General features: G+C 32.2%; 1 protein-coding gene across 1 annotated transcript; it reads right to left on the bottom strand.

Moving 5' to 3' along the window:
* Positions 1 to 12,518: 12,518 nt before the first annotated feature.
* Positions 12,519 to 57,954, bottom strand: LOC134695250 (chitin synthase chs-2-like). The gene is made up of 16 exons (XM_063556468.1): positions 57,743 to 57,954; positions 51,834 to 51,850; positions 48,390 to 48,474; positions 35,687 to 35,786; positions 33,849 to 34,018; positions 33,121 to 33,200; positions 31,768 to 31,873; positions 30,005 to 30,158; positions 26,105 to 26,315; positions 25,500 to 25,700; positions 22,352 to 22,636; positions 21,935 to 22,047; positions 21,399 to 21,563; positions 17,893 to 18,128; positions 14,019 to 14,213; positions 12,519 to 13,110 (listed from the first exon to the last, which is right to left on the bottom strand). The coding sequence occupies exons 1-16, from the start codon at positions 57,952 to 57,954 to the stop codon at positions 12,519 to 12,521; spliced, it is 2,922 nt and encodes a 973-aa protein (XP_063412538.1).
* Positions 57,955 to 72,089: the final 14,135 nt, after the last annotated feature.

Here is a 72,089-nt window from a genome sequence, read left to right as displayed (position 1 = left end):
GCAGGCTAATGCCGCTACAAGGCAGCACTCGCACCCGCAAAGTGGAAAGGGAATAATATAAGTTGCAAAACTTGTTTCACAATCCACTATTAATAAATATGTTTAAAGTAGTATTTTCACTGACTTTAGGAATTCTTTTGAATATATGGTGTATAGGAAAATTTTAAAAGAAGAAAGCAGGAAAAAAGATAAATGATTGTTAAAAATAAAAGGAAAAAATACAAACATTAATAAATAAATGAAAATACCGTTGCTTCCAAAATTTAATACACTTTTTTTTTTAAAGTTAATTTTCGACAAGTTAAGTTTTTATTTCTTGACATACTATTTTTAATCCGAGAAAAATAATATTAAATTAGAGAATTCCAATATCTTTTGTACTACTTTTTTCAGGAGACGATAATTAGATATTCTTTGATTCGGGATTTTTTGGAAACGTAACATTTATTTTTGATATTGTACACAAACTCCGCATGCATTTTGTATGACAGAATAAAAGTCTTCTTAATTCGTGCCTCAAGAGATATTTATTTTTTCAATTAGTATCAGTCCACAATATTAATATCGACCCTCCCCTTTTTCCTATCAAGATAGAAGAAAGAATTGTCTTCCCTAATACAAAGAATATAATTGTGTATTTTCTTTAAATAAAGCTAGTAGCAGTTTAGTACTTTTTCAATTTAGAACTATAGTTATTAAATATAATTGAAAAAGGAAATGGGGAATGTGTCAAAGCGACAACAACCCGACCATAGAGCAGACAGCAACCGAAGGCCACCAATGGGTCTTCAATGTAGCGAGAATTCCCGCACCGTAGGTGTCCTTCAGCTGGCCCCTGAAAAAATGTAAAGTTTATATGATTTTGCCCCTGGTTGATAGTTGGCTCATGCGCAAAAAATATAAAGAATAGAGAAAAATGGAGAAAAAAAGTATTAGGACTAGAGAGAAAAGGTAAAAGAAATTAATATAATACAAAAATGAGGAACCCTAAGCAAAACCCTAAAGTATGACAAAATTAATCGTGTACATATTTAAACGCAGAGAAACTGAAAGTAAATTTTTAAATGATAAAGAATATTCAATATCTTTCAAATTTTATAAATTTTTGTGATATAGTTATATAATATCAATCTGTACAACTTATCGCATTGATAACAACATTAAAAATAGCTAGTCTCATTTTTTTCGGTCACCGGAAAGCCTACTTGTATTGAAAATCTATATTTCATAAAACAATTTCAATAGCCTTGAAATGTGACATTTTTTGGTTTCTAATTTTTATGCATTTGCATGTGCATTAATGTGATTTAAATTGGAAATGCATGCTACTTATATAAGAATCAATTTATAATCTATACATTTATATATTTATTTATAATCGGTAATAAAAGTACATATATTTCGATTGGAAATGAAAAGCACAGAATATTTATCTTAATGTTAGTTCAAGTTATTTAGAAAATTCATAAGGGGAATTTTGAAAAGAATTATGTGTCAATATCAACGTTTATAACTTTGCACGAGAGGGACAATGCAAACTGTTTAAACTAAGCATAACATATTAAACTGAATAAACTACACGAACCCCACCAAAATATGGTAATACATGTCAAAAAGACATTTCTGAAAAAAAAAGAAGGAAAAAAAACCCGAAAAAAAAACCCCGAAAAAATCCCAGAATTTGTGAGTCTTGTAAAACTACAGATTTAGCAACACACGTCCACAAAGCAGTGCAAGGGAGTGAACTCAGATATTTCGCAAATGAACAGGAAAGAAGTTCATGTTTCACAGATATCATTAGAATGAAGTAATCAGATATCTTGTCTATTTTATCTTTCCCTTTTCGGAGTATTCATTTTGTGCAAAAAACCTTAGCTGTTGCAATTACGAAGTTGTCATCACCTGATTGTATATATTTGTTCAAATGAGACTATAATACACTAGTTTAAAAAAGCCTGGGTCCTGTTTATCGAAACTGTCCTAAGATCGGTCCTAAGAATTTCTTAGGACAGAAGTTAGGATAAAGTTAGGACCGACTTACGACACGTCTCAGCATGCACATCGAAGCTATCTTATGAATATCTTAGCTAGGACGTCCTAACTGATGTCCTAAGTATTGGCGAAAAATAAAATAAAAACTGAATATGAAAAAAATAAAAACTGAATATGAAAAAAATAAATTATGATATCCTATTTTATCTATAATTTTATTTCAAATATGGTTAATTAGAAACTATTAACTAATAGGTAGTTCTAAATTTAAAGTAATAAATATATTTTGTAAAATAATTGTAGATTTAAACTGTATGAAACAAAACACGAGACAAAAATAAAAATCGAACAAACTAACTGTTAAACAAGATATAAAATTACATAACATGTTTTTGAGTGAGTTGAATTCGAGGTGTCACATTTCATTCTTTAACAGTTCAAATTAAAATCTCGTGCACTATTCATATCAATACGGAGAATTTCAACTAGTTTTACTACCTCTTAAAAAACAATACGCGTGAAAATGAACAAAAGACGAAATTCGAATGTATCCTAAAGTTAGGACCATCCTAAGACCATCTTAAGAAACCTAAATTGGTTTCCTAAAGTTAGGACAATTCCTAGGATTTTCCTAATTTGCGACATGTTTGATAAACCCATGTAGGAATAAGATGTGTCCTAAATTGGTCTTAGGACACATCCTAATCCTAAGAGAGCTTCGATAAACAGACCCCAGGACTTTGTTAATTAATGGATCATTATCATTTTGCTCTCTCAGATCTGTTCATTGTGTCTTTTTGTGCCGGGATGTATAAGGACCCGGCCACGTCCACTTTTATTTTTTTGTCTTTCTGATGAGTTAAGCCTTTTTCAACTGATTTTTATAGTTAGTTCTTATGTTGTACTGTTATACCACTGTCCCAGGTTAGGGGGAGGGTTGGGATCCCGCTTACATGTTTAACCCCGCCACATTATTTATGTATGTGCCTGTCCCAAGTCAGGAGCCTGTACTTCAGTGGTTGTCGTTTGTTTATGTGTTACATATTTATTTTTCGTTTATTTTTTTACATAAATAAGGTCGTTAGTTTTCTCTCTTGAATTGTTTTACATGGTCTTATCGGGGCCTTTTATAGCTGACTATATGCGGTATAGCCTTGCTCATTGTTGAAGGCCGTACGGTGATCTATAATTGTTAATGTTTGTGTCATTTTGGTCTTTTGTGGATAGTTGTCTCATTGGCAATCATACCACATCTTCTTTTTTATATTAGTTTCTTCAGTTACCTATCCTGACATCGGCCTTGGACTTCTTTAAACATGAGTTTTACTGTGCGCATTGCTATGTGTTTCTTTATCCAATATTGGCTACAGGTGAATGGGAGGGTTGAGATCTTGCAATACATTTTTAACCACGTCGCAGGTTTGTATCTGTCCCAAGTCAGAAGCATCTGGCCTTTGCTAGTCTTGTGTGTTTTTGAGTTTACTTATATATTTCGGAGTTTAGTATGACGTCCATTATCACTGCTCTAGAAGAGATATTTGTTTAGGGGCCAGCCGAAGAACTCCTCCAGATGTGAGATTTTCTCGCTGTGTTGAAGATCCATTGGTGGCTTTCGGCTGTTTTCATGCTCTTTGGTTGAGTTTTTATCTCTTTGACACATTCCCCATTTCCATTCTCAATTTACAGAGTAATTATAGTGAAATTCAAGAATGAACAGAACAGAACAAAACGGAACATATTTTATTTCCAATTAAGGGCCCATAAGGGGCATACAGAGCATACATGAATAAGAAAAAAGAATATTGATTTGCATAGATACATAGATACAAACATTTTTTTACATACAGTAACAATACAATTACTAACTCATATTCACTTTAATAAATTTACCAACAGCATTAAGGACCGATTGTCTTCACAGTTAAATAAATAAATAAATGTATGCTGATTATCATGTAAAGAAAAATTTGGAATTCTTTGGCAAACAAAGTAAAAGAGAGCATCTCTATCTGATTTAAAATTTTCACAGTTAGTTAAAAAATGGATTTCATCTTCAAAACAGCCAGAGGAGGCATTTTTTGCAAGTTCTGTCATTTCGTGGAATATTTGAAAAACGTCCAACTTCAATTTGAAGCTTATGAGCAGAAATACTTAATTTGCATAACATAGATCTTCTAAAATCAAAGTCCTTAATTAAAGAAAGATAATTTTCATAACCAAAATTCTGGTTTGATTTCACATAATTAAACACTTTTCCATCAGAAGCTTTATTTTGGCTAGCATACCAATTGCTTATATATTTAGTGGGAATTAATTTGCTAGATATGTTCAAAAATTTATATTGTCCGAAATGTTTTACTTCTTGTTTAATTTCAAAAACTTCTAATACTTTTTTAGCAAATGAGAACCAAGAAGTTATGTTAGATTTGTGGAGCTCTTGGCTGCATTTATAAGCATCTTTCAATAGACTGAATTCAGTTGTAAGATTTTCAAATCTATACCAGTATTTTACAATTAACTTCACAATATCATAATGTAAGGGGAAACGCCCCAGTTCTGATAATACAGCAAAATTGACACTCCTTGTGATAAAGGCGGTAGAGTTTCAGCTCAGAGAATCACACCTTAAAAGTTGATTCAGAATCTGCTGAACATATCCTATTTATCACGTGAAGGTGGAACCGAACACTTTCACTAATTAAAAATTTATTTTGACTAAGTATTTACTTTGACCCTTTGACAAAAATATAAAAAAATTTTTTTTTTGAACCAACCGTTTTGTCAGAAAAATTACACTGGTTTTGTAGCAATTTGACAAACACCAATTTTGATCATTGAGAAGCTTAATATTCGATCCTTTTACAACACAACGTAATTAAAACGTTTAGCTGACTTTTCAGAGTTATCTCCCTGTAGTGTTAAGTATGACCTTTAGAATATAATCATGAGTTATACAACCTATTTTTAGCTCACCGGGCCCAAAGGGCCAAGTGAGATTTTCTCATCACTTGGCGTCCGGCGTCCGTCGTCCGTCGCCCGTCGTCTGTCGTCCGTCGTCCGTCGTCTGTCGTTAACTTTTACAAAAATCTTCTCCTCTGAAACTACTGGGCCAAATTTTACCAAACTTGGCCACAATCATCATTGATGTATCTAGTTTCAAATTTGTAACTCAAAAACCAAAGCATTAAGAGCAAATCTGAGATGGGGTAAAATTGTTTATTAGGTCAAGATCTATCTGCCCTGAAATTTTCAGATGAATCAGACAATCCATTGTTGGGATGCTGCCCCTAAATTGGTAATTTTAAGGAAATTTTACTGTTTTTGGTTATTATCTTGAATATTATTATAGATGGAGATAAACTGTAAACAGCAATAATGTTCAGCAAAGTAAGATTTACAAATAAGTCAACATGACCAAAATGGTCAGTTGACCCCTTTAGGAGTTATTGCCCTTTATAGTCAATTTTTAACCATTTTTCGTAAATCTCCATGATCTTTTACAAAAATCTTCTCCTCTGAAACTACCGGGCCAAATTAATCCAAACTTGGCCACAATCATCATTGATGTACCTAGTTTAAAATTTGTGTTTTTTTACCCTGCCAACCAATCAAGATGGCCGCCACGGCTAAAAATAGAACATGGAGGTTAAATGCAGTTTTTAATTATTATTCAAAAACCAAAGCATTTAGAGCAAATCTGACAGGGGTAAAATTGTTTATCTGGTCAAGATCTATCTGCCCTGAAATTTTAAGATGAATGGGACAACCCGTTGTTGGGTTGCTGCCCTGAATCGGTAATTTTAAGGAAATTTTGCTGTTTTTGGATATTATCTTGAATTTTATTATGGAAAGAGATAAACTGTAGACAGCAAAAATGTTCAGCAAAGTAAAATTTACAAATAAGTCAACAGGACCAAAATGGTCAGTTGACCCCTTTAGGAGTTATTGCCCTTTATAGTCAATTTTTATCCATTTTTCGTAAATCTTAGTTAACTTTTACAAAATCTTCTCCTCTGAAACTACTGGGCCAAATTTTACCAAACATAGCCAGAATCATTATTAGGCTATCTTGTATAAAAATTGTGTTTTGTGACCGGGCAAACCAACCAAGATGGCCGCTATGGCTAAAAATAGAACATAGGGGTAAAATGCAGTTTTTGGCTTATAACTCAAAAACCAAAGCATTTAGAGCAAATCTGACAAGGGGTAAAATTGTTTATCTGGTCAAGATCTATCTGCTCTGACGTAGATGAATCGGACAACTCGTTGTTAGGTTGCTGCCCCTAAATTGGTAATTTTAAGGAAGTTTTGCTGTTTTGGGTTATTATCTTGAATATTATTATAGATAGAGATAAACTGTAAACAGCAATAATGTACAGCAATTTAAGACTCAAAAATAAGTCACAATGACCAAAATGGTCAATTGAACCTCTAAGAAGTTATTGTCCTTTATAATCAATTTTCAACAATTTTCATAAAATTTGTAAATTTTTACTAACATTTTCCACTGAAACTACACGGACAAGTTCATTATAGATAGAGATAATTGTGAGCAGCAAGAATGTTCAGTAAAGGAAGATGTACAAACACATCACAATCACCTAAACACAATTTTGTCAAGAACTGTCTGCTTCCTTTGATTAATTCACATATGCCAAGGTGAGCGACACAGGCTCTTTAGAGCCTCTAGTTGTAATAGTTATTGCCCGTCAAGATTAAACAGTACACTGAGTTTGGTACAGATATAGATTCTCTAATTCAGTGGCTGTGGTACATATTTGTTTTTCGTTTATTTTCCGTACATTAATTAGGCCATTAGTTTATTTCGTTAGGATTGTTTTACATTTGTCATTTCGATGCCTTTTACAGCTGAATATATGCGGTACAGTCCAACATCCATGCACAAGAAAGTGAAAATTTCATATCTTCTCTCAATTATAAAATGGTTAAGTAGTGATATAAATCTTTCATTTCATACTGATAAGGCGACTGATATTATTACAACAAACAGATGTTTGAAACACAAAATTGTTAAACTTTAAAAGTTTAGGGAAAATGCACAGGCACTTGTGGGGTTGACCCTCCCCCTTTTTTCTTAATTTTTGGTGTTTAATTAATTTTTTTTGGAAATGTTCTTGATGTTGTTTATCCTGACTTTTAAGATTAATTTGAAAACCCAATATTTTTAAATATGTTTTTTTTTTAATATTTTAATCTTGCAATTTATTGAAAAAATTAAATTTTGTAAAAAAATCAAAATCACATATATATAAGAAAAAAAAGATACATTTCTTGATTGGTATTGTGTATTTATTTTAATCTCTTCTTGCAATTGTCACCTATAAATTGAGAAAGAAGCCATGTGGCATCTGTGAACTAACATAATATAATTGATGTGACAGTTTAATTTGAAAATATTGTGTTTTGTAAGTGGTGCAGGAGATAAGTTCACTTTTTATTCAACATCATTTTGATGCAAATTCTTGGGCTTAGTTTGAAGACTGGGTATTGACTTTGCTTATTGATAAAGTCAATACGGTGACCTAAGGTTGTTAATTACTGTGTAATTTGGTCTCTTATGATAAGTTGTCTCATTTGAATTCATACCACATCTTATTTATTTATGTATAGAAAAATCTGATAGATAATAATAAGGAATATTTGATTTCAGTTCAGAGTATCGCACCTTAAAAGTAGACGGGAATTTAGAATCATCTGCCGAGAATATCCTGTTTCTCACGTAAAATATGACCTTAAGTCTAATCGTGTGGGTAAGTTATACAACCACGGTTGGAAACGGTTATTGTTTCACAAGATTTAACAATGCCATGAATCGGATAACAAACAATACATCTCTGCGTACGCGTACGGTCGGACCGTATGAGTATACGCGTACGGTCCAGCTGATCATACATGTTTTGGGATCATATGGGTTAAATTTAAACAAAAATGTATCAACACTCTATTTTTAGTTATACAATTGTTATTATTACAAAATAGATGGATAAAGTGAATAAGAGAACAATCGAAATTGAATATTTGTTTAGTTGTATATCCGTGAATTATATTTTGTTACTCTGGCCAAAGGTGACACTTGCTTCTAATAAGAACGTCGTATTTTTCACATTTACATGTTTGTTAATGCATGCTCCTTTGCGTATGCATTTCTTTTGTAAAATTCATAAATATTCTAAAACCATTGTCCTCCCACATTATGTTTACTTCCGATAACTTTAATTTCAATGAGCATATTGAGCTGCAATTAATGAGTTACCGGCCAGCAAAATACAGGAGATTAACAGATTAAATAAGCGTGATCTTTTATGTCAAGTGCTGTTGAACTTTTTATATTAATTGGAGATATAAGTTATGTTGATCTGTTATATACATTTGTATCTAATAAACTTGACCAACTTCTTAATATCAGTCAGACCGTACACGTACGGTCCGACCGTATGCGTATTTTGAAAAAGTACGCATACGGTCCAGACCGTACGCGTACGGTTCAAATACTCATACGGTCTGGGACATATACATGTATTTGATTCCCTCGATTTTAGTTTGTAACTCGGATTTGTTTTCTCTCAATCGATTTATGGTTACAGGGTACTCTTTTTTAAACTTTATTTCTTTATGGGTGTGGCCTATATCTATATCTTGCATGAATATAAATATCTCGTATCCTATTGCATTTGTTATACATCCATTTATCTCCCTACTAATCTTTGATAAATTTATGCTTTTTGTTAAATATACAGAATTTATCTTTGTTGCAATACTCGGCACGAGTAAGTCTTATCCTGTCCAGTACTATATAGACCATTTCAACTAATATTTCATTGCGTACAGAAAAATAGCATTCACTGAAAGATTATCGTTCAAATTTTCACCCCTTTTTTCAAGTGTATAAGCGTTAGTTACAAAAAAAATGTACCATGTAACCTCAAGTTTCCAAAAATATTCGGTAGAAGCACCAAAATAAGTTATTAATGGTCCTTTGAAACATCTAAGATTAATTTAAAAGATTTATTTCCTATAACAGTCAAACTCAAAAGACTATTTCTTTCGAACTTTTTGGTATGCAAGTAAATGTGAAGTATTCAGTATGATTTGGTGATATTTCACCTAAAGAAGACTTTTTTGTTGAATAAACTAAATGTGATTTGTTTTCCTTTGTAATACTGATTAATTGTAGCTTTACTGTCAAGTTTCATCGTTTATTCTTTAGTTTTCTATGTTGTGTCGTGTGTACTATAATTGTTTGTCTGTTTGTCTTTTTCATTTTTAGCCATGGCGTTGTCAGTTTATTTTAGATTTATGAGTTTGACTGTCCCTTTGATATCTTTCGTCCCTCTTTCGTCATCATCAATTCAAATGTATGAGAACAATTAAGTATAATGTAAGACAACATCAACATCAAATCAAGCAAAATGTCTTCGAAAAATCCAAGTCAAGCCGCATCATGATAGAATAAAGTGTGGATAAATAAATGATATTTGTTTTTATCTCATCTGCCTACGACCGATTGAATAAGACGAGAAAGATGACTCTCAAGACATTTATTAAAGTTATGTACACCGGTTTATAATTGATAGACGTGTTGGATTATATAATGATATGTCAAATGTTTTTCCTTGCTTGAGTTAAAACAGTACTGACCATGCTTTTTGAATATAAGGTCAGTTAAAATATTTCGTTCCATTCTTTTGGCGGTTGTGTGAATTTACGATAGTGTCATTCGAGTTTCGCTTTTGATGTAGCATAGTTTACCACCCTATAACCCGACAAAATTTATTCATCTTATGTGTTTGATTTATATGATAAATAATGTGTGTAAAAAATGAATTTTTATTTTAATACATAATTTGTATTTGCGTTCATGATGATTTTTTTTTTATTATAATAGTGTTGATTGTTTTTTGTGTTTGTTAGCTGCAGCGGCCTAGGCAGACAGTGAATGATGAACTTTCTGATCCATCATTTTCTATTGATTATGGTTTTTAGAGGGAGACAAAAAGAAATAGCGACTCTGATATATTTATTGCCTTCTCACATTTCATGCAATTGCACGTATGCATTTTCCAAATTGATTAATTGATTGCATGGTGTTTGCTTGAAGTTTAAAGTACATTTAAAATCATTTGTTGACATATTTGTTTGTTTTATAGAGATTGAGATAATATCACAACGTTGACTGCTGTACCCCTAGTTTTGACATTTTTACCTATAATGTCTGTTTTTTTTCACACATTGTTGTCAATATAATGGAATTGTATGCAACTTTCGTACAAGTGAGAGGCTTAGCTAGCTTTAAAACCAGGTTTTATCCACAATTTTCTACATAAGAAAATGCATGTACCAAGTCAGGAATATGACAGTTCTTTTCATTCGCTTAAGGTGTTTGAGCTTTTGATTTTGCCAATTGTTAAGGGACTTACAGTTTTGAATTTTCCTTGGAGTTTGGTATTTTTGTTGTTTTACTTTTTGTTGTTAGAACAGCTCGAAGAAGATAAAACAGTGGAAGGGTTATAAATGTACGACTCCTTGTGATAGATATGTAGCATTGTTCATATCATGGCTTCAAAAATAACAGACAAAACTAGGTTAAATATTTTATCGCAAGAAACTGTATTGAAAGCTCACTCGTAAAAACGAAAATTATGACTTGAATCTTAGTTTAAGTTTAGAGCACTTTTTTTGCATTATACATATTATATATCATTATTTTTCTGATTCCTAGCCGATTTATACGTTTCCTGAACGTTTTTTTATTTATATTATTAACATATGGTACATTTGATCTGATAATTCTTTATTTGTCAAAATTCAAATATGACGGCAACTTTTCTTTCTGAATTTCCTGCCGTCACGAAAAAGGCGAATGCTTAATTATGCATGTCGAAGTCGGAAAGAAATTTAGAACACATTTATTTCCCAATCATAGAAAACTTAAATATTAAACCTATTATCATATCGCCTAAAAATCATTAGAAAAACAAATTCCGCCACCAAATCTCGTGCAATACGACATTTGTCAACGTAACTGTACATTTTATATATATAAAACGCTCGGCAAGACTCGACGCTTAAATTCTAAGATTAAACTGTCTTTTGTGGATACATATCGTATCAACCTCGATGCAGTGGAAGAAACTATAATTGATATACATGGGTATTCTAATTGTATATTTTGTTATAATCTATGATCAGGAGGGTACTGTTATGATGACAACAATTATTTAAAAATGCATATATATGTATACAAATAATTCTAGTGAATCATAAAAGTATATTAAAACTATATCGTCGTAGAAAAAATTAGAATAACTTGATAACGCATTTTCATCCTAAAAGGAAACATGCTAGTTTTAAACCATCATTCATTTCAAAATTATCGAGAAATATGCCAAACTCTCACTTGGTATAATTTAAAAGTTCCCTTTATAATGAATGTGTGTCCTAAATTTCAAGTTGAATTGAACACTTCCTTCCCTAACTCCAAACTGTAATCTGCATTTAATACAACTTTGATTTATAAGCAGGCTGTCGGACAGACGCTCGCACTGACCGGGAATTATAAATGAAAGACAAGTAAACTGCAATATAAAAATATATCGAATTGTAGATTATTGAAATGCTAAATTCAATAAATTATTCAGTAAATCAAAAGAAAAAGATGTATGTATAAAATCCAAAGATTGACTTCAGAACCAAAAGGTTTCTCTCAGAAAACGTTGGAACTTTACGTTTTGAATAAATAAAAAAAAAATACTACATTAGAGTGAATAGTTTCTATTAATAGTAGTTTACCGATGTAAACTATGTGACCGTGTATTGGGGTTACAAATTTAATTCTGAAGAAGGTAACAATTTGTTGATTAATACGAATAAAATTTAGAATGGAAACGGAGAATATGTGAAAGAAACAACAATCGGACCAAACAGCACAAGGCCACCAATGGGTCTTCAATGCAACTAGAACATTACCGCACCCGGAAACGGGCTTCAGCTGGCCCCTTAACAATAATATATACTAGTTCTGCAAATTGGATGTCACACTAAACGCCGGAACACATAAATGAACTGATATAAAAAAAAATTACAAAACTAACAAAGGCTATAAGTACCTGACTTGGGACAGGCGCATAAATGCGACGAGTCTGATCTCAACCCTTCCTCTACAATTCTTACCAATGTGGAATACACATACAAAAAGTAATACGCATATTAAAACTCAGTTTAAAAGAAGTCGGAATTCGTTGTTAAAATATGAAAATCAAGCACAATTCCTGCCGTTAGCGGTTTATTATCATGCCATCAAAGATTATACAAATACGGATAGTACGAATTTCTGGCATGACGTACTGCCCACTACCATACAGTACAATGTACCTACGAAAACATTAAACAAATATACGTATTTTTTCCGAATACATTAATCACAAAGAAAGCAATAGAAAAAAACACTATTCTATAATATGTTCCACTGCAACTCTACCTCATTGTAATGAATTAGGCTTTTGTAATCAAAATAATGTATCTGCATCTGCCATTATTGTTTTTTGCACTGTTTCATCGAATTCCATTGTCTGTTTTATTTCCGTATCATGTTCGCTTAGAGTTTTCTTTATCATTGCTTGTCTTGCAACATTTGCAACATCTGGATTGAACGCCCCAACCACTTGTGCACCTGCAGCCTGAAATTTTAACCGAGCTCTTTCTTTCTTCAGCTGTTCCATTCGCTTTATTGCTTTATGTTTGATTTGTTCCTGTAAGACTTCATTCCCCCTAATCGACATGAGAGTTTTAACAGATCTATTGGTAAGTCCCGAACCGAACTCGTTACGAAAAAACGACGTTTTCTCCTCTTCATGTTTCCCCTTAAATGTTTCCTTGTTGAAATCGGTTGTCTGAAAACTTGCAAAATTTCTCAGAAAGTTTCTATCCAACGTGCCCTGATTAATACTTCTTGTATCGCGCTTCACCCTTTCCCAAATATTTTCTACGTCTTGTTCGTTGCTATCATCTGTAATTTCATTAACAGGAGGTCTCTGCATTCCTTTTACGAGATTTAATGCATCTACAAGACTGACGGGTGTTTGAGTTTCATCTATGTTCCTACATTTGCAACAGAATAGCTGTATTTTGCGTAAAAATTTTTTGATATCTATTTTCGCTTCCGGTATAGAAATGACATGCAACAGAGTTGAGTAACGGTGAAAAAGCATACAAATGAATTGTATGAATAGCATTATACCAAATACAGCAGTAAATGCAAATGATATAGGTTCTATATGACCTTGCCCGTAACCCTTGCTGTGTGTGTTTGGCACCCCACACGGTAGTGGGATAGAAAGTGTTCCTCCTTCTTGCTTATTTACTTCTGTCAAGGTATATACAATTGTAATAAACAACGCGTTTAATAAAAGAAAGGATAAGCAAACTTTGTTCCTCAGTTGCGTCAATTCTTTTTTAATTTTTTCTTGTTCATCAAAAGAAGTATCCAATGGTTCGAGATAGGTTTTAATGAGTTCCTTCCAAAATTTTGTTTCTGAATTTATCAAAGTTTGTTGTTTATGTCCTGTGCCCAAGTGCTTTATCCAGTAAGGAATTCCTGAAAATAATGGTTCGTATTATTTGTCAAGCACACACACACGAAATTGTTCTGCAACAACAGGTAGGTTTAGGGTTAATTTTATTTCAATGTAATATATCAAAGTACAACTACATTCCAAAACGATTAGTTAAACAACAGTAACTATTTATCTGTTTGTTTTCTAACACATTGTTGTCAATATAATATAATTGTATGCGACTTGCATACAAGTGAGAGGTTTAGCTAGCTATAAAACCAGGTTTGATATAATGCGCATTGCATTTCAAAACTATATGATGTTAATACAAAATTAAAAGCCTTGTTTCAAGTTTAAGTTGAATTAGATTCAAATATAATCATTTGCACGTTGTTTTTTCTTCCATTGTAACCTAAATATGTTTTACATTCAAATTGTCTGAATATTTCATACCGCGACTTACTTGATTCTGTTTCTACTTCTTCGTGGTCTTTATGCTGAGGTCTCATTTGATTTGCACCTGACAGCACTCCCGTTTGTGATGTCGAAAAACTGGTTTCCGTTTTCTGTGATTCTGTATTATTAAGGTTACTTGTAATTGATTTATTTCGGGAGTCTTCTGCTTCTGCTCGGGAACAGCACACACATCTAATAAATAGTTATCATTGTAAGAAGATTATATAAATTTCGTGCATTTCAGTGAGCGTCAATAATGCAGCGGATGTCGCCAATGAAACAAAATTATTAATACATTATAAATAGATGAATAAATAAAGGATGTACAGTTCAGTATTTTTCAGACGCTGTATTATGATTGCCAATTAGACTATATACGTGCAACAGAGATCAAATCTGGGTGAATGTTGTCTCTTTCATTAAACCAAACCCATAAACCTGAATTGTATAGAAAAAAAACAAATATGAATCTTTTGCGAAAAATATTAAGCTTGAACGATAGCTGAAAATAATTCTATTTTTTGGTTTTGAAAAATTAGAAATTAAATTACTATTTCTGAAGTAACTCTCTCTCTCTCTCTCTCTTAATGACAGCGATGGGCTGCGTTTGAAGGTCTAACTTTACATGCTTACAATTGTAAACTTCTAACATAAATATTATACACAACCACAAAAATATAAAGATTCATAGACGTTACGCGCGATGTTCGTACATGTAAGCGTAACATAACGTCGCGAATATTTCGTAAAGTTCAAACCAAAACTTCGACTGAAACGTTGGTTTTAAGCATGTGCGACATTCTTGTAAGACTCCGCAAAATCGACGACGCGTTTTAACTACTTATCGAAAATTGATGTACTTTAGATTTTTGAAAAATTAAGAAAAACAACATTTTAAAAAATAAAAAAATTCTACCATTATAAGAGCTCTGATAAGCAAACAATTGACGTAAATTTGAGTTGAGTTCGTTTTTACGTCAAAAAATGGCGGTGCGACAACCTTGTAAGCCTTTAAAAAATTGCTCATAAATTACCATATATCATTTTTCAGGATATTTGTTCTTAAATTCATAAAATTAAGCAAAATAACATTGATGTAGTAAATACAAATACTAACCTTTTTCCTTTTAGATAAATGTTTTTGATTCTCAAATCTGGAATACCATTTTTTTTTCTCCCGTGGGACAGATTTGCCCTTGTAGTATGGAACACTTTATTTTTCTATGATGTCATCAAAACGTCATAAAAAATGCATAAAAAATGAAGGAACCTCTTTGTTAACTAATGGAAAAAACCGTTTTTCAAAATATTAAATAGTTTAGAAGAAAATCACAGTTAAGTGGTTACAATAAAAGAAATATGTTACGCGGGACAGTCTGAAAATAGCCTTTTTTCGAAACTGAAGCTTGTCGCATGCAGCATAAAACATAGTTTCAACAAATATTTTTCTTCTTTATTTAAAAAAACCCATTTTTGTTCAAAATGCGTACAATAACAATGAATATGATATCACAAAATAAAATATTTTGGACTTGCATTATGTCAACTACACCGATTTTTCAAGGAGGTACGAACATCGCGCGTAACGTCATAGGCATACACATTTTTTTAATTTCAAATACGTTCGACGCCTGAGAGTGTAAGAAGTTATAACTTTACTATTCTTAAACCAACTTGATTATGAAATTTGCTTTTAGAAATGCGTCAAAAAATTAAATCATACCTCATATGATTAGATTAAATACAAGTTATTTCTCGGATAAATTTGAATGCAGAAAATTTTATACTTTATTTTTATCACCGGTGTCAGAGCAAAAAATTGATGAACCAGATTTATGTCAAAGAACGTTTCGCTCTTTTTCTAAACAAAGTTCATTGGAAAATACCTAGACTTTGTTGATAAATATTTCGTATCAACTTTACAAATAATACATGATGGTCTTGATATATAGATTATAGATACTGACACTGTTTATCATCTTTATTATGTGTTAAAGTGTTCTTTTATTTGTCTTTCTAAATTATGAACGTTTACTGTTTTGTCCATTTTTGGAAATATTATTAAGACGTGGCTCGGTACTTGTACATCCCGCTATTGTATTGTTGAGCTGGTGTCATTTTTTTGTATTCTTTTGTTTCATTATAGCATATGTGCTTTGTCTATATGTCATTTTGATTTTCTTTGTTGACATAATTGTTTTTATTTTATAGTGATTGATATTATAACACAACGTTGACTGCTGTACGTACGCATGTTTTTGACATTATGTCTGTTTGTTTTGTTCTCACAATGTTGTCAATGTAATGGAATTTTATGCGACTATCATACAAGTGAGAGGTTGAGTTAACTTTAAAACCAGGTTGAATCTTCTATTTCTACATAAACAAATGTCTGTGACAAGTCAGGAATATGACATGTGTTTTGTATTCGTTTGATGTTTGAGCTTATGATTTTGCCAATTGTTAAGGGACTTTCCGTTTTAAATTTTCCTTGGAGTTCGGTTTGTGTTGTTGTTTGCTACGTTTTGTTTTCTTGCGACCTGAAAACTGACTGCTTGATAAAGGCATGAGGTATTTAAAATCTTTTGGAAACTCAACATTTACCCAAACGACACTTACCAAGGGGGAAATCCTGAATAATTATAAGCCAATTCTATGTTTCTTTGGAACTTCAACCAAATATGAAAAACTAGATCTCCCTTCTTTGTATCGGGTACATAAATTGCATAGTTCCCTTACACAGAATTTTATATTGCTGTGTTTTCCAGTTTCTCCATTTACACTAACTCTAAATTATTAACATCAATTTTATCATCAATCAAAGTCGGGCATCCTCTAGAGCGACTTGATTCAGATGTTGATATTTTCTGTTAGAGTATTTACAATCTAAGATGTTTTCCGCTTGCAATAGTATTAAAACATGACTTTTCTACCGTTTACACAAGTTTTTCCCATTCTAAACTAAAATACAAATTCAAAGAATTGGTCCTGCTTGGGATAAAAAAAAGAATGGCCAACGAACAACAATGTATCTTGTCTTAAGGCGGATACATGATTTCAGCTTCCCAAATGTGAGCTTTCATTTCTATGAAGCAACACTCCTACATATTTAGTATATAGCTCGCAGTTGATAGGCATTTCAGTGCTTGCATTCCCTATCATGATTTCCTTAATAGACGATTGCTGTTTACAAGGAATCAGTTGAACCAAGAGTTCTAAGTTGTGAAGTTGAAATCATCTCTTCGAAAAATTTAATAGCCCGCCATTACAAGTATGATGGCCGTTATGTAATATCTGTTTCACAAATGACGACAAATATATGACGACAAATATATTCCAATAACAATCCCCCCTTTTCCACAAAAGCAACCTACTGAATTATACTTATCACCGGGGTTGTACTTACACGAGCAACACAACGAGTGACAGATGTGGAGAAAGATCTGTCTACACTTCCATGACTTCCGGAGCACCTGAGGTCACCCCAGTTTTTGGTGGGATTCGTGTTGCTCAAACTTTATTTTTCTATGTTGTGTCTGTATACTGTTGATTGTCTTTTTTACCTCCTTCTTGTTTTGCCATGGTGTTGTCAGTTTATTTTCTACCTATGAGTTTCAAAGTCACATTAGTACCTTTCACTTCTCTTTTACACAATTCCTTTTTTCCAACTTGTTTTTCACTTCGACATCTATACGTTTTCCTTTAATAGTATAAAGATAATAACCCCAAGTAAAGTTATTTTCAGTTAAAGTGCAAACAATTAATAAACTTGAATTTCACCTATACTAATATAATTCGCCGTCGTATTCAAATCGTACAGCTAGATATGTCTATCAACACTGACGCCTCTTTTATAATTTTCTGTGCATACCTAAACATTGTTCCAATTAAAAATGGGTTATCTGTGCCTTTTGAACCAAAAAACCAACTCAGTATTCCATACTGTTTAGATTTTTTAGAATTGGCCGAATGACCATCTACGGGACTAGAATCTCTGGTACCCCAAGATATGTCATTTATGTTTCCTAAAGCGTATATCATTAACAGCATTGACATAGATGGAATTGCCAGGAAATAGATAAAGCCATGAAAAATACAGCCTATTTCCTGAAAATAAATAAACTGATATTAGCGTGTTATATGAATGTATTATATTATAAATGTTTATTTAAATAGTTGAAAGTCAAAAGCACAAGCCAAATTGGAGTTAAGCATATCTTTTAATTGGAAAATCACTATTAAATTAAAATAAATAAATAACGTCAACATACTGTAAAACAAAAAGACTCTGCACAGCAATAAAAATAAGTCATTGAGCGAAATCAACGAGTTGAGGTACAATGAACTTTCAGCAATGACCTAGAAGTGATAATAATTTTTTAAGAACAATTCATCAGCCAAGCTTTTCGAAATTGTTTTTTAATTATATGCTTTATATTTGCTTGTGTGTGTATGTCGACAGATGTCTTTTGCAATCTTGAACTTTAGAAACAAGAGTTCCTTTTTGCATAAATAACAACATGTGTGAAGGTGTAGATGAATATCATAATCACTTATTAACCACCTAATGTAATGTTTGCCTGAATGCCCATTTTCAACTAAAATCGAATCAGTGCCTATTACGGCCAACACGGCATCATTACGGGGTATTTATGGTTTAAACCAGTCATTACGAGACTACCCAACATTCCAGATAGCTGACCATTTTAAGAGAAATCACTTTACTGGAAATAAATAAGCATCGTGTACAGAAAATAAACCTCACAGATTTCAGCAAAAGACTTTAGGTGATTTTAAGAAAATCTATATTTATGATATAAACTAAAGTTTGAATTGTAAACAATCTGATATCAATACAATAATGACGTCACTGCTAAGGATTTTCTACAACATAACATAATGACAGGCGGTGGTCTGCAGGCAGGATCTGCCAACAATAACTCAACGAAAATCGGATAAAATGGCCAAAAATGGAGGAGATATGCCTGAAATACTTGTGGACGAGATCATACTGTATAAACGCTTGGCGGAAAGGGAAGAATTGTAACTTATATTGAATTTGATTGCCGGTAATGGATCCAGTGGTGAAGATAAATTTGGAGTTGAATTGCAAGAACTGGATATATATTCATGTACTATGAAAGAACCAGCTCAATTCATTATGGAAACAGGAATAAAATCACTGATAACAAAGCTCAATGTGATTTAAAATTGTTTGTCGAATGGTAGAAGACATTAATTTGGATGAATTGGACGGCTTTTGGGGTTGTGGGAGGTGGTGGACTAGGTTAAACAATTCAAAATTTGGTGACTTTGTGGAACGCAACTATCCCTTCGAACTAGAGATAAAGGATACTACAGATACAGTTAAGTCGGCTTCATATCTTGACTAACATCTAGAAATTGACAATGAGGGGCGGTTGAAAACAAAACTTTACGACAAAAGAGATGATTTTAGCTTTCCAATAGTGAACTTTCCATTTCTAAGTAGCAACATTCCGACAGCACCTGCATACGGGGAAATATCTCCCAAATGATACGATATTCCCGTGGTTGCATTTCCTACCATGATTTTCTTGATGGAGGGTTGCTGCTTACAAGGAAGCTAATAAACCAAGAGTTCCAAATGGTGAAGTTGAAATCATCCCTTCGTAAATTCTACGGACGCCATCACAAGTTGGATGACCGTTATGGAATAACCGTTTCACAAATGATATTGGATATGTTCCTTACGTCGTAGCTACAATCCCCTTCCCTTTCATAAATGTGACCTATCGAATTAGACTATTTACCGGATTTGTAATCTCATAAGCAACACGACGGGTGCCACATGTGGAGCAGGATCTGCTTACCCTTCCAGAGCACCTGAGATCACCCCTAGTTTTTGGAGGGGTTCGTGTTGTTTATTCTTTAGTTTTCTATGTTGTGTCATGTGTACTATTGTTTTTCTGTTTGTCTTTTTCATTTTAGCCATGGCGTTGTCAGTTTGTTTTAGATTTATGAGTTTGACTGTTCCTTTGATATCTTTCGTCCCTCTTTTAAAATTGTTGTCATGGCCAGAACGTTGTGGGAATAACATGTACATTTTATTTTAGAAAACTGCATACGAAAATTATCAAAACAGTCTAAAAGCAGTTTTTTTTTCTACTATATGCATGACGTCATAATAAAACTTATCTACCCATCAATCGCTACAAGTTTAGGTAAGATATTTGTCATAGGTATTGTACATTTGTACAGGACTAGAAAAGTGCATGCACATGTCTCAAAATTTTGCTATTTGAGTCATAGGCTGCAAATCTGAATAATTATCAATAGGCATTGAAATTGATGTTTTATTTTTGTTAGGCTACAGGAGACAAAATGGAAAAAAAAAGTAATGATCCAGATACACTGACAGGAGTCAATTAGAGTAAAAATATATACCTAAAGGACGATAGAATGGTATGTGATATATATTAAAAAAAAATGATGAACCATTTTTAAAATTACTTGAGGAGAGTACTTGAAGCAAAAACAAAGAAGTTGAAAAGTCAGGGGAAAGGAAATAAGAAAAACCGAAAAGAATCCCGGGCCCCTGAAGCTGATGAAATTAAATTGTTAAATAAGAAGCAGTTACTTGGTGCAGGTTACTTTAATATTGTTATAGACTTAGTTCCAATTTATTTACGGCCTTTACCAATGAGAAAAGACCGCACCACACAGTCAGCTATACCAGACCCCGATATCACAAATGTTAAATAATTCAAACGAGAAAACTAACGGCATAATTTGACGAGTTTGACTGTCCCTTTGGTGTCTTTCGTCCCTCTTTTATGTACAAAAAAATGTACGAATAACAAATATGTAACACAGCAACAAACGGCAACCATTGAATTGCAGGCTCCTGACTTGAGACAGGCACATACATACAGAATGTGGCGGGATTAAACATGTTAGCAGGATCCCAACTCTCCCGCCTAGCCTGGGATAGTGGTGTAACAGTACAACATAAGAATGAACTATAAACATCAGTTGAAAAATACATTTATGTTATGGCCTTTAACATAAATGTTAATTTTTCCTTGTTTTTTTTTAAATAAGTCTTTAACTTGAATTTTGCACATTGATTCTAGTTTGCTATGATAATGTTAATGGATTTCAATAATTTCTCGGCGTTGCCTCGTGCAACTGCAGATAATTATCCCCAACCATATTACTGACCTTTGACACATAACAGGGCCATTATACAAGCACCCATTAATTAATACTTTTATATAGATTCATGCCGTACGCACTTCAAGAATATTCTATTTGATAGGATTGATAACCTTGACATACGAAAATAAGAGATTCAAAGACATACTAGTAATGTGTAATAGATTTATTATACCTTACCTGTGGATGTAGCATAGCTGACAGGACAAATGCAGAAGCAACAAACAGAAGGAAAATTGTAGTCACAGAACACCATTGAGCGTCTACTGCTTCCTTAATTAGTCCTACAATCACGATCATCATGACCAGAGCGTATATTGTTGATACGATGGCTGCATATGCCAACTACAACATTAAATACCTAATATAAAATTGATACACTATATGAATATCAAATAATACAGCTTTAAATTGGTCAAAATGATCCAAAATTACTCGTCTTTCGTTATTATAGTAAAAGCTTGGTCAGTCTTAGTATCTTCATCAATGTTTTATGTAAATTGGATTTGAAAAAAAAACAAGTTACATAAACATGTGACTACAACCAAATGTTAATCGATTTATTCTATATCTCTAAATCACATAAATTTAACTAACATACCAAAATTTTCTGTATAAACTATCAATGTGAAATTTCAGGTTGATTAGAATGTCTACAAATATAGTAAAATAATGATGCCGTGTTTTAATTAAACACATTACTTTGAAGCTCTTACCTGCGTTTCTTTCCTAGAACTAAAACAAAGAAAAACCATAATGGCGACAGGAATAAGATTTACAACAAATGCTGTCCAAGGCTGTATTGTTGGAAAGGCTGTGTACATTGCACCTGATAAAATTTTTAATCATTATAATGACACTTAGATATCAAATAGAACAGAAATATCGATGTTTTGTAACGCGTGTTTTGATTAATACACAGTTTTGTCAATGAAAAGTGTTCTAACATGTAACAAAACAGTAAGCTCCACTTTATTGTAAAATCTGGAAAACGTTGAAATACAAATCAAGCGAATTATTGACTTTGAAAATGCGTTGCTCATTTACAAGCCGCTATAATGAGGACAATGCTACAGCCAGTTTTCATTCGAATTAAAGTGAGACCGTTAGTTTGAATAAAAGAAAAGTATTACCTAGCATCATCAAAAGAATAGTTCCAGGTGTAAGAAGTGACGTTATCAGTAGAAATGTCTGATATGCTACACATATAATTGATATGTCATCATTATTTGTTACCACTTTCTTCCAGTCAAATATCAAATCAATAATGTTAGCCATCGTTGAAGGAGACCAGCGACGGCGTTGGTTATAAAACACATCAAATCCCTCTGGTGCAAAGGTTAAAGCGTCAGATGCAGCCACGTATTCTACTTTGTATCCTTGTTTCAAAAGAAGTGTGCATAACCATCTGTCTTCGCCTAGTCATTAAATAAAAATGATAAGATATTTGCGTTGGTATACTGTTTGGGGTAGTACAACAATTTCAGGATATCAAAGGTACAGTCTGACAACACATGCAATGCAAAATGTACGCTATATCTAAGACATTCTTACACTGAGTAATTCTAAGAATGCACTTACCTTTGAAAAAAGACGGTGTTCTTTTTCTTATTGTTACAGCAAGTCTTCATTTTATACACTCTTTCTTGTTTATTTCTTAAATGGACTCTTGGTGTAGTAACGATCATTTGTATGATAGACGAATATAGTCATTGTGCGACGATTGAGATAAACAACAGTACAGCATAGTGCCATAAATAAGTCAACTTTTTTAATGGACGCCAAAATGAACAAAACTGTTATGTGAACTTTGAATAAAAACTAACCTCACAAAACAAGTGTTATACTTTTAATATTTTGTTATGCCACCCTTCTGAACTAAAACCTGTCTGCAGTGACGTGGAAGGCTTGAATAAAGTCTCCGCATATAAAATAATGGCACTTCTAAACAGGCACGCAATAATTCAGACTTCATGTCTTAAACGTTATGAACCAGATAAAGACAATTTTGTTTTATCTTATTATTCATCAGAAGCCAGAAATTTTCAATCGGGCTCAAAATCTGGTGATGACGCGGACCCGGTAAGTTGCGGTGTTTGGTTTTGCCTTTTCCATTCCTCTGCAACCCTTCACCGATGACAGGGTACATTATTATCTTGAAATAGATTCTTTGTCAAAATGCTTGGTTACATCTTGCCATGAATTATTGTCCAGTGTTTCTATATACTTGACAGAGTTCATATTACCATTTAGCACTGCTAATGTACCAACTGTATAATATGTGATACATCCTCGGACCATAATTTAAAGATTAGTTAACGGTCGCTGTGCAACGTATCCTAAACATTCTGGTCTCCAAATTTCATTTGACTTTCTCCAAACTTAAAGTATACCGTCAGATTTGATCACTATCATCATCTCATTTGTAAATATAACGTTTTGCCACTAAATGTTAACAGTTCAACGAAGTTTACTCCTGCAATTAGCCACTCTTTTCTTTTGATTTACAACCTTGATGCCAATTTTCTTCCGTACAGATCGTCTGATGAACCCTAATTCGTGTAATTTTTGTTGGACAGTTCGTCTGGATACATTTGAAGGTGTACGAGTGTTAAATTCCTTTGTGATATCCTTTAGGGTTTATCCGTAACAGTATGTGTTCTGTCCGTTCGTAGACAGTTTTTCTCCTTCCGCTACGAGGCACATTTCCGTATTACGACGCATCCGCCAACGCTCGCTTCAAAAACCAGGAATTATCTATTCCTAAGCTTTTCGTAACAATGCTTGCTCGCTGACCACTTTAAATAAAACTTATGATAGACTTTTTGTGTGTCGTCTGACAATTCTTTCCCGTGTTTCGCCATTTTTTGGATATAAAAAAATGGCTAAACTGCGCTTCGATTCCGGTTTTAAATTCCGAATTTACAAAGATTAGTTCGATTAATTCCCCTTTGTACACGTTTTAATGTTTTTACGTAACACACCATTGATAATGACGTTCTCAAAAGTCGGGTCACGAAAATCATCACCCAGCGCCATAAAAAAAGTTGACTCAATTAGGGCACCATGCTGTATAGTGGGAGGATTTTAATTTTAAAAATAATGTTTTTGAAATTCAGTTTGTTTTTTTACAAACATACTGTACAGAAGTTAGGTAGCACATTTGATAAGGCTTGAATAAAGTCTCCGAATATAAAATAATGGCACTTCTAACCAGGCACGCAATAATTCAGACTTCATGTCTTCAACGTTATGAACCAGATAAAGTCAATTTTGTTTTTTCTTATTATTCATCAGAAGCCAGAAAGTCATTGATAATGACGTTCTTAAAAGTCGGGTCACGAAAATCATCACCCAGCGCCATAAAAAAAGTTGACTCAATAAGGGCACCATGCTGTATAGTAGGCGGATTTTAATTTTCAAAATAATCTTTTTTTATTTGTTTTTTAAATAAACATATTGGAAGCCGGTATGCTTGAAAGAATTTATCTGTTTTTATAATAAGCTTATAATGACGGCCATTTACATATAATTTATACCTAGTTTATACATTGTTGATACAGTAATACCTTCAATCTATTTATAGACATCTCGCCATTGTGTTATTGTGCTATGGTCATTTTGTGTACTCATGTCTTTCATTCGGGCTGATATGCTTTGTCTATAGAGTGTCTACATGTATATGCCATTTTGTTTTTCTTTGTTGACATGGCTGTTTGTTTTATGGAGATTAAGATGTAAAACAATGTTGACTGCTGTATCCAATTTTTTGGCTTTTTTACCTATAAATGCATCTACAAAGTCAGGAATATGACAGTTGGTATCACTTCGTGTGATGTGTTTGATCTTTTTATTTTGCCATTTGATAAGGGACTTTCCGTTCCGAGTCCGGCATTTTTGTTATTTTACTTTTTCAACCTATATTATTATGTTTCTTACAATTACCTTAAAGAACCGAGAGCGTTTAAGTTGTCAATTATGAAATCATATGTTTATAAAACTTTTAATTTTTCTAAATGCTAATGATTTTCTTTCCCAGGATAAGAATATACTAGCTTCAATAATGGGTTTTTTTTCGGAAGTATTGGTTCTCAATGTTCTTCAACTTCTTACTTTATTTTTTCTTTTTAACTTTCTGATTCGATCGTCACTGATGAGTTTTTGTAGACGAAGTTTGTTGTGTATAATTGTTTACCTGATATATATGAATAGTTTATTTGGTAAAATAATTTTGTACATTTAATTGTTATAATGGCACACATATGTAAATATGTCTTATACCTTGATCATATTGAACATGCTGATATGCTTTGGTAGGAACTGCTGTATACTTTGCCATCACATTTTCGTCCATAAGTGCAGAGCCACGGAACAGACTGAAACATCCAGGACTACATAAAACACACCCAACCATATTTTCTGCAGCTTTTTGTAACCAGTGGCTTATAGCATACTCAAATTTTTGATACCAAACCATTGGACCTTTTTAATACATCATATATAATAAATAAATAACCAAGAACAGTAAGACAATGCGTATTACACATTATCATAAGCCATTCAAATAAAGAAAAAAGAAAAAGATACAGCGGCATGAAAAGTAATAAAGAATAATTCTACTTCATATCATCAAGAATATCAAGTGAAATGGGAGAATACGATTTTGAACACCAAATGTATGACATGTTAGTTGCTGTAACGCTGAATATGGTTTCTTAAAATTCTACATAACGAACAAAAAAATATTGCTATTCATTATTCATTATTTTCATTCTGATGAATCTAGAAAAAAAATATACAGAAAATCTTTGTGCACGTCAGCCAAAACAGAAGTGAATTTCCAAAAACATTTGTATCATTTCAAAATCTCGCGAATCTTTTATTACCATTGCCAATTGGATGTATTCGTCCACATGCCGCACCAACTTTCAAATTTTTCTTCATTCGGTCTATAAGTAGATGTACAGCACGCGGCTGAAAATCAACATCTCCGTCAAGTGCAAGGATGAATGTATTCTGGGCGATGATTTTCTTTTGCTCGTCGTCTTGTTTTAGTAATGATAGTTTGTAACCAAGGAAGTAGTACATGTACATGACCTAATAATATAAATGAAGATACAAATTACTCAATTTTGAATCCGTCCCGCATAAAGAGGCAATGATATACAAGTTTGACAAAAACACTCATAAAGCAGTTTACAAAACAGTTGTCAGAAATTTAGTCTGAGCATCACGAACCGCACAAAACAATAGTCGATCATTTCAGATGCTGTCTCCGCCATCAGGTTTACATTTCATTGCAAGTATCTATTTAACATACAGTCTTTCAACTTTCAAATCAACTTATAATCATATTATGTTGTTTAAAGATTTGATGTGTTTAAATAATTTACATTTTAAGTTGCCCTTTAAAGAGACATGACATGAACCAAAACATTTAATCATACATAACTTTATCAAAAACATTAATAGCAGTATAAATGTCTAGTAACTGTTACATACATTTTGCTCCTAATTCATCAGTTTAAAAAGGTAATCATAACAAACAAACAAGACTGAGTAAAATCAAAAATGCATCTCTTACGAAAGCTTTATTTTAGCTTTTTTTTGTGTATACTTGAGGTGTCTATAACGGTTCTGTAATAGTGAAAAAAACTGATTTCAGTGGATTATTGATTCATCAATAATTTGAAACTTACACAGTGTATATAAAGTGAGAATCCAGCTAGTTCATTTTTACTGTTATATGCGGGTATGTCTATTGTAGAATAAAGGATCATGGGAAAACTGTATTTGTTAACGTTTTGAAAATATCAAGTTAAGTGATTTGAAGGAAAGTTTTAACATATTTTCATTGTGATATGTCTTTATAATATACAAACATAGCATTAAAGTTCAAATAAGTGTTATAAAAGCATCATAATATAGCATATCGATTATTGAAAGCGATCCATATTAACTATAGATGCGATGAATTATCACTGTTAGTGCAGTCATTATTAATGTAGAATTTTCAAAGATGCGAGGAATTTTTATTGTAGAATTATGTGATAAATGCACTTGCAACAAATGAAAAAACTTAGTTGATGACTTTAGGATTTATGATACATGTATTTTCAAATTGAAATACAAACTCCTCATTCATTCTTCATCAAATATATAGCTTTTCAAACTTGTAACAAAAGCGATTCTCAAAATGAAAAATTCTAGATCCTCGAATGGATACTACTGCAGAGGTAAAACCATACACATTCTGGTTATTGTACACGAAATGCATGCTACAATTCATTTTTGTTGATTTTAGACCCTTTGGAACTCTATGTGGGCTATTTCAGAAACTAGGCAAAAAATCCCCAAACTAGATACACGGTTAGATTCAGCATGTCAACGAATCCCAAATATCTTTATTAAGGTGGTACCTAACACTTTAACTAAAAATAATTTGGCTCGTTTAATTTTCTTAAAATTATGACAAAGTATTTCCTTTGCCCCTTTGACAAAAATATAAAAATTTCAAAAAATTTGAACCAACCGTTTTATCAGAAAAATTACACTGATTATATAGCAGTTTGACAAACACTTATTTTGATCATTGAAAAGCTTAATATTCCCTTATGAACACAACGTCATTAGAACGTTCTGCTGATTTTACAGAGTTATCTCCCTGTAGTGTTAGGTACCACCTTAAAGGACTTTTATCTATAAATTTGGACCCCACAAAATTGAAAAAGGGACCAAAAATATAAAAAAATGCATGCATCGGATACATTTGTTATTGAATGCATGACTGTAACAATAGGATGAATATACAAAAATATCTTATTCTGGGCTCTCATTGGGGGGTTCTGATCCCGGATCCCGCTTACTGTTTTGGCTGATTCCCGTATTCCGCTTATTGTTTTGTCAGATTATCGTATCCCGCTTATACTATGCTGTTCTCATTTTTTGTAATTATCCGTGTCCCGCTAGACTTCATTTCTCGTTTTTCACGACACAATCATTTGACTTTCACCTTTTATGCTTGCAAAAAATCGGCAATCCGGCGTCACGCTTATACTCAAATGCGACCCACTATTTTACTCTATTCTGACTCATTAAGCCCATTATATATATATTAAAAAAGTAGCGTGGATTTTTTTATCTCGTCTTTATCCCGTCTCGTTTCGTGTTGGAGCCATATATAGATGTCCTACATGTATGTGACAATGAGACAACTCTCCATCCGAGTCACAATTTATAAAAGTAGACCATTATACCTCAAAATACGGTCTTCAACATGGAGTCTTAGCTCACACCGAACAGCAAGTTTTAAACGGCTCCAGTGTAAAACTGTTTAAACGGGAAAACAGAGGTTCAATCTATATCAAGATGTACGTAATTAGTGGTGAAGTGTCATGGAAATGGATAAAAAAAAAATAAGGATAAAGATCCCTATACGCGTTATAAGAAACTAAATGGAATACATAAATAAATTTATTAGAGTGTTTTAAAACCAAACTTTCCTCCGTAAGTTAAATTTTATCAAATCTTTCTCTTACTTTATCTATTGTTTGAGCAAGTCGGCTAAATTAAGGCTTTACAGCTAATTTCCTAATGCATGTAAAGCAAAACTTTGGTTGGCTTGCTTGCTTTGTTTGTTTAATTGTTTATACAAACTTTGTAAATAAGATTGACATTTTTAAACAATATGAATAGGCAAAGTTTAACCTCCAGTTTAATATTTGAATTAAATTGGGTGTTATCATAATGATTATCCAATAACAGAAAAGCAAGCAAGTCAACTAAAGTCTTGCTCTACATGCTTAAAAAAATGAGCTGTAATAGATAAAAAAAATAATAATGATATAGTGAAAATGCACCGCATATACAATACTAATGATTCGCTCCACAGTGAAAATGAAAGAATAGTATCATTATTCGACAGTAAACATGACAAGCATTACGAAATCATCATAGTGGAATTTAGTTAAATATGAAGAAACTGAATGACAAAACATATTCTACGTTATACAACTTTATAAATTGTATTAAAATGAATATTTTTTACTGCAACAACATCTTACCTGTTAGTTATAAAGCACATGCACGATCTGTTCGTGAAATGTTCTAAATATTCACCTATTTTGGTATATATTTCACAGCTGGATGGCTTTAGGCGCGATAAAACCCCGCTCGCATCTCTTACTTTGTTTTATTAGTATTATGTATTTCTGAACATATACATTTTAACTAATTTTCTTCATTTTCTTCAAAAATTAAAAAAAGTTCGTCTATCTATTTATCATTCTACATTAGACATTTATGGCATATACAGTAAAAATGATATTTTAGGATCCGCACTTTACATGCACTGTTACAGTATTATTTTTTATTACTTGAAAAAGAAAGAAACCACAGATAATGAAACCGAGATAATACATTTTCTTTTCTTTGTTATTTTCCACACTCAAAGGCTCAATAATATGACGAAATGAAATGTCTTACGTTAAGAAATGTATTGGAAATACTGTAAATCATGTAACTGCGCAGAACGGTGATCGACATCTCCAAGTTTGAGATTTGTTTTGGCTAGGAACCAGTGACGTCATCAAGACCACGTGGTAACTTTATTGTTACATATCATTGATAATGACACGGGATGCAAACACATGACGATTGATCAGGTTTTTACTTCAAAGGTACACGATGCATGTTTTACAATTAATAATTATTGATTTATTTCCCGAAAATAAATCCCTAAAAATCGTGTCGCTTTTTCTTCAATAACCTCTCTTTTCAAATAATACCTGGCTCCATCGTTTCTTCTTACGAATTTTCTTTTTATCCTTTAAATGTGCAACAAGCTTGTTTCCCCCTGGTAAATCCCAGATAAGTTGAGCTCCATATGGGGTTTCTATCTGTTCAGGATCCGATATTGATATATATTTATCGTACACAATGCTGTTAAGAGAAACATTTGTTTACACTGTTTTAAGATGGCTTCAAAGTGTGATTTTCTAACTAGCGATACTAGTAAACCAATGTATAGCTGCACCCGTCATTTTGATCTGAACAACTCTAAAAAGACTGAACAATACTTATTACAGTCATTGCCAGTGTTTCGGTTTAATTTCACACTTATCCACTATAGTAAGTTCAGTACTGGCTAGACTAGTCGCTTGCAGTTAATTAAGATTTGTTCAACCTATATGTTCAGACTGTTCAATAGTTGTTGTTTATCTGCACCTTCAACATTATACTAAATTGAATGAAAAGCTACTGAAAAATACTGAATTGACTGATATTGATTTGTCTGAATAGTACTGAAAGACTGAGCATGACTAAAATGTTCTTGTTCAGATTTTTCAGATGATGATAAGATCAAAATAACCGTTTCAGACTGCAATTTATCTGCTAGTGTATCAAACAAAAGTGTGAAAGTTCATCTTCGTTACTTGCATTCGAATTAGAAATATTAGTTGGTTTATACTTCCATGAGCAACACGACCGATACTACATGTGGAACTATGTATGATTACCCTTTGGAGCACCTGCTATCATCGTCGATTTTCGGTATAGTTCGTGTTGTTCAGTCATAAGCTGTCTATGTTGTGCTTTGTATATTGCATACTGTTGTTAGTCTGTTTTTTTTTTGCCATGACGTTTGCAGTTTGTTTTTGTATAATAATATATGAATGTTTATTTGAATCTCATTCAAATTGTAAACATACAGCTTTGCGACAGGTCTACGGAGAAGACATTTAGGGACAAAAATACAGATTGAACGCTCGGCTACTGGATCGAAACTGACATTGAATTTCTAGATAAAACATTTTGGAAAACGCAGCAGTAAATGTACATTCTTGATATACATATATATTTTGGATGAGTGAACTGTGATGTAAAAAATAAGAATCGCTTTTGAATGTAAGTCGAGGTTGAAATGGTTGGAAAAGAAATTGTTCTCCAAACATTAGGTGATTTGTAATCAATAGTACCAATACAACGTTCAAATATAACGTCATGAATTATCATTGACGGTTATAATGCGTTGTAGTTGTAAAAGAGGGACGAAAGACACCAAAGCGACAGTCAAACTCATAAATCTAAAACAAACTGACAACGCCATGGCTAAAAATGAAAAAGACAAACAGAAAAACAGAAAAACAATAGTACACATGACACAACATAGAAAACTAGAGAATAAACAACACGAACCCAACCAAAAACTAGGGGTGATCTCAGGTGCTCCGGAAGGGTAAGCAGATCCTGCTTAAATTACATTCATTGTGGTTGTAAATTAATTGTGTACAACACATTGCATTTTTCGAAAAATTGTCGAATTTCTACCCTCATGAATAGATTTCCTTAGCTGTTTTCGGCAAACACTTTCGGAATTTTGGTTTCTTAATGCTCTTTAACTTCTGACTGTATCTAGCTTTTCTACCGTGTTTGAATAGAGCGTTACTGATGAGTCTTTTGTAATAGAAAAGCGCGTCTGACATTCTAAATGTTACATATGGTATCTACGAGTTTATCGAATTAAGTGAATAAGAATGTATATGCTTACGATGTTGCATCTGCGACGCATTTGATAAATGTTTGCACATATTTATTAACTGTATATCTGTCTTTTTCAACGTCATATTTGAAAGCATCGTCAAAGAAAACATGTGCTGAAAAAGTAAATAAGTTGTTAGTTAGAATGTATGAATCGACATAAAAAAAAGTTACCAAAACGGCAAAGAATACCACGAAGGTCATACATTTGTTTACATTTTTGTAAGTTCTCTAATCTAATTAAACCTGCAATAAAAAATGGATACATCAAGTTAACAAAATGCAATATTTTCTTAAAACTACTAACACACCGTAGAGAAATAAGCGACATGAGTTATACTTTCATATACAAGAAACATGGAATCTGCTTACACTATTGGTAAGACTGTATGATGAATACTGACATGCAATAACAAGTAATCGCAACACAAAATTTGCATAGTAAGCAAAACAAATTACACATTAAAGATAGAAACATAGGTGAATCCATTATAAAATACAATATTTGAAGATTTTTTTTTATTATAAATGAAGTGATTTCAATATCGTTTTTACGAAAAGCAGTAAACTTCTCGTTGTCTATCCTTAATGATAAGAGTTTGATGATTTTTGGTATTAAGTGTATAACTCAGAACCCCAACTCTCTGAGTAGACACTAATACTATATTAGAAAATCATACCTTGAATAAAACTTTTTACTTCTTTGGAAGACAAGTTTACATTATTTTATATATGGCATTCAACGTCGGTTGTTGGCCTCGGTGAATATCATATCTCTGGGGTTGATAAATCATTTTCTCTATTTCTTCGTCAATTTATCCCTTTCTGCACCCATTGCATTGAAAAAAATAATCAACGAGTGGTTCGTTTGATTTCAGTCCTTCATTGGTTAAAATCCGATTATGACGTCGATTTTTTTTGCTTTCCTCTGAATAACCTATTGTGACGGCATGAAAAAAGGCGACCATGCCTGATGACGTCGCATAGAAAGAACATATCTTTTTGCAGATCATTCGCCCAGAAGGAATCAGGTCTCCATGCATAATGTTAGAAATTCATAAGAGATTCCACCACAAAATCTAGTGTAATACGATATTTATTCACACTCGACAGTTGCATTTTAAATATTTGAAAAGCTCGGGCAAGCCTCGCGTTTTATATTAAAAAAACTAACTGTCTGGAGTGGATAAGTATCGTATTACACTCGACGCAGTTTGTAGAATCTATATTGATATGCTGATTGCATTTGATGTTTTATTACAACAATGAAAAATGAAGCGAAAATGTCATGAACATGCGGTAACACTCGATATCGTTAGAATTCCACAAAACATTTGATAATTTTCTATAACTAAGAGCATACCTTGCATTTCATAATAGTCTGGATCATAATCCACAAATTGATCTGTGGCGTTTCTTCTTGCACTTTGATCCTCGTCTGTTCTAGAAAAGAAAAACAAAATCTGAAAATTAATAAATGTGCACAAATTGTGTGATAAAGAACAGGTATCTCTTACTTTCGAACAAACTTTCCTGTTCAATAAAATACTTTATCATTTGAAAATAGCCTGGGACAGAACTGAATTAAGCCAGTAAGCAAAACGGCAGTGAATATTAAGATAATTTGAACAATATGAAAAAAAAAAGACATACGTAAATAATTGAAGAAAGAGAAAACCCTGTCTAAAAAACATGTTGAAACATAGTCGTTTAAAACAATGGTTACTGTGAAAATTCACCAACAATACTATAACTAGCTCATAACTAGGGTCGCCGAACAACGTGTGTATCGTTTACATACGAATCATCAGTGGCGCTGAAATTAGCATTGTGGAAGGCGAAATTTAAAAACAAGCTGTGTTATAAAGTAATTCCAAGTCATCAGGCGGTGATTATCAAACACTGTGGCATGTTGTGGTACAACAACTACTGGCTATATTATCTAATAAATCTAATAATCTATACACTAAAATGACCGTATCAAAGCTATTTAATTTTAGTACAGGAGTTCAAACTATAATATGATAAAGGCAAGACATGCGAGTGACGAAGTACAATGTTAGCCTCGTGTCTTTTGTACATTTTTTACACCTAATTATAGACTTCAGAAGTTGTATCATCTCATTTTTTTCTTCATGCCACATAGTTGCGCACATGTATATCATTGGCGTTTTGACTTGTCTCTTTGATGACCAGTCATCTGTTGGATTATAGTCTGTATCATTCACAAATTTTGGTATTTTGACTTTGGAAGCTTCGTTCTGTAAAAGAGAAACTGTAATTTGAACAGAAATATCCAGATTTGTATAGTTGTTCTTCTCTCGCTTTCGTCTTAAATATAATTACTTGACAACATATATATATAGTATTAGGTCACTAGCGCACTGTTTTACTATTAGTATCGATAAAGATAAAAAAAAAATGTTTGGAGTTTTCTTTTTGTAAAAAAATTCTAAACATTTTTCACAAAGTATATTCTAAGATACAATAAACCAAGGTAATAAATTATGAAATCTCACACACCTTTCAGCTTAGAAAAGCACCTCTAAATATATTTATTGAAGTGTTTTGCTGTGTTTGTTTGCACCTGTCCTTAGTCAAAACCATGTTGTTCTGTAGTTGTCGTTGGTTGATGTGGTTCATAAGTGTTTCTTGTTTCTCATTTTTATATAGATTAGACCGTTGATTTTCCTGTTTGAATTGTTTTACACTAGTATGTTTTGGCCATTTATAGCTTGTTGTTCGATGTGAGCCTAAGCTCTGTGTTGAATATCGTACTTTGACCTATAATTGTCTCCTTTTTACACATTGTGACTTGGATGGAGAGTTGTCTCATTGGCATTCAAACCACATCTTCTTATTTCCATTAACCTCGCCGAGATTTTGCGCCTGTCCCAAGTAAGGAACCTCTTGCCTTTGTAAGTCTTGATTGTTTTATTTAATTTTGGTTCATTTATATGTTTCGTATTTATGTGTGATGTCTAGTTTTGATGAACTAATATACATTATTGTTTATGGGCCAGCTGAAGCTCGTCTCCGGTTGAAAAATTTTTCCGCTGTGTTGAAGACCTTTTGGTGGCCGTGGACTGTTTTATGCGCTTTGGACGGGTTGCTGTCTCTTTAAATCATGCCCCTTTTCCATCCACAATTTAATTCCTATAATTGTTCGAGAGGGAGTTAAATTTTTGATCTGTATATATACCCTTTTAGCCGAGAGAAGTAGGAGCAATGTTAATTCGTTTTCCGTGTGCACTATTCTGTTTGATTTTTATCGAATATGCATATTTTAAGTATTTTCTTATGGACCTTTTAAAATAAGTATTATTGCATAAACAATTTAATAATAACTATCTGTATATGATTCGAATATAATATCCTTCTAGATAAGTGTCTCGTTATTTATCAAAATTATAAAATAGTAAGTTTTTTAAAAACTGTTTCTATCAATGGTTTAACATTGTGACATTAATAAAATAAATGCTCAAGAGTTGATATTGTTATCTTCATCACATTTCGTTTAACATATGCACTATTTGAAGTATGTTCTCGGTATGTAATATCCTATACATTTCCATATTAATCAAAAACCATTACCCAGAAACATGAAATAACGATTGATAATAATATGCTTTCGAAAAATTAAAGAAAACAAGGCGCAAATTCTTATCGAGATTATTTACTACACTGTAAGTCAATGAATATACTTTTTGCCCATCAGATATAATTTCAGCGCTGGCACAAGTGATATGATAGAATAAATATGTTTAGTTTTGAAGGCTACTAATTGCTGCATAATTACGTGTTACGTGCGCATATCCGAATCGCCAGTGTTTTTATATAAAAACACTTAAATTTATATGCATTGCTTTACAATTATATAACATTTTTGCCCCAGACACTTTTTATCAAGTTTGGAAAACGTAAATTACCGAGTGTGTTGTGGTTTCATAATCGTGTTCTCGGTACCGTCTATTCAATAAAAGAGACAGGTCTAGAAAAATACCACAATACATAGGTTTAATGAATAATCTGAAAAAAATAAGATAAATATTACTTGAGTACTGTATTACTAATCGCAATTCCTATAACAAGCAATTCCTAAAACAAGCAATTCCTATAACTAACCATTACATCGGTGAGGGCAGGGAATACGACATCAAACAATAACTACACACTATTACAATAATTTGAATACAACCATTAATAACTAGGATATGCAGAAGCAAATATGGATGGTTCAAAATAGTACGTTTTAATTCTTAAAAATAATTCTAATCATAATTAGCAAAGTTTCACAATTTGCATGACGAGAACAAAAAAAACAAAAAAAAGACAAAAAACAAAAACACATCAATATTACCGAACTCTGACCAAAATGACAATACACATGTAATACCAAATATCACTAACAAAAATAAGAGGTACTGCACAATACTAAGGTTTAATACATAATATGAAAATATATCAATTTAAAAGCCTTAATGAAAAAATGAAGAGAAGTGGTATGGTTGACAATAAGATGTATAAACATGATTTCAAATGAAGTGGTAAAATGTAGTGAGCAATTATAGGCAAATGTACGACATCCAAAACTAAAGGCCCAATTTATATCAAAACAATTTACCAATAGCTAATATAACAGACATTAACCAACGGCAACCACTTAATTCCATGCTTCTGACTTGGGACAGGTTCATGCAGAATGTGCCGGGGTTAAACATGTCTGAGATTACTTAACTATCCCTCGAACACGGAACAGTGGCGTAACGGTAAAACATAAAAACAAACATTGAAAATCAGTAGCAATCGGTACGCGAACAGACCGAATAACATAAAAACAAATGACACATAACACAGAAATGAGAGTACTCGCAGTTGCTTAAAACTATTTCAAAAATAATTACAACTAATAAATAAATCATGTTCATTCAGACTAAAGTATCAATCAGTACATATCAAACCGATATAGTGTAGAAACGTCTAGACAGTCTGAGACACGCTTGTCCTTCATTAATGTCAAAATATAAGTAAGAAGTATCAACAAGACGTAGGATAATAAGTGTTCATTACTGTATATATATTGCAACATATATTTAGTTATGTTGGAATTTGTCAAAAACAAAATAAATGTTAGTTCCAATAAAACAATATTTAAATTGATAACCTTTGAAAATAAGTTTATTTATATGATAAATAAGTTTACATGGACCGTATACAAATCAACAGCCTTTGTTAATGCCCGCGTCACACTGTCTCGATTTTCATATACGATGGACACCCGAATGCAAAAATTGTAAGTTCGTACGAAGTTGGTCCCGATCTCGTTAAAATATCAAAAAGTGACCGAAGCAAGTTCGATGAATAACGAAGTCTATACGATGGTGCCGAAATTATATACGATAGCAAAAGATGGACAGACGAAGGTTAACCGAAGACATATATTTAAGCTTCATATCTCAGCCGAAGCTTACACGATGGATCACGAAGGCTACACGGTGGATTACGAAGGCTACATGATGGATTACGATGATGGCGCGATGGCCATACGATGTCTAAAAGACGTTGTGTACAGCTTACGATGCATTTAAATTATATGCTGAAGGCATCACGCGTGTTTGTCTAATTCTTATAAAACTTAGCCTACTACATGTAAGTTGCGTGTAGATAAAATTGTTATGGACACTCTAGAACCAAAATGCTCAAAACTTGGTGTTACAAGTTAAGAATATCTTAAGCGCTATTGACTTTAAAGTTCAAAGGTCAAGGTCACAGTGGCAGTTGTAATACAAGGCAATCTCACCCTTGTGGACACTCTAAAACCAATATGCTTCAGACTACGCATGCTCGAAAATCCTTTTTGTGATTAGACAAAATGCTGTCATAGATTTTAACCACATTTGGTATATATATGTATTGTATTGTTCCTCCTTGTAATGATCTGACATTTTTTAACGTTCAAGGCCAAAGGTCAAGGTCATGCAGATGGACTTGTTTTTTCTCCTTGAAATAGCATAATACACAGGAAAATGGTTGCCCATTTTTTACCTGCTGGTTCTAAAGACAATATTAAAGGTATTTCCAGTTACTGAATGTTTTGGTTGATTTCTAAAAAAATAGTTTATGTATCAAATATGCATATTAAATTTCCCATATTCTGCATGTGTCATATACAAATATAGTGTCCATATTTGTCCCCAATATGTTACATACGAGGGGATGCCACGCTCTGCATTACCTTGTTTGAACTGTAAAATGTGTGCACTAGTCTGAATAATCACCCATAATTATGCCCATGTTTACTGATCTATCTTAAAGGTAAGGTAATTGGTTCGTTGATCCCTTTTATTCAAAAGGAGCTCTTTCCAGGAGAATATCATAATAATATAGATAAAAGGAAGGATGTGGGGAAAGCAGCAAATGCGGCAAAATATGACAACTTTTTGGAATTTTGGATCCTCAATGGTCTTCCACTTTGTATTTATTTGGCTTTTTAACTATTTTGATCTGAGTGTCACTGATGAGTCTTATGTAGACGAAACGCGCGTCTGGCGTATAAAATTATAATCCTGGTACTTTTGATAACTATTTACACCACTGGGTCGATGCCACTGCTGGTGGACGTTTCGTCCCCGAGGGTATCACCAGCCCAGTAGTCAGCACTTCGGTGTTGACATGAATATCAATTATATGGTCATTTTTATAAATTTTCTGTTTACAAAACTTTGAATTTTTCGAAAAACTAAGGATTTTCTTACCCCAGGAGTAGACTACCTTAGCCATATTTGGCACAACTTTTTGGAATTTTGGATCCTCAATGCTCTTCCACTTTGTATTTATTTGGCTTTTTAACTATTTTGATCTGAGCGTCACTGATGAGTCTTATGTAGACGAAACGCGCGTCTGGCGTATAAAATTATAATCCTGGTACTTTTGATAACTATTTACACCACTGGGTCGATGCCACTGCTGTGGACGTTTCGTCCCCGAGGGTATCACCAGCCCAGTAGTCAGCACTTCGGTGTTGACATGAATATCAATTATATGGTCATTTTTATAAATTTTCTGTTAACAAAACTTTGATTTTTTCGAAAAACTAAGGATTTTCTTACCCCAGGAGTAGACTACCTTAGCCATATTTGGCACAACTTTTTGGAATTTTGGATCCTCAATGCTCTTCCACTTTGTATTTATTTGGCTTTTTAACTATTTTGATCTGAGCGTCACTGATGAGTCTTATGTAGACGAAACGCGCGTCTGGCGTATAAAATTATAATCCTGGTACTTTTGATAACTATATAGAAAACAAAATGGTTATGGAGTAAACATTCGTGTGACAACAACTCAGACGATACATTAAAATTCAGAATAATAAAGAAAAAAATGGTTTCCCTATATACGTGTACCTGCAGTGTTGGTGTACGAGGCGCGTTTATGATTCATTATGTTACTTGATATGAAAAATTGACGAAAAATAATAGTTTACTTGTAAAAGTAAATCCTGAGCCTGTAAAAGCTGCTCTTCTTGTTCCATTTGAAATAGTAGAAACAACGCTGTCGCCTTTCTTGTTTTCATAGAATCATATGATATGAGCTCCATGTTTTGTGAACGTCTTTCTTAACTGTCGTATTAGACTGACCAGTGCATATCGCGAATGGCACTTTAAATGTATTTTAGTGCGAAAATTAACTTACATTTAGCTGGATTTATTGCCGTCGTAGTTCCATCTTGTCGTCTTCGTACTTTTATTCGATGGCAACACGACGGGATTACGAGGTCTTCACGAAGTCGTGTTGCCATCGTAAGACCTTCGGGTAGCTTAGTAGTTCAGTCGTATAGACATCGTAATGTCAAAACTGCCCGATGGAAACGATGGAAACACGAAAGCAATACGATGTTCACAGATGCATTCCCGGTGACATTAAGATGGTGAGGATGGTGATACGAACTCAATACGAACCCTCAACATCGGACGCACCTTCGGGGATTTTTTAACATGTTAAAAAAAATAGAACCCTTACCGAAGTTGTCCCCGAAGGCTAGAAAAAGTGGCCGATGGTTCTACGATGGTTAAAAATGGCACTACGAATAGCCCGATCTGGATACGATCAGTCCCGATTTTGAAAAATTCCATAATCGTGTATCAATCGGCGTTAAAATCGGGACAGTGTGACGCGGGCATAAACAATATCACCGTTAAAATTATGATGTTATAACCCGTTACTCTTCAAGTACAGTCAAATGTCCTGCAAGTATATACAAATTACCTTGAAAAGTTCATTGAAATATAAAGCGCCACCAAAGAAACGGGTAAAGCGAACAATTAATGAAATATACACATAGCAAGAAGGGGCCAAAATGAACACCGTCCAAAATGGAAAAAATAATAATAATCGGGAACTTTTTGTCATATATGTTTGTATAGAGTTCAGACATGGGGTAATCGTAATCAGTAATCGTAATCAGCTGTAATCGATTACATTTTGTCATGTAATCACATGTAATCAGTAATCATTCATTTTCTGATTACAAGTAATCGGAATGTAATCGATTACATTGCAAAAAACAGGTGTAATCATGATTACTTTTAGATTACTTTTAGATTACATTTATATGATTACTTGATGATTACAAATTTTAGAGACATAATTTATTTTTAAAATAAATCATGCTTGCACATTAAACTTAGGTTTACAATGTTTTACATTGTCCAATTGTCATTGATCTTTATTACTGTTTGAAAAAGTTTTGTATAACTATGGTTAAGATTTGAGATTGATTTAAGATTTAAACTATTTAATTAGAAAAAAGTGAAACATGTTTATTTTCTATACTTCAGTGATCACACTGGTTTAAACTAGAATTTTCTTAGTATTAACTCTTGCATTGAAATCTACTCACTAGTTATTTTCACTCTTTTTATTGGATATTTAAATTTTCTTTGTTGAAAGATTTTATTTATATTATAAGTCTATAACTAAGCTTTTATCTTTAATTTTTGAATTGGATGTTATGTTGAAATTTATATAAAATGTCTGCTTTGAAACACTTTGTGTTTCCCGATCATGCACCAAATTCTGGGACTGTGAAGGCAAAGTGCAAATATTGTCCAACATACATCTCTGGCAATGCCAAAACAACATCAAACTTTGTGACACATTTAAAGGTAAGTTAGTTTAAATAATTATTGAAATGTTGAAATATTATCATGATTATTATCATTTCTTGAGAGACCAAAATTTAGAGCAAGGGTATCAGGTCTACAATTTGTACTTTATAAATATTACAATATTTTATGTTTTCATTGCTTTAAACATCTATATAAACTTTGAAAATACTTCCAATTTTTAGTTTACACAAAATGTTTTTTTTAAATGTTCAATATTAAAATATGTTATATAATTGTGCATGCAATTAATATTAGCAATTCATAACATTATTTAATAATGCAATTAACACAACACATATTTCTTACACCTATTGATTGTCATAAAATTTTAAATGGGGATTAACACCTGTAAAAACATGTATACATGTCAATTATGTCCTCAGGTCAAACACAATAAGACTACAATGTACTTGATCATTAATTAGTCACTGTCTGTTTAATTCTTTTTATAAATAATAAATAAATAACCATGTTTTTGTTTTCTTTTACAGAGAAAGCACAGAGACATTTTCATTCAAAGTAAATCTGAGGATGGTACACAAATATCGCAAACAAATATAAGCAACTTTACAAAATCTACATCAGTTTCAAAATACTCTGCCAATGATGCTTCTCAAATGCAGATTACAGATGCTTTGGTTTCATTTGTAGCTGGAAATTTAACACCACTCTCAGTTGTAGAGAGTCCTGAATTCAAGACCTTTGTCGAATCATTGAATCCAAAATATCAACTTCCTAGCAGGAAACATCTTTCTACCAAACTATTACATCAGAAAGCAAGCAATATTCAATCAAATATAAAGGAAAAATCAGCAGAAAGTGTGTGTCTGACTATCGATTTATGGTCTAATCGTCAGATGAAGGGATTCTTAGGAATCACAGGTCATTGCATACTTGATTGGTGCATGAAGTCTATCATGGTATCTTGTAAACGTTTTAAGGGGAAACACTGTGCTGAGAATATACGCCAGGAATATGAAGAGGCAGTTGCTTGTTACAATATTGCAGACAAAATTACAAACATTATAACTGACAATGCTTCAAACATGACCAAAGCATTTGACTTTAGTGTTGCTGGAAAATTCTTTAGGCCAGATAGATGCAGACTTAGTGATTCAACCTTTCAAATGCTGATGATGATAAAATGCAATGAAAAATTTGCAATTGCATAAAGGACTTATGGCTGCATTATCAAACAGTACAAGTATCACTTTACTTAACTTGTATATATTTATGATATTAAAAAAATTCGATAGATTTAGTTTGTTGATGTTAAGTAAAATATACAATGTAATCATAAGTAATCACAAGTAATCATGATTACAATGGAGAAAAGTAATCTAATGTAATCAATTACATTTGAAATTGGGTGTAATCATAATGTAATCGATTACATAAAATAAGCAAAGTAATTGTAATGTAATCGATTACATTTCAAAGTAATCGACCCCATCCCTGATAGAGTTTCGGGTAGGACACTGAGATATCCAAATCTAGAGGGACAATTATTGATTTATTTAAAATAAGTACCTTTGGGAATATTTTCGTATAAATTCTTGCTTATTCAAAGCAATATTAAATAAGGTAACAGTATGTAATTTTTAAATTTATCAATTACATGCACGTAAGACGGAAGTTCACTGAGTTTGTCCTTAAACTGTGATTCATATCAATACAGAACAAATCTGCTTTTAAAGGGGCGCAGTTTGTACCAATATCAATATCTACAATCTGAAAATACATAGATATGATCAAGAAGAAAAGTTAACGATTTAATCATCTCATCACAGTTTCGGTAAGTATATCTAATGGAAAAGACTAAGGATATTGGGTATCCATTCATGCAACAAAATCAGTACATGCACAGCAAAATCACACAGACGACCCCTAGCTCCAGCTTCAGCAAAATTCTTTGCGAAATAATTCGGATTAAGTTGTTAGAAATAACACCTCCAAATCGGACACGGTCGAAAAAGAACTTACTGGAAAGTAGTACTTATTTAAAACAAAATAGTTCCATCGCTTATTTGTAAATTCAAAACTATGTAGAATATATTTAGAAATTAGGGTATCAAAAAGTATAAAATACCGAACTCCAAGGAAAATTCAAATCGAGAAGTCCCTTATCGCATGGTATAAACAAAAGCTCAAACACATCAAACGAACGGAGGACAACTTTTATATTCCTGACTTGATACAGGCATATCATTATGTAGAACATGGTGGGTTAAACCTGGTTTTATAGCTAGTTAAACATCTCACTTGTATGACAGTTGCATAAAATTCCGTTATATTGACAACAGGTAAAAATGTCATATATAGGATACAGCAGTCAACATTGTGTTATAATCTTAATCACTATAAAACAATCAATATGTCAACAAAGAAACACAAAATGGCATATAAACAAAAAACGAAAGCAAAAATGAAAGACAAGAATACAAAAAAATACCACAGCACAGAAATTATAAGTACCCAGCCACACCAAAAGGGTATTACTAAAAATGGACTAATCAGTAAAGGTTAATAATTTACAATGACGAATAAAACATGTTTTTAAGATAATAAACAACGTCAATTCCTAGAACCTATACTTTAAGACCACTACGTATTATTTGTGAAGTTGATACCGAATATTTATCAACAAGGTCTTGGTATCAGACATTGGTGACGTTTTATAAAGTCTTGGTAGCAGCTGCATGCTCTTGAATACAGAATGAGTTGGAGAATGTATATCCCATATGCAGGTGAAGTTGGAATATTGCTACCAGGCATGGGACGCATTACATTGCAATGTAGTCAATTATATTACAATTACTTTGACAAAACCAGGCATTAAATTACAATTACAATTACTTTTGCAAAGTAATGCATTGAATTACAAATTACATTTTGTAAATTTGTTTATTAAGTGAAAAAGAAAAAAAATAATATATATCTATGACCAAGTGTCAAATTGGTGAAAAAATCAATTGTTAAACAAACTAATTAGTTGTTGATGACAATCTGTTAATTAATCATGAAGCAGACAGACAGACGCACAAATGTACTTAATCTAAACATAAAAGTTTTTTGCTTTATGGTACCTAATAAAGGTTAAAAAAATTGTTTGTCTTTTTGTTGTTTGGATGTATAAGTACCCGGCCACGTCAACTTGTAATTTTGTTCAGCCTTCTTCAGCGGATTTTTATAGTTCTTTCTTGCGTTGTATTGTTATACCACTGTACCAGGTTATGGGGTTGTAGTGTCCCGCTTACATGTTTAACCCCGCCACATTATGTTTGTACGTGTCTGTACCAAGCCAGGAGCTTGTAATTCAGTGGTGCTTGTCGTTTGTTAATGCGTTACCTATTTGTTTTTCGTTATTTTTTTAAATAAATAAGGCCGTTATTTTTCTCGTATTAATTGATCTTTTGACAACAATTTACAGTAATGCTTTTCAAATATCACTCTCTTTTTTAAGGAAAATATATAACATAAAATGAATAACAAAAAGAACTAATTCTGATATATACTGCAGCTGTGCTATTTGAGCAGTCAAATTGCATTGACTGTATATTTATATGTGATATACAGTCACTGACCGTATATCACCTTGTTTATGACGTTGACAATGTGTTTCCGAAGAGTTGTATTTATGACGTCAATAAAACATACAGGTTCGCGGAAATTTAACGTCGTCCGCTTCAAATTAAGAAATGATGTTTTTTACCCAAAATACTTCATTTAGAACAGTTTTAAGAGTTGCAGTATATAAAGAATAACCATACATTGCTCGAAATATCAATCTGTTATTTGTACTCGCCTCGAAACAGGTAGACATGCTCGGCACAGCCTCGCTTTCTACCTGTTTCTAAGCCTTGTACAAATAACATTGATATTTCGAGACAATGTATGGTTATTCTATATTTATAGTGTTGTGTTATTCCATCCAGTGATTTATGTGAAGTGCGAAGTGTGAAAAATAAAATAAAAAAATAATATTCAAATGGTTATTTTCTTAGTTAATCAAGAAATCTCAATTTCTGTTTTTGTTAAATCTCCAACAATCTATTTATTCAAAGATATTTATTATTTAAAAAAAAGTAATACATGTAATGCAATTTAATGCATGAAATTACAAAACTTTTTGCTAAAGTAATGCATTAAATTACTTTAATGCATAACACATGACATGTAATTACAAGGAAAAATGTTATTCATTACCAGGCATTACAATTTTGAATTTGCATTACCCCATGCCTGATGCTACTAAGGTGAGTGAAAATAAATGATCGGGCTTCTTTGATTATCTTACTTTATGCAAGTGAACGAAGGAACTCCGACTCATATTAAAATAAAAAGAGGTTGACAAGGAGAGACGCATTGTGAAAGATAAGGGACTGGTGATCCTTGTAAAACATATATATAATGACTGATGATTTTGAATTATACAAAAAATGTATGAATGAATTCTAAAATTGAGGGCATATACATGTATATATAGGCATTGTGGTATGCCTTATAGTGCCTGACAGTATTTTGTGATATTGTTGAATACGTCCTTAAAGTGATGGTATTTACTTTTCATGTAGGCAGATTGGTCTTCTTTGAATTTATTTAACTGATTTCGTTTGGATGAAATTGAACAAATAACAATTTCATGACAAAAATGCTATTTTCAGTTGAGACACACTTATTTTTAACCTTGTATAAACGTCCGTAATATTATCTAAATGATTCTCTTTAATAAAACATCTTTGTAAAGGATGTAAAACATGTAAAGTATGGAAATTGTGCTTTTATTAACATTGTAAATAAATGTGTCATAAGAGACATAATTCAAACCGAAAGAACCAAATATAGGTGTCAGGATTTTTTATTAGTTGTTATTGGCTTTGAACTAGCTGCCAGTATTTACCGATCTGTACATAGTGTCCTTTTGTTGCGGGGATGCATAAGTACTCTGCCACCTCCAACTGATAAGTTAAGCCTTTTGCAATTGATTTTTATAGTTTTTCTTATGTTGTACTGTTACGCAACTGTTCCAGATAAGGCGGAGGGTTGGACGCCAGCTAACATGTTTAACCCCGCTACATTATGTATGTGCCCGTCACAAGTCAAGAGCCTGGTTGTCGTTTGTTTCTGTGTATCATATTTGTTTTTCATTCATTATTTTGTACATAAATTAGGCCGTTATTTTTCTCGTTTGAATTGTTTTACGGGGCCTATTATAGCTGACTATACGGTTTGAGTTTTGATCATTGTTGAAGACCGTACCGTGAACTATAGTTGTTAATTTCTATTTTTTTTGTCCTTTGTGGTCATGGGGAGTTTCTTCTAATCAGCTTTCGAGTGAGGTATAAGATTTATCTATAATTAGGGGCTAAAGGGTCGCAGCAGTCCATTCCATCATTCAAAATATCCATTCCATTATTCAAAATTGACTCTTTTTATTTTCACGCGTATTTTGGCATTTAGGTCTTCTAATATTGATTGCGGAACATATTGGAAATTAAAACACATCTTCTAATTCTTATATTCATAAATTATCTTCTAGCAATGGAACTGACTTTTATTTTTTATTTTATTATTGCTTTATTTGTCAAAACTTTTAGGAATTTTTGGTTCTCAGACAATGTACTTCAAGTTCGTATTTTATTTGGCCGTTTTAGCTTTATTTGATTCGAGCGTCACGGATGAGTCTTTTGTAGACGAAACGCGCGTCTGGCGCAAATATTATTATTATTTTTACGCAAAGCTTTGATTTTGTACCAAATTTACCAAATGTTAATTTTTAAATACAAAGCTGTCTCATTGGCAACCATACCACATCTCGTTTGTATGATAACAATACCACAATAAAACCGAAGAACAACAAAAAAGTCTTTAAAACGTAAAATGAAAACTTACGAATGAGCAACTGGAACCGAACCATATACCGGCACTACAAAAGTCAAAACGTCTGAAAAGACCAGTTTTTGTCTTGATTTGCATGAACTTTTACTTGACATTCTCCAAAAGTATGACTCGTGTCTTAATTTTTCTTGACAAAATCTCATTTATATCAAATTTGTATGAAATTTACTCGACATATCCTTACATTCTGAATATGGTCTTAAAATTTCTTGACAAATTCTTGACATTTGAATACTGTCTTGAAATTTCTCGACATATTCTCGACATTCTTATTCTTTTTCAGTTTGGCTTGACATATTCTGAACATTTTGAATTGTGTCTTAAATGTACTTGACAGTTCTGAGTTTTACAAATCATGACCAATATTCATAATATAACTTTAATCTTTATTTCTTTTTACATAATATACTGTTGTTTTTAAGTTACATTCCTTACAACAAATATGAAAGTTGGGCATGTAAAACAATTGAAAATTTGGGTATTTAAATAGATTCACAAATGCAAATATGGCTACGAAATCTAATGTATAAAATAATTTAAATGAGGGTGTGTTGATATAAAACAATTTAAATGAGTATTTTTGTAAAAAATACAAATTTTGATTCCCAAATCTTAATTATTAATTACCGGTAAATTATTAACACCAATCATATGGTAGACATATTTCACTCTACATTCATAATATCCAATGCTAATATGGTAAATAATTATTGTACAAAAATGTGGTTTATATAAATAGCAAATTATGATGATATAAAATCACTCATTTAACAGAAGAAAAATTTGTGTAATGTCATCTGTTGGAATATATATTAAGTATTATACATAGACAGGATGTTACCCATACAATTAAGTTATAACACACCCCAGAATACACGCAACTGTCAAATAGAAATTACTGATTTACCTGTAATCAGCCAAACAACTTATCAGTTGACCTGCCATAAACATTACAAAGATTAAAAGAAAATTATTATCTACTCCAGGAATAATAATAAAAAAAGTATTCATAACGGATCCCATCAATGATTTCATAAACCGTTCAGGCGAAATTTATACTGTTGAGATAGTGTCAAGACATATTTAATTCTGTCAAAAATGTGTCAAGACATATTCAGACATTATTAAGAATGTCAAGAATATGTCAAGACAAATTCAGACATTATTAAGAATGTCAAGAATATGTCAAGACAGATCGAGACAAATTCAAGACAGTCAAGAATTGGTCGAGACTAATCTAGACTCTTATCAGATGATACAGGAAGTGTCGAGAAATTTTAAGACAATGTTAATACTGTCAAGACACTTGTTAAGAAAAATCAAGAACCTTTTTAGACAAACTAATACTATGTCAAGAATTTTCAAAAATTATGCAGACAAATTAAGAATGTCAAGTAAAAATTCATGCAAATTCAGACAAAAACTGGTCTTTTCAGACTTTTTGACTTTTGTAGTGCGGGGTATACACACATATACTTCGAAAGGGTATTAAGAAGATTCGGCAAACGTCAATTTCCCTCACACAATCTCAACACTTAATAATAGTGTTCAAACTGATCTTACTCACGTTTCAGTGGATTGCAGTCGTTCTTTTTTCTGAATCCATATGTAGCTAGTGGTAAGGCAAAACGAACAAAAGCTGAGAAGTCCTCCTACAAATAACTTCCAACTACTTTCATTATTTATATATTCATTTGCCCAATGTGTCAACTCAATTTTGCATTTACTAGGACCTAATAAAAACAAAACAGTGCTATCCGTTTTCGACAGTTCGTAAATTAAAATGAACGATATCGGTGTCGCCATTGTGAGAGGAATTCCGAATGCCAATTTTTGCGCAAGTATCTTGCAAGCTGCTTTGCCTATTTTAAAACAGATTCCATTCAGAACAATATAAATTGAAGCTATTAAAAATGGAAACAAATTGACGAAAGTTTTGCACTGCTCAAATACAGTTTCATGTGTTAAAATTGTAGTCATGATTGATGGATTTCCAGTAGCATTGACCTCTCCTGACTTAATTAAGTATAACACCTTTGAGCAGTCACCTATGCAGTCACTTTCACAAAACACAAAGGCAAAGCAAACCGGAAAGCATACGCTTAAAAAAATCTTCCACAACATAGACACAAAAAGGATCTTACTATTACGCTGCATAATGTTTTGTTTAGATTTCAAACAACTTTCTATTTTACAGCAACACTTAAGCCAGTGTAATAGATTGTAAAAATTTGGTTTAAAATTTTCCCACCAACTAAAAGAAATACAAATTGATGCTACTATTAGCCAAATATAAAGCGATGTATCGATGTACCAGCACGTAAGACTAAGGCCACCTATATGGGATAAAATGGCAAAAAAATTCACGATAAAAACTAATATTCCAGAATGTTTTGGTTTGTTGATATTCTGTTCAGTATCATTATTGGGTGATCGTTCGTTGTTGTTGTCATTTCTTTGGTGATAACAGCACTGGTTCTGGAACGAAGAAACAAGTCTCAGAATCACCGGAATCGTGACGATATTCAATATGGCAGCACATGAGACTAAGGGTTCCAGATTTGGCAAAACTACGAACAGCATAAGAAACATTCCAGTTGAATGAATGGTTTCGATAACAACTTCCTGCAACATTATTATATGTGTTATATCATATTGTTGTGTCCTACAAGAATCTTAGAACATGATGACATGCATAGTTTCTGTTGGGTCAAATTTTAGAATTAACAGTTAAAAGAATTAAATCTGTTTGTTTGAAATTCACGAAAAATGATACAACGAAAAAGTAAAATTGCAGTATACTCCTTGTTATCTTGAAAACATGAATAAATTGTGAACTTGATAATTATAAAATTAACGAACTTATCCTTAAAGACCAGTTTGTTCATATGAAATTAAAAAAAGTTTGTTACTACTACTACTTTGACTTTCTGTTAATGTTCTACATTGTATATCGTTTCTATTTGTTTGACTATCAAAGGTTTTCTCACAGTGAGAAAGTAAACTCTTGTATTAGCAACAATAGCAGATGGAATAAATAAGTGGGTTCACGATAGTCGGCAATGAAAAAAACTCCGTGTAAACCTGCTGAAACACGACATCGACAAATTGATGTTAGTAAGTTTAATTTGCCATCACTTGGTCGTGTCAGAATTTTTTTTATAAAAAGTCTTGGTACCTCCTTAAGAACCTTCCATAACAAAGAATCATTTGTGTTTTACGAATGGCGTTTAAAAGGGCTAAGTTGCACCTAAAACACCCATTATGCATAGTAAGCGTAAGTAAAGTTGGTATGTGACTAAGTTGAGGCAAATGTTTAATTCCTAAATTTAAAACGTCTCATTTGTCATAGATTATTAATTAGGTGACCACTGGAAGCTAAATTGTTCAATAGGTCAAGATCGAACAGTCCTGAAATTTTCGGTCTAATTGAGCAACCCATTGTTGGGTTGCTGCCACTAATTTTAAAGCTTTTAGGGAATTTTGCAGTTTTCTGTTATTATCTTGAATGTTATTATAGATATATATAAACTGTAAACAGCAATAATATTCAGCACGTTAAAATCTCTAGAACAGTTACATGACTAGAATTGCCAATTGATCCCTTAAGTAGGTATTGTTTCTGTAAGACAATTTTACAAAATTTGTTTTTGTTTTTTAACTTTAAAAATCTTCTAAAATGAATCTAGTATAAATTTTGTATTGCATTTCCTTGAACGCCAAGAAACATAGACACTATGGCTTAAATGAAATATATTGATAAAATGCCTTTATTTGCTTTTGAAGAAAATATGACAGATACAATAAACATTTAAATGGCATTCGTAAGCCACTGATCAATATATTTTGAAAAGCAAACATAATCATTGATGAAAAATTTGAGCCTTTTGTTCTTCTATAGATAAACTGTATATTCGTAGTCATATGACACCATTAATTCATGCTGAAATACTTGGATACAAGGGACCAAAGAGTAACCGGCTTTACAGTGTCAGATTAGTCACGCGAGAACATTATAATGTCATAGATAGATAGATAGATAGATACTTAATTCTCTAAAAAAATTAAATACAAATTTACAGAGAAACATACAATATAAATACATATAAGACTACGTCATCGGCGTTGCCTACGAAAAAAGCGACGCGCAGATTATCTTTGCTTTGAAATTTCAAATCATTTTCAGCTGATTTGCCTTTTTTTTAGCCGAGAGATATCCTCTTATTTTTTATAAACATAGAAATATGTAATTATACGTCAAATAATTTCATTAAATGTACGTTGTACTTACCACAATAAGCTCAACAACACTAAGTGGATTGCTTTTCTTAAACAAAATTCTGTTAAGACTTTCTAATAAGGTGAAGACATATGGGGCTAACATGCAAACACACACAGCCCATATCCACCTTATATCCGTTTTATTTCCAGGGTAAATCAAATTTTTGTTGTTATTGTTCAAAGCTGTTTGATTCTGATGAACGGGAACATGTATATGAGAAATCATATAGAATAGCATCAATTTTGTTGTGACAGCAGTCACACACACTGTTGAAGCAAATATTATGATGAATATAATTCTTGATATCTTGAATACAGTGTTCCAGAAAGCTACATGTGTATCGTCAGTAATATTTCCAGACCTTGTCTCAAAAACATCCCACGAGTGTCTCCTGTAAACAGCAGAGTCGCATGATCAAAGTAGTACACCTTTGAGGTAGGGTGAAATGTTAAAATTAGTATCAAGGTGGTACCAAACACATTGACTAAAATTAGTTTGGTTCGTTTAATTTTCATTAAATTTTGACAAATATTTACTTTGACCTTTGACCAAAAATGTTTGACCAAAATATAAAAATTTCAAAAAACAATGACCACACACTTTATTGGAAAAACTTCATTGGATATATAGCAGTTTGACAAACACTAATTTTGATCAATGAGAAGCTTCATATTTCCTTAACAATAGAACATATTAATAAAAACATTGTCTCCCTGTAATGTAATGTACCTCCTTGAGTAGAATTTCTAAAAAAAAAGGAAAAAAAGGGATTTACAAAAATTCCAAACAGTTTTTTCATTTCTCGTCTTAGATGTCCACGGAAACGTTTTCTATCAAACTTATGGTTAGATTAAATAAACATATATATAATAAGCCATTATCCCTTCGTAGACCAGCAAAATGTTAGTATAATATGACGTTCGGTGTTGTATCGTTGTTTTCCTCTTATATTTAATGCGTTTCCCTCGGTTTTAGTTTGTTACCCCGATTTTGTTTTTTGTCCATGGATTTATGAGTTTTGAACAGGGGTATACTACTGTTGCCTTTATTTATGCACGTAAAAGAGAGGCAAGGAATACCAAATGGACATTCAAAATCATTAGTCGAATATAAACTGACAACGCCATGGCTAAAAGTTAAGAAGAAAATCATAACAAACATCATTACACAAAAAACACAACATAGAAAACCAAAGACTGAACAGCACGAATCCCACCAGAAACAAAGTGATCTCAGGTTCCCTGGACGGGTAGGCAGATCCTGTTCTACATGTGGCACCAGTCGTGTTGTTCATTTAAGTACAAACATGGGGATAAGTCTAATTCGGAAGGTCACATTCAGGGAAAATGGGACGGGATTGTAGCTACATGTCCGTTATTATCTGTGAAACGGATATTCCATAACGGATATCCAACTCTTGATGGTGTCCGTGAATGCGTTTATGCGCCGAAGTCATACAAACCACAATCATAAATGTATAAGCAACTCTGATAAACAAAATCATAAAGGATAAGCTATATAATATCTGTATCTATAGATTCAGTAGGTATTACCGCTTCTAATAAGCACTTTTGTGTTGACATAAATTATCATTGAAATACAGATATGGTCATAATTATAAATTAACTGTTTACAAAAAAACGAAACTTTTGAAATACCAAGGCTTTTCAACCTCAAGAATAGATTATCTAAGCTGTATTTGACAAAACTTTCAGATTTTTTTGTCCTCAATGCTCTTCAACTTTATTTGGCCTTTTTAACATATTTTTTTATTTGAGCGTCACTGATGAGTCTTTTGTAGACGAAATGTGCTGTGGCGCAAATATAAAATTTCAATCTTGGTATCTATTTTGAGTTTATGTTTAATACTATATCTCATATTGATTTACTGGTTAGTTACAAAGACATTCATAACTATTATCGAAACGTCAAATTTTGACATGTTAGACGTAACAGGTTATACGTATAATAACCTTTACAGGCGTGTTTGCGTTCATCAGGAGAACGCGAAATTCGCAAAAAATTGCATAAATATTCTATGGCATAATTCTTTTATGATTTGATTTGCAAATAGTTGCTGATTGAGCTGCCGAACTAATTTTTTGTTTGCAAATATTAATAGTTTTCACCATCATCAGATTTTATAGAGCGTTAATTTATGCAAATGTATGTTGTTTTATTTGATTAGTTTATTAGTTTTTTCGTTTGGAGAAAAAAAAACAATTAAATACATAGATAGATCTTTGCAAAACCGGCTTTTGACGTCATTCATACCACAAATAAAAACGCAACGGTATGAAGTAAAAATCTTGCAAGAATGTCCAATGTCGAATTAAAGCGATTTTTATGGATTAAGTGTTATTTGCGACATCAATGATTACGATATTCGAGTTCAGGTTTATAATCATATTATTACTTACTTTTCGATGGTTTGTTTACTCGATAAAACCTTGCTTTTGAACAAATCGAATGTCTTGCAAGTATGTCCAACACACGATTTTTGTAACTTATGAAGGTTATCGGTTCGGGATGCTATCAATGCCTTTTCGAAATCGAATCGAAAGATTTTCATATCCTTATTTCAACGTTTCATTTTTTTTTATATACGCAATTCAATGGGTCTACGATTGTGTATTTATTTCTTCGATGCCTTTAAAGTACTGTTCAACTTCATCAGTTCTAAGATAAGAGATCAATAAGGAATAAAATACTTTCATAAGTTATAGGCAGATGATATAAAATGAGATACAAATGATAAGTTTATAAATGAACCTATCTGAATCAAATAAATCACAAATAATTAACAAAAAAATATGAGTAATATCAATTTTGCAAAATTTTGTTACAACTGTGATAATTGTTTCAATGGAATGATCAATGATATTCCTTTTTGTCAATACCTTGGTAATTATTGAACTAAATACATGCATACCCTTATATCTTACTCACACTCTTAGAAGTATCAATATTGACAACAAACAACTTTGAAAATGAAATAAAAAGAAAAAAAAATATCGTTCTCGATTATCTTTGTAGCTAATTGCGATGCAATATCGGGCATATTTCTATGTTATGCAATTTAAAACGTAAACATAGAAAATAAACTCCGTGCCGATTCGTGTCATCATTCTTCGCACCAAACACTTTATGAAGATAGTTGCTTCTGTTAAAAGAATAGTTGTGTATTAGTTCCAGTGTATATAAAGTGCGAATCCAGCTAGTTCATTTTTACTGTTATATGCGGGTATGTCTATTGTAGAATAAAGGATCATGGGAAAACTGTATTTGTTTACGTTTTGAAAATATCAAGTTAAAGGATTTTAAGTTAAGTTTTAAGATATTTTCATTGTGATATGTCTTTATAATATACAAACATAGCATTAAAGTTCAAATAAGTGTTATAAAAGCATCATGATATAGCATATCGATTATTGAAAGCGATCCATTTTAACTATAGATGCGATGAATTATCACTGTTAGTGCAGTCATTATTAATGTAGAATTTTCAAAGATGCGAGGAATTTTCATTGTAGAATTATGTGATAAATGCACTTGCAACAAATGAAAAAAACCTTAGTTGATGACTTTAGGATTTATGAAACATGTATTTTCAAATTGAAATACAAACTCCTCATTCATTCTTCATCAAATATATAGCTTTTCAAACTTGTAACAAAAGCGATTCTCAAAATGTCATATTGTATTCTTCAGATTACGTTTCTCCTTGATTTTAACTTATATAGGGAATCACTGGAAGGTGACAGCAGCGGGCCCTCTTAGGCAGTCAGTGGGCCCCTACTTATGAAAAATTGTAGATCCGCGAATGGATACTACCGCAGAGGTAAAACCATGCACATTTGGGTTATTGTACGCGAAATACATGCTACAATTCATTTTTGTTGATTTTACACCCTTTGGAACTCTATGTGGGCTATTTCAGCAACTAGGCAAAAGAAATCCCTAAACTAGATACACGGTTAGATTCAGCATGTCAACGAATTCCAAATATCTATATTAAAGGACTTTTGTCTATAAATTTGGACCCCACAAAATTGAAAAAGGGACCAAAAATATAAAAAAAAAATGCATGCATCGGATACATTTGTTCTTCAAGGCATGACTGCAACAATAGGATGAATATACAAAAACATCTTATTCTTGGGTCTCATTGGGGGGTTCTGATCCCGGATCTCGCTTACTATTTTGTCAGATTCCCGTATTCAGCTTATTGTTTTGTCAGATTCCCGTATCCCGCTTATACTATGCAGTTCTAATTTTTATCCGTGTCCCGCTAGACTTCATTTCCCGTTTTTCACTACACAATCATATGACTTTCACCTGTCACGCTTGCAAAAAATCGGCAATCCGGCGTGACGCTTATACCCAAATGCGACCCACTATTTTACTCTATTTTGACTCATATTAATCCCATTATAAATATATTAAAAAAGTAGCGTAGATTCTTTTATCCCTTTTTATCCCGTCTCTTTTCGTTTTTGAGCCATATATAGATGTCGTATGTGACAATGAGACAACTCTCCATCCGAGTCACATTTTATAAAAGTAGACCATTATACGTCAAAATACGGTCTTCAACATGGAGTCTTGGCTCACACCGAACAGCAAGTTATAAAGGGCTCCAGTGTAAAACCTTTTAAACGGGAAAACAAAGGTCCAATCTATATCAAGATGTACGTAATTAGTGGTGAAATGTCATGGAAATGGATAAAAAAATAAGGATGAAGATCCCTATACGCTTTATAAGAAACTAAATGGAATACATTTGAAATTAATGTTATTTCTATTGAATTTATTAGAGTGTTTTAAAACCAAACTTTCCTCCGTAAGTTAAATTTGATCAAATCTTTCTCTTACTTTATCTATTGTTTGAGCAAGTCGGCTAAATTAAGGCTTTACAGCTAATTTCCTAATGCATGTAAAGCAAAACTTTGGTTGGCTTGCTTTGTTTGTATAATTGTTTATACAAACTTTGTAAATAAGATTGACATTTTTAAACAATATGAATAGGCATAGTTTAACCTGTATTTTTAATATTTTAATTAAATTGGGTGTTATCATAATGATTATCAAATAAAAAAAATCAAGCAAATCAACTAAAGTCTTGCTCTACATGCTTAAAGAAATGAGCTGTAAAAGATAAAATAAAATAAAATTATACAGTGAAAATGCACCGCATATACAATAATAATGATTCGCTCCACAGTGAAAATGAAAGAATAGTATCATTATTCGACAGTAAACATGACTAGCATTACGAAATCATCATAGTGGAATTTAGTTAAATATGAAGAAATTGAATGACAAAACATATTCTACGTTATACAACTTTAATAATTGTATTAAAATGAATATTTTTTACTGCAACAACATCTAACCTGTTAGTTATAAAGCACCTGCACGATCTGTTCGTGAAATGTCATAAATATTCACCTATTTTGGTATATATTTAACAACTGGATGGCTTTAGGCGCGATAAAACCCCGCTCGCATCTCTTACTTTGTTTTATTAGTATTATGTATTTCTGAACATATACATTTTAACTAATTTTCTTGATTTTCTTCAAAAATTAAAAAATGTTCGTCTGTTTATTTATCATTCTACAGTAGACATTTATGGCATATACAGTAAAAATGATATCTTAGGATCCGCACTTTACATACACTGAGTTCTATGTTCGGTTTTTCATCGATCATTTATTCAAATGTTAGGCATTTAAACGTCGTGCATTAAAGAACTCAGGTTCACATATCTATATAACAAAACTCATCCTTATGTTAACTGAATTGAAATTTTAAAAATATAAGAGTAAACAAATATATAAATATTATGTTTTTTTTATTAAAAATTGAAGTAAGATTAGCAGCAACATTTTTAAGATCTTTTTCAAATAACAAAAAATGGCATTAACTAATGATTAAAGTTGAATCATTAAATTTTATTGATAAGATTCGGATAAATGAATATTGCTTACAGTTTAATCAAGACGTGAAAACTATTTTAACAAAGGCAAAATGTTAACGAGATAGTCACTTAAAGTATTCTTATTTCAATTTCTCGTTTACGCATTCCAAAGGAATTACATTTCTAGTGTTCAAATATTTTTGTTTATCAATTAAGAAGTAACTCAGATGATACTCTGGCAAAGTTGAATTTGGTTTTTCGTATGGTTCCCTTTTAGTCATCAATATCTTTTACAGTCCTGGTCTTCAAATCCTGTTTTTTAAGCGTTTAGGGTCCAGAAAAAGGACTTCAGACGCACGAGTTTTACTAGAATGACTGCAATCGAAATTTCTGAACAAAATTTTGTTTATCCTTGGCATGATATCTGACGATAACCTGAGGCTAATCTTATAATAAAATATTTTATACAATGTTGAATTTTTTTTTAACCCCCAATTCCTTAACTGGTTTTTTCAAAAACTACATATTATTTCATTTGAACAGTTTCAGAACTACGTGTACGTGTTATTTCAAAAATACCAACGAAAAGTTTATACTTGTCAAATAGAAACAGAAAGAAATCAAGTACAATTTGTGAAGGTTAAATTATTGAAGTTTAACTATTACAGTAAATATAATTCTGCATCTTAACCAAATACACACAAAAAAAACTTACTCTTTAGATCTCTTTTCTCTGTCCTCTCCAATATTGTTATTTGAACAATGTACTTCTCTCTGCGTATCATCATTTTCGTCTACATTTTCGTGATTCTCTCCAGAATAATAGTCCTTTAATTGAGTTTCTTCCCGGTCAGCAACACTTTCAATTACATCCCAATCCTGATCATCCGATCTATGGGGTATTTCTTTTACTAGTGTTTCGGCCATATCAAAAATGTTTAACTTAACGTGAAAGTGGTTTTTAATATTTATGGCTTTGAAATTCCTTTGAAGGGGAGTATTTTCTCAAATTCGTTCTCTTTTGAAATTCATTTTTCAACCAAGTTGTTCATCTTTCATGAATATTGTTTTCAATGCTTCAAAAGTGAAAGTAAATCTTTATTTATTTTGTGTGTCGAAATTAACTGTCATCAGAACATTTGAAAGCCATGGATGCTAAAATACAAAGAAACGTGGAGATTATATTACTTAAAGGGACATAAATAGTAACTAAGTTCATCTAAGAGTTTAAACCTTATTGTATACCTCAATTACATTAGTGTTCTTACGACCAACGTAATGTATCTTGTCTTACAATTATTCCACAAAACCTTTGTCTAAATCATTTACATCAATCTTATAAGAAATAAAATGTAAACCCGTGCAACATTTCGTTACACAAATAAGCAGGATAATTGGGTAAGAAATACAACATGACACTGATCTAATAGTTAAGGAGGCTCGCGGGTATAAGACTTTCAGAAAAAAAATAAACATTAATTTTTCATTACAAATTTTATTTATTTTCTTTTGTAGTTGTTATTTTATCATATGGTACAAAAATCATTCCAAAAAACCAATTCGTGTTGGCTCCAGGTGACTTAAAAAATGTAGATGTCATTGAAAAAGCTCCAAATGATCTCCCTTTGATGCAAAACTGCCATTTTTTTGCATTTAAATTGAAATATCTTTTTTAACTCATCGGTGACCTTTATGTTTTATTGTTGTTTTCGAATAAGCTGTACATCAACTAATTAATTGTAAAATTTAAGCGATTTCTGTAATTTAGTTCCTTTTTTATTTCGATATTACCGCTATTTTTCCTATTAGTTCAACAGAAAAAAGGACATTAACAAAAATGGATGCTTCTTTTGAAGGCAGATTGTGAGCGTAAATGAACAGTTACCCCATTTTTCTTATTTCATTTTTCTATTAAGTACAAGATAAAGTTCATTTATAGAAAAAGATAGAGAAATCCTATATTAGATAAAAAAAATAAATTGATTTGGACCCGCGAGCCCCCTTTAATGCTAATATCCACATTTATCAGGTTAATGCTTTACATTTCTTTTAGTAATAAATGACCTATATGTGGTTTATATTAGATTTTGAGTTGAATGTTAAGACATGACTATTGAGGCCCGAATGTTAAGCTACAGTTCAGAAACAAAGATCAATAGATGCGAATAACCAAATAAGAGAACACTAACAATAAATTACGAAAACACGACAAGGTATGTGAAACATTTAGGCAGGAAAATGTTTTGGAAAATGTACAATAAGTAGTTGATGATTGCCAAACGACCTATTCACAGTGTGTTCAGGTTCATCAACTTTGCATGTACCTAAATAAAGTTATTTTCTTTCATTATGTAAGGTAATTCTTTCAAATAACTATGTGAGGTCATTATTTTCCCTATGAAAAAGGCAAACTATTTAATTTAAAAAAAAAAACATTTAATTCGTTTGATAGTTATCGTGTGTTCTTTCAAATAGGGGGTTTACTTTAAAATGTGCCATCTTTGATATGTTTATAGCGGAAATATTCCTTTCCTCTTATATTAGACTGAAATACCAAAAAAACATCGTTTATGCATTTTTTCACTTTTGAAAAAAAATGTGAAGTTTTCTTAATTTACCGCTACAATAAAGGGACATATGTGAGATAAATTTAATATTTCAAATTTTTTCTTAAGAGTTTAAAAACAAGCCAGATTTAACACATGTGAAGGATTTTGAAAATCTTATTGATTCACAATATTTTGAAATCATAATTTTTGCGATAAAAAATTCATTAAAAAAAACCATAGCCACCCCTTTTCATACACTAAGTTGATGCAACAAAATACTTACAAAATGAATTATTTTTTTCAAACACCGTTATCGAACAGTAACAATTTATTTGTGGCTTGCTTCATGCAGTTACAGCAATATGTTTATTTTGCCGGGATAATGATTTCTAACGTTTATATTTAGGTTAATTAGTGCGTTTTATTTTACATTATAAATGAGCAGTAGGGCGTATAAAACCTGAACGCATTAGAAAAGAATATCACACTTTAGTATGGTCGGTAAAAGAGGATGCAAATCCTGGAAATCTATATTTTTTTGACGGTCTATAAAATGCATTGATCAGATAATGCATGTTTTAAGGTTTTTCTTGTGGTAAACCACAACTCGGGTGTTATACGGCCAGAAAAACTTAAAATGTGTATTATTCATTACTAAAAACATTTCTCATCAACTTTTTTTTCAATTGCAATATTATCATATTATGAAACAATTAAATATTTCAAAAATATACATGTAGTTCAATTGTGATTGACATATTTGAAGCTTTTATCATTAACAGCTTTATTTCTACATTTTTTTTCGTGTGCAAATAATTTACCTGGATAATTCAATTCAAATGCAAATCTATTGCTGTTCTTGTTTAGTTTTTAAGAATTAGAATCATCAGAAAAATGTTATCTTCTATGATCGCCAAAGCATTCATTTAGCCTAAACTCCCGTTTGTATTACGTTTACTGTACTTACCCCCAAATTAGGTTTAAGAGTGTAATAATTATGTGCATTTTACCATAATGCACTGGTTAAGAAGGTGTATGTATATCGAAACTTACCAACTGTTTGTTACAACACTTCCTACCGCTGCTTTCTGTTTATGTCACAAGTTTAAGCAGAAAACCTATGAAGGACAAATGGATTTAGATACCAATATTTTCTCAAAGACAAACCTGCACTAACTTTCTAAAGGAACACTTTTTAGAAGCGTGATATGACGATCAAAAAGATTAAAAAGAAAAGACTTCATAGACAGATTATTGATTACCAGCCGTGTGATATTATTTCTTACCTAATATGTCTATCATTTCTTACCTAATATGTCTATCATTTATATAACAATAAGTGTCTGTTTAACCATCAAATATGATCAATATAGCATATTGACATTTTAAATACCCAAGTCATGAAGTGATAAAAGAATTGCTTAATATGCACAATTCATACAAATTATGCGGTCACGTATTCAGTTTTTCCCTCTAAGATAAGGTCGGTAAAATTTTGTCGAAAATATCCTATTACGAAGCACTTTTGAAAAATCATACCATTGACCTAAATGACTCAAGCAAACTTCATTTTTATATTTCATATAAACATATAATTGAACATCAAATGTTAATCAATGAGGAAAAGTGATAAATTACACAGATACATTTATTTCTTACTATATTTGATACATTAAACTGCGTCTATTATACAAAATATGAGTTTTATGATCGGATTAGGATATTTGCTAACGTAGGAAGAAATTGAAAATGATTTAATTTTCACTATTAACATGATTAAAACACACATAAAATGGATTTGTTTTACGATAACAATTTTATTTATTTCTAGTTGGGAAACGTTCTGAAATTAAGTCACCGGTAGTCGAAGAACTAATCATACGTGGTCAAGAATTGTTGGCTTCTACTATTAAGCACCTATAGAGATCAATGGCTTTATAAATCATAAGAAAGCATTGTCAAATGTCTGAAATTAAAAGTGTTTGAATTATAGTCTTTGAAATGATATTGAATGACGACCTGATTAATAACAGAAGATTAGTTTTAGCTTGATTTTAGATACGGTCATTTATTTTTGTTTTTAAATCAATTATTTGTTGCAAGTTCAGGATGTGTGCTGCTCTGTTTCAAAATGATAAGATTTAAAAAGACTTTGATAAAAGAGGGGCTATAGATACTAAAGGAATACCCAATCTCAACAGTTTGAAAATGCTACGGAAAAAGAAATAAAACGAAAAGACAAACATCTATCATGATCTATACACAAAGCACAACATATAAAACTAAGGATTAAGAAACATGATTTCACTAAAAACCGGTGATGATCTCATAGCGGTAAGAAGATCTAGCTACACATTTGACACCCGTAGTCTTGCTCTTATAAGTAAAAACCCAGGGTAAGTATAATTCGGTAGTAGAATCCAAAAAATCTGGACCACTTATGCTTAGTTCTTCGACTACCGGTGAATTAATTTCATAACGTTTTCCAACTAGAAATCTATCATTGCTTTGCCCCAACGATAACATTCGAGAAAAGAGGACGGGATTGTGGTTTGCAACAACTAGAGTATTTCTGTCGTCATCTGTGAAACCGATATTCCATAACGGTCAATCAACTCTTGTAGTAATGTTTTATCTTTACCACTATGACCTTTTGGTTTAGTAACCTCATTGTAAGCAGTAACCCTCTACAAGGAATTCATGATCGGAAATACAAATAAAGGCAACAGTAGTATACCGCTCAGAAATCTATGGACAAAAAACAAAATCGGGGTAACAAACTAAAACCGAGGGAAACACAAGCTCTGGATACTGTATCAACTTGGAGATATATCCGCCGTATGCAGGTTCTGCTGGAATGTTGCTCTATAGAAATGGAAATGTAAATGGTAAGCTGAACCCATTTCTTTTGTCGTAAAAAAAATGTTCTCAACCGGATTCCATCGTCAACTTCTAGATGCAAGTCAAGATATGAGGCAGACTTAATTGTATATGTTGTATCTTTCATTTCAAGTTCGAGGAATAGATGCTTTCAACATAATCACCAAATTATAAATTATAAATTGATAGTATATAAATAACGGAAATAAAATAGGAGATACAATTGAAAGGTCAGTGTGCTTGTTTTTGAGATATAAGCCATTGATAATTTGGCGGGAAATTAATCCCTGTAGATTTTTCAAATGTCTATCAATTGCTTGTTTTTCTATTTAAAACTTTGGAAAAAATAATAATGAAATTATTAGATTGATAAGATACAATAGTATTATGAAAAGAAAAGTAGGGCTTAGTGGCAAATAACTTAATGGCACTACATGAGCGGATTCCGAATATCAATAACAACATCAGTGAACATCATGAAATACTTTTGGACTAATATAGATTCGTTTCTTTTGCTAGTTTTTGTTTTCGTCTTATACAATTTAAAAGAAGAAGGATGAGTGCTTAAAACCCAAACATTATCTTAGTTTACAATGTCTAATGTGATAGCTGTAGAGTTATAAGAAAATCCAAGTTGATTTGCAAAAGTTATACAAATTATCTGAATTTAGTTTGAACAGAAAACCTTAGCTGTTTTTACCTATGAATTTAATCCTTAAACATCACACAACAATAAAACAAACTACCAAGTAACCTGGTGTTTTGTAGTATCAATATATACCATTCAAGACTAAATTAAAGGTTAAGACTGGTCGAGACTGGTCGAGCCCATATTCAGACTATACCAAGATTATCAAGTTCCCAATCAGATTCATTAAGTAAAGTCGAGACAGTAAAGTAAATTTGAGTACTATCGGGATTATGCCATGTCTTGTCAAGTACAATCTGTGCTCGACCTTACTGGTTGAGCACAAAATATGGTATGTTCATGCTCTTAGCATTTTGTAGTGAAGCGAAATACACTTTACAGAAATGCATGCCATCGAAGCGCTTTTCTTGATTTATTTTCATCAGGAACCCTCAAAGCCGAATACTTGAAAGCCAAGGGAATTTATTTCGTTTGTTGTTGTCGTGTTTCTGTCTAACGAACGTGTTCTCTGTATTTTATTTTCGTCTACAATAACAATGTTTGATTAATTTAAATCGTTTCACATTTTTCATGTTGGGGTCTTACAGCCGACTTTACGACATTGTTTTTTTTTCATTGTGGAAAGCCGTATGATAGCATATAATTACCTACCATAATTTTATTGTTACTCTGGTGGATATTTTTTTCATTGGCAATCACACCAAATATCCTCGTTTTTATATTACTAACTACACAGGCAAAATTTGCTCACATGAATTTCACATGAATCTCACATGAAATTCACGTGAAAAATTGCATGTGAGACTCACCTCAAACGAGCTTATACATGAAACTCACATGAAACTTTTCATGTGAATTTCACGTGAATTGAGATTCACATGATTCTCACGTGAAAAATTTCACATGAATTTCACGTGAACTTTTCAAAAAAAAATATTGGTATTTTTCATGATTTTACTTGAATTTAAAAATTTGGATGTTGTTTGAAATACTATATTTTAAAAATTCATGTGAATTTCACGTGAACAAATTTCATGTAATTTTCATGTGAAGTTGACGTGAATTTCACATGAGATTCATGTGAAACTCACAAAAACTGATTTTACGTGAGTTTCACGTATAAGCTCGTTTGAGGTGAATTTCACGTAAGATTCACATGAATTTAAATTCACGTGAAATTGATGTGAATGAAAATTGCCCGTACATTCGTTTTAAGGACGAATAAAAAGGTGGCCTTATTAGGACCTCGAAGCATTGAATCGTCATATATTCGTTAGATTGTTGAACTAAAGCAACACTAGTGTGGTCGAGCAGGGCTTGTCTTATAACACAGTAATAAGCATACGTGGTTTAAAAGCTGTTAGCTTTATTGGTTAGATTTCTGGTTTCTTTTACACATTAGATCGTCTTGGTCTTTTTAACGCAATAGGAATATTTATCAAACAATGTCCAAATATCTTTCCGGTCATAATGTGTTTTACATGCAATTATAGAAAGCCTATGCTATGATATACTTAATATTAACGTTATGTTAAAGTGTTTATTTGGTGAAGAAAATAGCTTAATGATGAATAGAGTCACTTAAATGCTAACAGAAATAACCAATATGCTGAATGAAATGTGTCTTATGATGCAAATAGTAAAATTACAAAAATACTGAACACTGAGGAAAATTCAAAACGGAAAGTCCTTAATCAAATGGTAAAATCAAAACCTCAAACACATCAAACGAATGGATAACTGCTGTCATATTCCTGACTTGGTACAGGTATTTCCTAAAGTATTTCAACTGCATGTAAAACAGTTTTTAAAGGATTGTGTTAAAGAAATAAGAAGATATGGTATGATTACCAATGAGACAACTATCACCCAAATTTCAAATGAAGCTATTCACATTTTCGATAGAAAGATCTTTTCACTTTCTCTAGTGATTAGAGTACTTCAATACTTGCATGCAAAAAAGGATATTGTGTTTTTAAGATTTGATGTAACAAAATTTTGAAAATTATTATAAATCAAAGAATATCTCCCCTGATTCCTTGTCCGACCTTGGCGATACTTTCGTCCGAATAGGTTTATAAGCTGTTCATTGTGTTGAGTAATTTAAGGATTTTCAAAAATTCTGGATTCGGGTATAACTGAAGAGCATTTACTGTCAGGTGCAGAAAAATTGGTAGCTTGAAGGTCATCATTGATAGAGTCAATTAACATGTAAAGTTTTTGGTCAGTAATTTGGAATAATAACTCACAGTATATTGGTCATGTGAATAAAGAATATACTATTTATGTCAGAAGAATATTTTTTAAATGATTAGATCATCGCTTATAATTTTGAGAACCAGAATAGTATTGAACTTCCCATGATCCTTTCAGGCGGATATAATTTCAAAATGTCAGTATTGCGATTATATAACATATGTTCGTGGCAATATGCAGGATTAAGAATTAATGACCCTTAATCTGGAAAACATGATTGATTTGTTGAAATTGCTTAGTACTAGCTTTTAAGTTACAACGTGTACTCGGTGATTGCTAACTTAAGTCTTGATCTAAGTTTTTCTTATTACACTTATCTGATTAATCATGTCCTTGTTTTTTTCACGTTTGGGTATAATGTTGTGCAATTACAATACTGTTTACGGTCAGGGAAGGAGTTCAGTAATCGCATACAATCCCGCTCAATTAACATGTGCCTCTCCCGAGGAATAAGTTGGAAGTTCAGTGGTTGATGTACGTTGATGTCTGTTATATGCAATTTGGGTTTTGGTCTTTCAAATTATTTAGCATTTACCACGTCTTTTTTTCCTTGCGTGAGAAAAATTACTTTGTGTAATATGTATGTCATTTGAATGCTACTTTTTAAACTATTTTAATCAAGATATCTATAATGTGTTTATTTGTTCATTCTGGAGTCTTGTACGTAGTTTATTTTATTACGTTTTTGTCTCTGACTAATGAGTTTAAATGTCAGTTTAGAAATTTGTTCCCTTCTTGTTTTCATTATGGTTCGTGTAGCTCAGTCTTTAGTTTTCTATGTTGTAGTGGTGTACTGGTGTGTGTCTGTTTGGATATTTTTTAGCCATGGCGTTGTTAAATGATTTACGACTTATGAGTTTGAATGTCCCTTTAATATCGTTCGCCTCTCTTTTACAACAGTGTAACATATACTTGTCAATTGTTAAATATGAGGACTCCAGTTACTTTTAAATTCAAAATTTGTTTTGATAATTATGTTTTAGCTTTTTGGACAATAAAATTAGAAGATATCATGGGAATTCTGTGCCTCTTGTCTAAAAATTTTACTCGTAAGCGTGACCTTACAAAGCCATTACAACCAAACAAAAGGAAAATAAACAATCCTTGTGAAGCATTTAAAATAATAAACACGTAGGATAGAGCATCAATAAGCGTCCATTGATGAAGAAATACAAAAACAAAGTAATACCTGTCATACATGAAATTTTGGTATAAATAATCAACATTGATTGGGTTTTTGTTTCTTTGACACATTCCCCACTTCTATTCTCAATTCACTGTGAAATTCAAGAATGTGATATAAACTGATAAAGGCGGCAGAATTTCAGCTCAGAGAATCTTGCCTTAAAAGTCGATTCAGAACCTGTTTAAAATATCCTATTAATCACGTTAAGTATGACCTTTAGAATATAATCATGAGTTATACAACCCCTGTTTGTAATAGTTATTGCCCGACAATATTTAACAGTACACTAAGTTTGGTACAGATATAGGTTCTCTAATTCAGTGGCTGTGGTACATATTTGTTTTTCGTTTATTTTCCTGTACATTAATTAGGCCATTAGTTTTTCTCGTTTGGATTGCTTTACATTTGTTTTTCGATGTCTTTTACAGCTGAATATGCAGTACTGACTTTGCTTATTGATAAAGGCCTAAGGTTGATAATTACTGGGTCATTTGGTCTCTTTTGATAAGTTGTCTTATTTGAATTCATACCACATCTTCTTTATTTATATATAGAAAAATAGGTAAATTGCGTAGTACAGAGTAATTTTAGTGAAATTCAAGAATCTGATCGATACTAATAAGAAATACTTAATTTCAGTTTAGAGTATCGCACCTTAAAAGAAGACGGGAATTTAGAATCATCTGCCGAGAATATCCTGTTTCTCACGTAAAATATGACCTTAAGTCTAATCGTGTGGGTGAGTTATACCACCACTGTTTGAAACGGTTATTGTTTGACAAGATTTAACAATGCCATTAGTCGGATATCGAACAATACATCTCTGATATTATATATGCATTTGTAAGAGGATGTGGTATAAGAGTACCAACGAGATAACTCTCTACACAAGTCACAATTCGTAAAAAGTAAACTATTGTAGGTCAAAGTAAGGACAACAACACGAAGCCTTGACTCACACATAAGAGCAAGCTATAAAGAGCTCCAAAATGACCAGTGTAAAACAATTCAAAAATGAAAAGCAACGGCATGTTATTAATGCTGATGCAACGCCTGTCTGATATTTTTTGGCCTCAAAGAGCAATATAGATATTATCTGTATTGGTTATGTATAAAAGGTCTCTTTAAAGTTATATTTAACAAGTTTAAAGAGTTTAACGAATTTATTGAACATGCGTACATGTACTAAACTAAGTCTTGTAAGTTCTTTTCGAATCTAAATCATTTTATGTACATTATATAGATTAGACCGTTGGTTTTCCCGTTTGAATGGTTTTACCCTAGTAATTTTGGGGCCCTTTATAGCTTGTTGTTCGGTGTGAGCCAAGGCTCCGTGTTGAAGTCCGTACTTTAACCTATAATGGTTTACTTTTTTAATTGTTATTTGGATGGAGAGATGTCTCATTGGCACTCACTCCACATCTTCCTATAGCTATGCATGTGTCTCCCTCGAATTCAGTTTGTACATCGGATTTGTTTTCTCTCAATCGATTTATGATTTTTGAACTTGGTACACTTCTTTTACCTTTATTTCTTTATGCGCGTGACCTATTATATATTTCTTGCATGAATATAAATATATCGTATCCTATTGCATTTGTTTTACCACCATTTATCTCACTATTAGTCTTTGGTAAATTTATACTTTTTTTTTAAATGTACAGAATTTATCTTTGATTTTATACTTGGCACGAGTAAGTTTTATCCAATCCAGTACTATAGAGACCGTTTCAACTAATATTTCGTTGCGTATAGGAAAATAGCATTCACTGAAAGTTTACCGTTCAAATTTTCACCCCTTATTTCCTGTGTATAAGCGTTAGTAACCATGTAACCTCAAGTTTCCAAAAATATTCTGTAGAAACTCCAAAATAAGAAAATAAGGGTCCTTTGAAACATCTTAGATGCTTATAACTTTTTAACTGCAATGAAATATAAGATTAATTTCCTATAACAGTCAAACTGAAAGGACTATTTTTTTTCGAACTTTTTGGTATGCAACCAAATGTGACGTACTACGATTTGGTTATATTCACTTATAGAAGTTTTTTGTTTGTTGAATAAACTAAATGTGATTTGTTTTCCTTGGTAATACTGGCTAATTGTAGCTTAACTGTCAAGTTTCGTCTTTTATTCTTTAGTTTCTATGTTGTGTCATGTGTACTATTGTTTGTCTTTTTCATTTTTAGCCATGATGGCGTTGTCAGTTTATTTTCGATTTATGAGTTTGACTGTCCCTTTCGTATCTTTTGTCCCTCTTTCGTCATCATGAATTCAAATGTGTGAGAACAATAACGTATAGTGTAGACAACATCAACATCAGATCAAGCAGAAAAATCCAAATCAAGCCGCATCATGATAGAATAAAGTGTGGATAAATAAATGATATTTTTTTTTTATCTCATCTGCCTACGAACAATTGCATAAGACGAAGAAGATGACTCTAAATGGAAAATACCACCAATGAACCTCTTTTACCCCATTAAAAGTTAATTTTTGGTCCATTTATACATCTCATGTTCCTCAAAATATCAACTTTTTAAGATAAACTTTAGAGAGTAACTGTCACTCATCATTACTTTTTAAGTGAAAATTTGAAACGGTCTCTGTTGTTTAAAATTGTACCATTTTCTTCTGCACCAAAATCGACTTATTACTATTTCATCTACAATCTACAATTGCCTTGATCTATATTCATAACCTAGCAAAAAATGTTGGGAACTTACACAATTGTATTGCGGCTAATTTTTTTTAAAGGTAAATAGCTTTCATACCCGTACGTTTTGTTGGCTTACGGAAGGCTTAAAATGAAATTAATTGAATGGAAGAAGGACAGTCATTATGCAACTCGATAGTTGTGTAATTCACATTATGTTTTTTTTTTAATCTGATGTTTTTCTTTGAGTATTTGACTGCAAGATAATTTATTTCTAGAAACAAGAATGTGTCCTCAGTACACGAATGCCCCACTCGCACTATCATTTTCCATGTTCAGTGGACCGTGAAATTGGGGTAAAAACTATAATTTGGCATTAAAATTAGAAAGATCATATCATAGGGAAGATGTGTACAAAGTTTGAAGTCGATTGGACTTCAACTTCATCAAAAACTACCTTGACCAAAAACTTTAACCTGGAGCGGGACAGAAGGACGAACGGACGCACGGACGAACGGACGCACATACCAGAAAACATAATGCCCCTCTACTATCGTAGGTGGGGAATAAAAAACACTTTGGCTATTTTCTGCTCCTTTCTAGGGATGCTGTCCCGTTTCCATACCGACTTTAAGAATAATTAGAAAATGAAATAAATGAAAACGTAAAAAGAAAAATATCAAAATATTTTGATAAATGGACGTGCTTTATTTTTCACGATCGTTATGGCGGATAGGTTGATGAATGCGTCCATGTTTTCTTGGATAACGATATTTTAACCTTTCTATGTTGAGAGGCAATGCACTTATTTTAAGGTATTGTTTTCAGCCAGCATTTGGTTATACCGAGTAATCGTTGATTGGTTGATGTGTTTTTATGCAAGTTTTTGTTTATTGCACTATAACTTATCTGATCAATCACTCTTGGTTATTATGTAAATACACAACTGTAAAAGATAAGGAAGGGGGTTCAGTATTTACATAAAATTCAGGGGCGGATGCAGGAATTTTCGAAAGGGGGGGTGCTAACCCAGGGCAAAGGGGGGGGGTGCAAAACATATGTCCCGATACAAATGCATTGATCGGCAAAAATAAAGGGGGGGGGGGGTGCGCACTCCCGGAACCCCCCCTCTGGATCCGCCACTGAAATTCCGTCAAATTTGCTTGTGCTTATCCCGAGTCAAAATTGGAAGTTCAGTAGTTGATGTAAGTTGCTAATTTGGTTTTTTGGTTTATTCAAATTATTTCGCATAAAAAACATCTTTTGTTTCTTTGCTTCAATAAATTACTTTGTTTAATGTGTGTGCCGCTTATAAAATAATAAATTTTGTGCTCAATGTGAAAGGCCTTATTGTGGTTAATTTATAGTCAAGTCGTCGTCACCAAGTCACTGTTTGATTGTTGTTAATTTACAATTGAAAATTAAACCAAGTCTTCTTATAATATTTAACGAATGCCTTCTCTGTAGGATCGAGGGTCATTTTGTTTTGGTTTTTGATTAATACATTAATACAGTTCGCTATAACAATACAACATTTCATAAACAAAACATTAGTAGTCATAACAGTCTTACTAAAACAGTTTGAATAATTTATTATGTAAACTATAACTCATTCAGTAACAAATGTTGTAATGTACAATAGGTAGTCATGGTTTCAAGTATGAGCGTAATTTAATATTTACAGACAAATTACATAAAACAATTTTATAAAAATAAATGAATGTAAATTAGTTAAAGAAGCAAAATGTATAAAACTGAATATGAATTTTGAAATTATATTTAAACCACAAATTTCAAGCCAGGCTTATAACCCATGTCAGCTTTGTGTGACGTCACGTGGTTGGATCGTTTTGGTGTCATCGTTATTATATAACAAGAATAGATTATGTAAGCAGTATTTTGCAAAACCTTTTTAAATATTGGGTTCCTTATGCTATTCAACTTTCGAACGTTACTGAGAGACGAAACAATCGTCTGGCATATATATTTCTATCCCGATTTCTGCATGTTCTATGATGTGTTTGTTTGTTCAGTCTTGAGTCGTGTACGTAGTGTTATTTTTTATTGCGTTGTTTGTTTTTGAAAATCTATTGTAATATGCGTTATGAATAGATATGACTTCTTTATGTTTTTTAAGTTTAAAACAATGGATATTACATGCGGATGAGAAATAACTGACCTTCATTGTTTTCAGCACTGTTCGTTTGATTTACCAATTCAGTGTTCCTGTTGTTCCTTTGTTTTCTTTTTATAGTTGTGGTGTGACCCTCGGTTTTATTTCGTTACCCAGATTTTTTTTCTTCAATTCAATCTGTTTATGAAAGAGGGACGAAAGATACCAAAGGGACAGTCAAACTCATAAATCGAAAATAAACTGACAACGCCATGGCTAAAAATGAAAAAGACAAACAGACAAACAATAGTACACATGACACAACATAGAAAACTAAAGAATAAACAACACGAATCCTACCAAAATCTAGGGGTGATCTCAGGTGCTCCAGAAGGGTAAGCAGATCCTGCACCACATGTGGCACCCGTTGTGTTGCTTATGTGATAACAAATCCGGTACATAGTCTAATTCGATTGGTCACATTCATGAAAGGGAAGGGGATTGAAGTTACGGCGTAAGGAACATAGTATTGGTATATTACTGTTGCCTTTATTTAGCTTTACATATGTAGGTGCTGTTTATTAAGGCTTGGTTAAATTAGTTGTTATTTTTCATGTTTTTGTACACTGTCTGGAATGCTTTGCTACCCCCTCCGTTTAATCGTTCTGTTACAGATTATCTGACAAGTTTTTGATATGTTATCAATCCTTTGCTATCATGAGTTGATTGCCCGGTACGGAATATCCATTTTCGAAGACAACGGATATATTTTT

Source organism: Mytilus trossulus, chromosome 13, assembly GCF_036588685.1.
Source record: "Mytilus trossulus isolate FHL-02 chromosome 13, PNRI_Mtr1.1.1.hap1, whole genome shotgun sequence".
NCBI classification, from domain to species: Eukaryota; Metazoa; Mollusca; class Bivalvia; order Mytilida; family Mytilidae; genus Mytilus; species Mytilus trossulus.
This window is presented reverse-complemented; position numbering and strand designations above follow the sequence as displayed.

Coding starts and splice junctions, on each gene's coding strand:
- LOC134695250 (XM_063556468.1), bottom strand. CDS start 57,954: ATGGCCGAAACACTAGTAAAAGAAATACCCCATAGATCGGATGATCAG. Junction 35,787..48,389: donor CGACTGCAATCCACTGAAAC/GTGAGTAAGATC, acceptor TATTTTTTTCAG/ATTATTCATTAAACCTATGT. Junction 30,159..31,767: donor TGCGTCGCAGATGCAACATC/GTAAGCATATAC, acceptor TTCTCTTAACAG/CATTGTGTACGATAAATATA.